We start from the raw sequence: 70,458 nt of genomic DNA on the forward strand, positions 1-70,458 counted from the left end.
TGGATTTTTTCCAGAGTTTTGGGACTGAATGTGTATCAGTGGAGAGCTGAAAAAGTCTATGCCAAACTGGAGTAAGTTCCTCAGCAAATGTCTTCAATACGAAAGCAGATAGATTATCTGGGCCAGTGGCCTTGTTAGTATGCACTGATTTAAAGACCTTGGCAACAGCGTGTGGTTCAATTACTATCCTGTCTGTGTTCCCATTACAAACTACTGTCTTTAAAACTGCAGCACAGTCTCCAGTATTATCAGTGTTAAAACGCATGTAAAAGTCATTTAGTTCATTTGCCCTTGCTGGTTTGCTGGCCATTATGAGCAAAAAGGGGCTTCCTTTCAGTATCCATATTGGTCATTTGCCTTATTGAATCCCACAGTTTCTTTGTGTTGGAGTTGGACAGATCATGTTCTGCCCGCTCCTTATATTCCCGTCGGGCTGCTTTTATTTGTAGGTTTAAATCCTTTTGTGCAGAACAAACTCCTGCAGTGTGTCCACTTTTAAAAGCTGCTCTTTTCCTGTTAATGCATTCCTTTATCTCTTTTGTGAAATATGGTTTATTATTAGGATATCGCTTAACAGTTTTCTGGGGAATAATGGAGTCAACACAGAAAGAAATATAGGCAGTGATGGATTCAGTAGCCCCATCAATGTCAGTGTCTTCAAAGAAAATGTCCCAGTCCGTACAGAGAAAGCATCCTTTTAGCTCCTCCGTTTTATCACTGGTCCAAACCTTTATGGTCTGTATTTCTGGTTTGCTGGCCTTAAAGACTGAGCGATAGGTGGGAAGTAGATGGATTATGTTGTGGTCAGAATTATTCAGAGGGGGTCTGGCTCTGGCTGAATAGGCATCCTTGATATTGCCATAGCACTTGTCAAGGATATTATTATTTCTAGTACTGCAGTTAACATATTGATAAAAACCTGGCAGTGTTTTATTTAGACAACAGTGATTAAAGCCATTTTAAGTTCGTTTCTTAAGACAAGGATTTTTAAGATGTTACCTTGAGCGCGTGTTTAATATTTCAAACTCACAATGGTCGTCAGGTTCAGTTTGGGTTTTATTGCTCAAGCTCCTCAAAATGAACAGTGAAAGCTGATGAAGAGAAAAGAGCAGTGGGACTGTGCAGAGGCTGAGCCACACGTTTTATATGAGAGTTTCAAGTTCACATTGCAATACCCATAAAATACTGTAAAGCATCAAAACTTCATTGTAATTCAGTGTATATCACGATCTACAGTCAGTTTCAAAAACAAAACGAAGGCTACAGACAGAACTACATTGTGAAAATAAGAGTTCTGAATAAGAGTTAGCTCTGTGTGTCTTCTCAGAGCTGGAACTCAAGCCAGAGAAGAGAGAAGTCGTTCCACTGGTGTCAGGGTTAACGCTGCACTTGACTAAACTTGGAAATAGGAAGTCGAAAGTTATGAATTTTTGTCATTGTTGACCTCCCTGTGTTTAAGCTGCAAAGTGTTGGCCAAACATGGGTATGTTCCTGTAGATCGTTAGTTAATGGGCAAACTGTAATGAGCGTACAGCGAACTGTGATCACTGGATGTTGATTGATCTAAAGCACCTCATATGAAAGGAAAGACATGCTGCGGTGTTTACTGTTCATGTTGTGAGCAGCTTCATTGATTTAATATCACATGCTGAACTTGGGGTTGAAGGGACCTTCCCAACCTTCCAAGTAGGAGTTTTCTTCATTGATGGGGTTAGTGTTTGGATTTCCCAATGGAGGTCAGAGATTGAGAATTATAAAATGTAGTTGAATGCAGCAGAACTGCTCAGGTGTTAACTTCTGCAGTATCTACAGCTGTCTTTGGGCCTCAGCGTTGTGGTCCACAGAGCTGGTGTGCCTGTGGGATCTCAGCTGCTTCAGGATGTATTGACCCATGTGTGTACGTCGGTAATGCATCCAGCACACAGTGAAGACCAGCAACAGCACCAGCACCAGCACCGTTATACTGATAAGGATCCAGGAAAGGAAGTATGGGTTGTGGGGAGCTGATGAAGAAACCAGGGAAAGAATGCAAGATAAATACATATAATGTGTCCTGTATAAATAAAGTAAATAACTGTTCCCGGTAACAATACACCAAATTTTATACACCACGATACAGTGATGTTTTGATGATATATGATTTTATATAAAGCAAAAATGTAAGAATTGCCTGAATATGTGGCTTAGGTTTATATTTTCAGTTGATTTAAAACATAAAAATACACCACTTGAAATTTAAAGCGAGGCGGCCTTTCGATTTCATAAAATCGGTGAAATTTAGTTCCGTCTGAAATGTGGTGATTGTGATATCTGTTTATTTCTGTAATATCTCACAAAATATCAGGCCATTCTGTGGCTGGGAAGTTATTTAATTTGAGAGGATTAAAGCAAATAATGTGCATGAAATCGCTCGCTTGGCGCAGTCAAGCAGACAGAGGAAGTCCGTGTGCGCATGCACAGGTTTACCTTCTTCTTCTTCTTTTGGGTTTTACAGCAGCTGGCATCCACAGTGTTGCATTACTGCCATCTACAGGTTTCCCTTTGAGCGTGCACTGACAGTTCCATCATTCTGTCGCTAAACGAACAGCTGATCACACCGAGGTGCTCGCTGAGCGCCCATATTTATTAGTTTGGTCCTGCGTTTCCTTTCCTTCGTATAGAACATAACGTCTTTTCTTCTCGCTTTCTTTCCGTTACTGTAGTCGCTCTTTTTTTTTTTTTTTTTTTTTAAGATATTTTTTTGGGCTTTTTGCACCTTTATTGGATAGGACAGTGTAGAGACAGGAAATGAGCGGGAGAGAGACGGGAAGGGATCGGGAAATGACCTCGGGCCGGAATCGAACCCGGGTCGCCCGCATTCATGGTATGGCGCCTTAACCACCTGAGCCACGACGCCCCCACTGTAGTCGCTCTTTCACGTTTCATTCGCACACTCACGTCCTCCATTTTTCTCTCCTGTTTCAAATTTGTATCCCACAATGCCTTGCGTGAACGGGGAAAGCCCACCACGTGATGCATGATGTAGCATCTTGAATTGGGTCATGGTGAAGCAGGAAAAAATAGCGGAGAATTTAGAGCCACGTGGAGATAAGTTCATTAATTGTTCTATTAAAAACAAAAAAAACTAATAAAATTGGAAGTTTGTGATTCAAATTCAGTAGCTTTTGGTAACTAAACAAAAATTCTTTTTATGACCTACACTTGAAAAATCTGAAAGGCAGTCTACCTTTAATAATCTGTTCCTTTCAGACTCCAGACAGCATATTGCTAAGAATGAAACCAAATCTGTGCATTAAAATGAAACATGATGGATGAAACATTAGCTTTCTGCCCAAGCTTTCACTGGGGTGCAGGCTTGCCAGATCTCAGCAAGATTTCCACGCCAACTACGTCTCAAACCACCTGAAAAGTCATGAAACTAACCCAAAAAGTTTAGTCATTGGGAAAAGGAGACACATGATGGTGAAGCAGAAGCTCAGCTGGTGGAGAAGGATGAGCCTCTCTGCTGACGAAGTGATCTACATCTCTGTCCTCACCTATGCTCATGAGCTGTCAGGAAATCGAGTAGAACTGCTGATGTGAGAGGAGCCAGTTGAGAGGGCTTGGGAACTTTACAATGATGCCCTTGATGATCCTATCACATGTCCTACTGGACCAAAAGTTGATGCAAACCCAGATGAGAGATGATCTACGTTTACCTCCTCTACCTCATTTGGCTGAGGCTTTTATCCAAAGTGTACAGTTGAGACAGGATCCACCTGAACATCTTTACCCCATGCTTAACAAGATGGATGCAGAAACTCTGGTCCATGCCTTCATATCCTCGGATCTCGACTCTAACACTCGCTCTACTGGAACTCCTGGAAAAAAAGCCCTGCACCTTCCACAGTACATTCATAACTCAGCAGAGAGAACCCTGATGTAACCCTGCTCACATCACCCCAGTCCTCTATCAGTCATCAGTCCTTCCACTTAAATATAAAACAGGCGTTCTGTTGTCAAGGCCCCCAAACTCTGGAAATCAGGACCTCAATCTCTTCCTCTTTGTTCTTCACTTTCCACTTTCAGGACTCTTCCTCTCACTCCAGTTGATGATTTTCCCCTAGGACTATGGATAAAACCATCTCCGTGGTCTTGGTTTGTAGGTTTAAGGGCTAGAACCCTGAGGTTTAAGGGCTAGAACCCTGAGGTTTAAGGGCTAGAACCCTGAGGTTTAAGGGCTAGAACCCTGAGGTTTGCTCGCAATGCACAGTGGCTGATACAGAGCACCGCCTTTCAGGATAAAACTGATCAAACCCCTTGAACATAATATACAGCGTCCAGTATATGTAAATGATGGCTGTATGTAAACTTTTGACCACAACTGTATGTTATTATGGTAATCTCGTTTACAAATTAGCAAACCCAGATTACGACCCGGTGCATGACAGGTGGATCATCTCTGCTGCTTCTTTTGAATCTATTGAGTTTTTGATGATTAAACACAGACACGTCTGATTGCTGCTGCAGCCGTCATTAAATACACACTTTTACAATATTCTTAGTGTCAAAAGAACGTTTTATATTTGGTGCATGACTTTGTGTGCACGTGTAAAAGCAGCAGCGATATGATATGAATGGCATTGTTCACACACTCGCCTGTGTGTCTTGTGTCCGTCTGGAGGATTAAAGGATCAGTAAACAGAGTGAAACATCCCTGTTTGTCAGGTTTCCAATTCGAACTGTAAAATGTTTTGCGATTTCATGCACAGTGATATTAAACCCAGTGATGAGCTGTTTTTCTGTAAAACCTTCTGCGGTTACTTACAGTGTACAGTGATGTTGATTGGTTGTGATGTGAACACTCGTGATCCGTGTTGGCTCAGATTCAGCACGGCCTCACACTGATACTGTGCTCCATCGTCCTCACGCCTGGGCGTAACCTTCAGTCTCGCTGTCTTGTTCACAATGTTTGCCTCATTTTTTAACTCTGGGAAGAACGTTTCATTGAATTGTGTGAAAGTGCTGTTTAGCTCCGGATCTGTTCTGCTCCAGCTCACACTGAGTGCACGGCCAGGACCGATGTCTATAATCTCACACAGCAGCTCTGTCTGATCTCCTTCAACCCACACATCAGGCACAGAGCTCAGTGTAACTCTGTCTGGCTTCTCTGTAAACACACACACACACACACACACACACACACACACGGAGCAGGTCACGTGAACAGGATCTCCCAACGCCACTGCCAGAGATGATGGAGTGACAGTCGGATCTGTACATTCTTCTGTTCAGCACAATAACAAGACAAAATGTGGAGTTAATTTCCTGTTTAAAATGATCATATATGAACACTGTTATGATCTGGCTCAGAATCGTAACAAAACCAAGGAGGACACGGGACATGAGATGACCAAATAATGAAAGAATTTACTTAAGAAAAGGAAAACTAGATGCAACATGTATGTACAAAACACGTTAGTCAGTAAATCAGTAATGTTAAACATTGCAGACGTGCAGTGTTAGTGTAGTGAAACTAAATGCATGAAATCAAATACAAAACAATGAAAAACAAAGCAAAATGGCAGACGTGCGCCCAGAGAGCCGAGCAGCCGAGCAGAGAAGCAGCACAAGCAGCGTCAAGAACAACAGCTGACATCTTCTCCAAGTCCGGCCTTTTAAAGGGAGCAAATCAGGTGCGGCCTTAACAAGCGCCAAAGCCACGCCTATGAGCGCTCACAGAAAGAGCGTCAGCAGCAGCGCTCAGAGTCGTCACACCCCCCCCCCCCCTCAAAAGAAAACAAAGAGCCTCATGGGATCGTAGTTTTCAAAGCAAGAACAATCCACACCCATCCAGCACACAGATCAAAAACGGGCCCATCCTGTGCAAAACCAGGTCATCCACAGCATGCGTTCCCTCTCCGCAACTGTCCATTTCCCCAACCACCCAGCAACCATAGCGCCTAGGAGCAAATTAAGGATGGAGAAACACAAGAGCCAAAGAGAAAGGACAAGCAGAGCATCGGCCACGACATTATCGGACCCTTTAATATGCCTAATGTCTAAGCAGTATGACTGTAAAAACAACGACCAGCGAACTAAACGCTGATTTGGACACTTCAAGGAATTCAAAAAGGTCAAAGGATTATGATCTGTGAAAATTGTCAATGCTACACCAGAATTTATGTATACTGCGAAATGTTGTAAAGCCCAAATTAAAGCTAGTGCTTCCTTTTCCACCACTGAATAATGCAGCTGATGAGAACAAAATTTCTTCGAAAAGAAACAAATGGGACGAAAGACTCCCTGATCATCAGCTTGGATTAGAACACCGCCAGCCCCGATGTTACTGGCATCCACCTGTAACGAAAAACATTTATCAAACTGCGGAGCGGCCAAAACAGGAGCAGAACAAAGAATGGACTTCACATTTTCAAACGCTCGTTGACAATTTAATGTCCACACGTACTTCTGTCCATCCCTTAAAAGAGTGGTCAAAGGAGCCACAACAGTTGAGAAGTTTCGGCAAAAACACAGATAAAACCCAACCAAACCCAAAAATCGGCGCAGATCTTTTTTTTTTTTTTTGTAGTGGGAGGCGGATACTGTTGAATGGCCACAATTTTTTGCATGAATAGGACGCACGTCACCATTCCCAACAACTTTCCTGAGGTACGTCACCGTGGCCCTGGCAAACTCACACTGCCAGGTTCACGGTAAGCTGCGCCTCGGTCAAGTGATCGAACACTGACTCGAGCCTCTGCAAATGAGAAACCCAAGTGTCACTAAAAAGAACCAGATCATCAAGATATACAGCACATCCATCTAAACCAGATATTACACGATTCATAAGCCTCTGAAAACTGGCTGGTGCATTACGTAACCCGAAACTCATTACTGTATAAGAATACAGCCCAAACGGTGTTATGAAAGACACAATACAACCTTAACAATGACATGAAAATAATTTTATTCATTAAAATCATGAGTCAATTTAGTGAATCTGTAACTGTGTGTGTGTGTGTGTGTGTGTGTGTGTTGCTCCTGTGATGTTTGTGTGATCGTCAGACACTCAGTACGTTTTATGTACTTCTTGCATATGATTCTCAGACTGAAAAAAATATTCTCCAGTGAAAGACCTCACAAGGTAAGTTTTATAAAGACTGGTTTTAGACACAATTCCTTCTCAATTGAAATATGGAATGCTTTAGCCCGGTCTCTGTAAGGGGGGGGGGGATAAATTGAATAAAATCCACCAGCAACCATATATTCAGCACTAAATCACACACACACACACACACACACACACACACACACACACACACACACACACGTGTTACTTTTCCTTATTGTTCTTTCTGCACTAGCAAGGGTTTATTTTATTTTAAATGGTAATTTTTTTCTAGACATACTGAGGTAAAGTTTGGTGTTCCACAAGGTTCTGTCTTGGGTCCACTGCTTTTTTCTTTATATATGTTCCCTCTGGGGCGGCACGGTGGTGTAGTGGTTAGCGCTGTTGCCTCACAGCAAGAAGGTCTGGGTTCGAGCCCCGTGGCCGGCGAGGGCCTTTCTGTGTGGAGTTTGCATGTTCTCCCCGTGTCCGCGTGGGTTTCCTCCGGGTGCTCCGGTTTCCCCCACAGTCCAAAGACATGCAGGTTAGGTTAACTGGTGACTCTAAATTGAGCGTAGGTGTGAATGTGAGTGTGAATGGTTGTCTGTGTCTATGTGTCAGCCCTGTGATGACCTGGCAACTTGTCCAGGGTGAACCCCGCCTTTCGCCCGTAGTCAGCTGGGATAGGATCCAGCTCGCCTGCGACCCTGTAGAACAGGATAAAGTGGCTAGAGATGATGAGATGTGCCCTCTGGGCGATATTATTCGTAAACATTGTATTAGTTTCCACTGTTATGCTGATGACACACAGTTGTATGTCTCTGCAAAACCTGATGAGAGACACCAGCTTAATAGAATTGAGGAATGTGTGAAGGACATTAGACACTGGATGCTTATTAACTTCCTTCTGCTTAACTCTGACAAGACTGAAGTACTTGTACTCGGACCACATGCAGCTAGAAGTAAGTTTTCTGATTCCACAGTAACTCTGGATGGCCTTTCTGTTTCTTCACGTGCAGCAGTAAAAGACCTCGGAGTGATTATTGACCCCAGTCTTTCATTCGAAACTCACATTGATAACATTACCCGGATAGCTTTCTTTCATCTCAGAAATATTGCTAAGATAAGAAATTTAATGTCACTACATGACACAGGAAAAACTAGTTCATGCTTTCGTTCCCTCCAGGTTGGATTATTGTAATGCCTTACTGTCTGGATGTTCCAATAAGTGCATAAACAAGCTCCATGTAGTATCTAAGTGGATCTGTTTCTTTAAGTGGAATCACTCCTAGTTATTGAGTTTCCCTATAGGTGATCTGCATGTGCACTGATATTCTGAGTTACGGTAAAGTAAAGTAAGTGAGGATTCACAAATTAATTTACCTCCGAGTTCATATCATTATTTTTATACTATGTTGTAGTAAAGACACAACAAAATGGCAACGAGTAATACGGACCCTAAACAACAACACGGAATGAGAAGTTAATCAGAGGGAAGGAGAGAAACGAAAGCAGAGGCATCACTCGAGGCAAAGTGAAAGTTAGCAAAGGATGCGTGAGTAATCGTGCATTGCACACAGTGAATCTACGCATACAAAGGGGCTAAAAAGGCTGGATTTCAAGTCTGAAATGGCTTTTGTTGGGAAAGTAGATGAGTTTGATCGTGCACGTGAAGACTGGGAAGCTTATATTGAAAGAGTGGAGTTATACTGCCACGCTAATGATGTGGAGGAAGAGAAAAAAGTTTCCGTCCTCGTCAGTCTGATGGGAGCGAAAACTTGCAATCTACTACGCAATCTAGTCAGACCCTCCAGGATTTCGCGATGTTGCAATTTGCAACTTTAACGCAAATTCAGCCAATCCCCACGAACTCAGGGCGGTGTTGCAATTATATCCAATCACCGCAATTTTCCTGCAAATTTGACCAATCGTTGGTGTCGTCTTGAGGTGACGTCAACAAACTACCTTCCACCTTACTTCCGTGTTTCCGTTCAAGAGAAGCAGCATGTGCGAGCCAGTGTTTATATAGGCTTAAATTCTGTTACTGAAAGTGTGTTATGTTTACAGTGAAGGACTGTGTGCACTTTACATTATTTTTTACTTAATACAAGAAATTAATGGATGCCAACATTTTTACCAAAATGGTATTTTCTTTTCCATTGTTTAGGCAGCTTCAGCATCATACTGTGAGATTCTGTTCAAATTGTTTTTTTTTATTCTATGAAGCCTGAGCCATTTATTTTATTAGTTTATAATTATTGTTTAATTTAGTCTTCAGGAGAGACTGCCTGCACACAGTACTAGTATTAATAGTTTTTTTTTCTTACATGAAAGCTGAGGCATTTATATTATATTTTAAAGTAACTTCATGTTGTGCTGTGAGGTTCTCTGCACTTTAACTTTTGAACCAACAGGTGCATTTGGATAAGTAAAGCCTATTTTTCTGCATTTTTGTAGTCCTGGTAATCTTTTATATTGGTAAAGTTGTTTATAGGACCATTTCTCAGTGTCTTTGTTTTTTTAATCAATAGTTTTTCAGTAATAACTTAATATTTAAAATATCACTCAATTTTAATCACAAAAAGAGAAAATCGCATCAATTTCTCGCAACTTTCACTTCCTCCCGCAATGTAATTGCAACAAAAACCTAAAAAAACACTGCAACTTTCATCGCAATTTTTTGGAAAAGCCCCCACAACATCAGACATTTTAGCCCGCAACAATCACAAAAAAGGCCCGCGGAATCCGGGGGAAAACACACATAAAGGACTGTATCAATACAATCGTCTTGTGTTTGGCGTTGCCTCGGCTCCAGCCATTTGGCAAAGAGCGATGGATCAGGTACTTAAGGGTATACCTAGAACTCAATGCTACCTTGACGATATAATTGTGACAGGAAAAGATGACAGTGATCACTTTCAAAACCTAAGCAAGGTGCTCACCAGGCTTAATGAGTATGGCTTACAGGCAAAGAGAGAGAAATGTGTTTTTCAAAAATGAAATCTCATATTGTGGGCATGTCATTGACAAACATGGCTTACAGAAATCACAAGAGAAAATTGAGGCAGTGCTGAAAGCACCTAAACCAGAAAATGTGTCATAGCTGAGATCATATCTAGGTCTGGTAAACTATTACCACAAGTTTCTCCCAAACCTTGCCTCAGTGCTGTTCCCACTGAATGTGCTGTTACAGACAGGAGCCAAATGGCATTGGTCAGAAAAATGTGAGAAGGCATTTGCAGAAACAAAAAGACTAATAACATCTGATGAGCTACTTACCCACTATGATCCATCACGGCCCATCCGACTAGCATGCGATGCGTCCCCGTATAGCATTGGCGCTGTCTTATCGCACACTATGGACAATGGATCTGAGCGCCCAATTGCATTCGCTTCGAGGTCTCTGTCAAGTGCAGAACGCAATTATGCACTGATCGACAGGGAGGCCCTTAGCCTTGTGTGGGGCATAAAGAAGTTTCACCATTATCTTTATGGCTGAAGGTTCACTTTAGTGACTGACCGTCAGCCCCTTGTATCAATTTTTAATCCTAGGAAAGGAATTCCTGTGATGTCAGCCACCCGACTACAATGATGGGCACTGTTCTTAGGAGCTCACTCTTATGACATTGAGTTTAAGGGGACTAAGCAACACTGTAATGCTGATGGTTTGTCATGCCTCCCAATGTCGACAACTGAGGAAGAAAAGTCTTCAGGATGTGATCCAGCAGAAGTGTTCCATGCAGCACTTGTGGACCAGCTGCCAGTAACAAATGCCATGATACAAAGGGAAACGCAAAATGATCCGACACTTTAAAAAGTCTATGACATCATGACACAAGGGTGGCCTGCCCATGGGAATCCCAGTTTTCCTGAGTTTTCGGCAAGACGTGACCAGCTGTCTGCCAGGGAACGCTGATGTGTGGATCACGTGTGGTAGTGCCCTCTAAGCTTCACACCAAAGTGTTGGAGAATCTGCATGAGGGTCACCTGAGCACTGTTAAAATGAAAAGCCTAGCCTGTAGCTACGTATGGTGGCCGGGGATAGATAAACAAATTGAGGACATCACCAAAACCTGTACAGGATGCCATGGTATTCAAAATGCACCCCCACAGGCACCCCTACATCCATGGGAATGGCCATCTGCACCCTGGCTGAGTGCGCATATTGATTTCGCTGGCCCATTCATGAACTCCATGTTCCTAATAGCTGTGGACACTCACTCAAAATGGCCAGAGGTCGTACCAATGAAATCTACAACATCAGAAAAGACTATTTCTGCTTTGAGGAATATCTTCTCCAGGAATGGTCTGCCTGAGCAAATTGTGAGTGATAATGGCCCACAGTATACTTCTGATGAGTTCAACCTTTTAATGAAGAAGAATGGCATTAAACACTTTAAGTCAGCACCATACCATCCAGCAATGAATGGTTTAGCAGAACAGTTCGTGCAAACCTTTAAAAAGTCAATTAAAGCAATGGCAAAAGAGGACATCTCCCTTCAACACAAAGTGGACAACTTCCTTCTTGTATACCGAAACTCTGTTCATGTGGCAACGAATCAAAGACCAGCAATGCTGTTTATGAACAGATGCCTGAGATCTCACATTGACCTCCTGAAACCAAATCGGTGGACGGAAGTGCAGAATAAACAGTTCAGCACTTTGTCAAGTGGTACAGCAAGGAGTTTTGATGTGGGACAACAAGTATTAGCACGTGATTATTGAGTGGACAAGTGGACACCTGGAAGGATAGTCACCAGGAGTGGACCGCTGATGTATGAGGTGGACGTTGGCGAGCATACTTGGAGGCGTCGTGTGGACCAGATATTGAATGCTCAGCCAAAGACCCCTGAGCAACCTGCATCCAACAAACCAGCATGTCCACCAGACCCAACTCTAATCATGACACTGACAGCAGTGTAACACCTACAACTGAGGAAGTGCCCCCTAAAGAGTGCACTCCACAAGGCCCTAGGTGTTACCCTGACAGAATCAGGGCACCACCAAAAAGACTGGACTTATGAGTTCTCCTGTTTTGTAGAAATAGCAGCTACAACAAAAGTGTTATGGACTGTTCCTAATCTAAAAAAAAAAAGTGTCAAAATGATGTCAACAGAGCAACATATTGTGTTAAATGTATTGAAGTGTTATAAAACTGAATGTGTTACTGTATGTTACTTGATGTGTAGCATAAATCTAAAAGGGGAGGAGTGTAGTATCTAAGTGGATCTATTTCTTTAAGCGGAATCACTCCCCTAGTTATTGGGTTTCCCTATAGGTGATCTGCATGTGCACTGATATTCTGAGTTACGGTAAAGTGAGGATTCATGAATTAATCTACCTCCGAGTTCACATCATTATTTTTATACTATGTTGTAGTAAAGACACAACACTCCAGTTAGTTCAAAATGCAGCAGCAAGAGTCCTTACTAGAACTGGAAATATGACCCCATCACCCCTGTCTTATCCACACTGCATTGGCTCCCAATCAAATTTTGTATTGATTATAAAATACTACTATTGACCTTTAAAGCACTGAATGGTCTCGTGCCACAGTACCTGAGTGAACTTCTGGACCTTTATGACCCATTACGCCGACTTGGATCAAAAGGTGCAGGCTGTTTGTTGGTACCTCGTATAGTGAAGGCTACATCGGGGACGGAGCCTTTTCTTACAAAGCCCCACAGTTATGGAACAGCCTTCCAAGTAGTGTTCGGGACTCAGACACAGTCTCAGTGTTTAAGTCTCAGCTGAAAACAGATCTGTTTAGTCAAGCCTTGTGTTAATGGTGTTTATGAGGTAAAGGTGTAGATCTGGAGGGTCCTCAGACAGAGTGTTTTGGTAAACTGGGATGTATGGATGCTGTCAGTCCCCTACTCTCACTCGCTCACTCAGGTTTATGGTGATGGTGAGATGATGGTACTCACTGTAAATGGTGAGAGTTACAATACTTGCACACTGATTATTTCTCACCGAGAAAACACGCCTCAGAAACCACACAAACAGACCAGAAAGGAGCTGAAACATTCAGGCATTGGAAAGGGGAGATGAATGTGGTGAAGCAGGAGCTCAGCTGATGGAGGACAAACCTTTCTGTTTACTGAGGTATATACATCCCTGTCCTCAGCTATGGTCCTCAGCTGCTCCCCTGATGGGCTCCTATCAGACATGTCCCTCTGGACTGAGACTTGGGGCAGACCTAAAAAAGAAATTATCTACTGTACATTCACCTCATCTGCCTGACACAAAATACAGAGTACAATCAGTCCCCCCAGGATTCCGCGGGCCTTTTTTGTGATTGTTGCGGGCTAAAATGTCTGATGTTGCGGGGGGTTTCCAAAAAATTGCGATGAAAGTTGCGGTGTTTTTTAGGTTTTTGTTGCGATTACATTGCGGGAGGAAGTGAAAGTTGCAAGAAATTGTTGCGATTTTCTCTTTTTGTGATTAAAATTGAGTGATATGTTAAATATTAAGCTATTACTGAAAAAACTATTGATTAAAAAAACAAAGACACTGAGAAATGGTCCTATAAACAACTTTACCAATATAAAAGATTACCAGGACTACAAAAATGCAGAAAAATAGGCTTTACTTATCCAAATGCACCTGTTGGTTCAAAAGTTAAAGTGCAGAGAACCTCACAGCACAACATGAAGTTACCTTCAAATATAATATAAATGCCTCAGCTTTCATGTAAGAAAAAAAACCTATTAATACTAGTGCTGTGTGCAGGCAGTCTCTCCTGAAGACTAAATTAAACAATAATTATAAACTAATAAAATAAATGGCCCAGGCTTCATAGAAGAAAAAAAACAATTTGAACAGAATCTCACAGTATGATGCTGAAGCTGCCTAAACAAAGGAAAATAAAATACCATTTTGGCAAAAATGTTGGCATCCATTAATTTCTTGTATTAAGTAAAAAACAATGTAAAGTGCACACAGTCCTTCACTGTAAACATAACACACTTTCAGTAACAGAATTTAAGCCTACATAAACACTGACTCGCACATGCAGTGTTGCCAGATACTGCTGACGTTTTCCAGCCCAAAATATGTTCAAAACCCACCAAAATGCACTTAAAACCGCCCAATTTGGCAACACTGCGCACATGCTGCTTCTCTTGAACAGAAACACGGAAGTAAGGCGGAAGGTAGTTTGTCGACGTCACCTCAAGACGACGCCAACGATTGGTCAAATTTGCGGGAACGTTGCGGTGATTGGATATAATTGCAACACCGCCCTGAATTCGCGGGGATTGGTTGAATTTGCGTTGAAGTTGCAAATCGCAGCATCGCGAAATCCTGGAGGGTCTGAATAATGGAGCAGTTGAGGGTCTTACTCCACGGTGGCAGTTTGGAGATGCTGGGATGTGAACTCGCACCCTTCCAATCCTTCCACTGCCAGGTCATTAAAATAACTATACAGTATCTCACAACTGGCTTGGGAACATCTGGAGTTCAAGCAGGAATGTGTGACTGTGGATGGAGAAGGTTGGACTGACCTCCTCAATGTGATGCCACACTGATCCACCAGCAGAAAGGAAAGGAATCAATCTAACAACCACTGTAATAGAGCAAACAGGTTTGTGTGCTTTTGCAGCCTCCTAACTAATCATCTGATTCATGCTGAGCACAGGAGATGGAACTGAACACTGGAACACTGAAGGCGAGTCGTGTCTGAATGGTCTTGATTTTTAAGTGTGTAAACGTGGAACTCGTCGCAGTTTCAGTGTTAAACCTGAGGATGACTTGCAGTTTCTCTCTTTCACAAAGTACAGAACCCAAATTCTCACCTACTGTAGTACACGGCAGGAGGAACACTTCTGTCCCAAACATCCTGCTTCTGTACAAATATCATCTCCTTCTTGTATGTGTGTGTGTTGGTGTGTTTGAATATAGTTTTCACACTCACGGATAACTGTTAGAATCACGATCCGTGTATCATGGCCCAGGTAATTGGAGGTGGTGCAGGTGTACCAGCCCTGGTCTTCTTCATGAACACTCCTGATGTTGATGGAGGAGGAGTTTGAGATTTTTGTGCCATTAGATAAAGTCCAGGAATAAACAGGGCTGGGGTTTCCATCTGCTTGGCAACTTAACGTCAGGTTTTCCCCAAGTACTGATAGAACCTCAGAGAGGAACTGAGGTGTTATGACTGGTCTATCTGAGAGAGAGAGAGAGAGAGAGAGAGAGAGAGAGAGATTTCTCAGCCTCTAATGCTGTAGTTACCTCTCCATCTGTCCACAGCTTTTCACAGCACTATATTCCAGTCCACAGCCTACATCACTCTGTCGTCAGGCCCAGCGAATACTAATCATTCTCCACAGCAAACAGGCAAGCCAAGACCTCAGTATAACTCGTTCGAATGTTGAGTTTGAGCTAACCTTGATTCTGGTGTCACTAGTGCTAATGCTAATTAAGTTACTTACAGTGTACAGTGATGTTGATTGGTTGTGATGTGAACACTCGTGATCCGTGTTGGCTCAGATTCAGCACGGCCTCACACTGATACTGTGCTCCATCGTCCTCACGCCTGGGCGTAACCTTCAGTCTCGCTGTCTTGTTCACAATGTTTGCCTCATTTTTTAACTCTGGGAAGAACGTTTCATTGAATTGTGTGAAAGTGCTGTTTAGCTCCGGATCTGTTCTGCTCCAGCTCACACTGAGTGCACGGCCAGGACCGATGTCTATAATCTCACACAGCAGCTCTGTCTGATCTCCTTCAACCCACACATCAGGCACAGAGCTCAGTGTAACTCTGTCTGGCTTCTCTGTAAAAAAAAAAAACACACACAGTAAACTTAATTGTTTTGTTTAATAACCACTCGGAGCATGAATCTTCATGAGACGATGAGATGAAAGGACCAGAGCGAGTCACAGCACAGTAAAGCCAGCTGATGATGATCACTGTGTGCACAATAAGAAGGAAATCAGACTTTATGGTGATGGAACTTACTATAAATGCTGAGACTAAAATAACTCAAACATTGAAGAGATGGTTTATCCAGTGAGAGGTAACACTGGTGGACTGCATCTGGCACCCATCTCATCAGACGGTCAAGCTGCAATGTCACACTCGTCTCGTTATTTGTAGTGGGCTGTACTAGTGAAGACTCGAAGCCCAGTGTGTAGCTTCCTGCAGGTTTGCTTGGTATGGAGCAGGTCACGTGAACAGGATCTCCCAACGCCACTGCCAGAGATGATGGAGTGACAGTCGGATCTGTACATTCTTCTGTTCAGCACAATAACAAGACAAAATGTGGAGTTAATTTCCTGTTTAAAATGATCATATATGAATACAACCTTAACAATGACATGAAAATAATTTTATTCATTAAAATCACGAGTCAATTTAGTGAATCTGTAACTTTGTGTGTGTGTGTGTGTGTGTTTCTCCTGTGATGTTTGTGTGATCGTTAGACACACAGTACGTTTTATGTACTTCTTGCATATGATTGTCAGACTGAAAAAAATATTCTCCAGTGAAAGACCTCACAAGGTAAGTTTTATAAAGACTGGTTTTAGACACAATTCCTTCTCAATTGAAATATGGAATGCTTTAGCCCGGTCTCTGTAAGGGGGGGGGGGATAAATTGAATAAAGTCCACCAGCAACCATATATTCAGCACTAAATCACACACACACACACACACACACACACACACACACACACACACACACACACACACGTGTTACTTTTCCTTATAGTCCTTTCTGCACTAGCAAGGGTTTATTTTATTATTTTTTTAATGGTGATTTTTCTAGATGTACTGAGGTAAAGTTTGGCGTTCCACAAGGTTCTGTCTTGGGTCCACTGCTTTTTTCTTTATATATGTTCCCTCTGGGTGATATTATTCGTAAGCATGTTATTACTTTTCACTGTTATGCTGATGACACACAGTTGTATGTTTCTGCAAAACCTGATGAGAGACACCAGCTTAATAGAATTGAGGAATGTGTGAAGGACATTAGACACTGGATGCTTATTAACTTCCTTCTGCTTAACTCCGACAAGACTGAAGTACTTGTACTCAGACCACATGCAGCTAGAAGTAAGTTTTGTGATTCCACAGTAACTCTGGATGGCCTTTCTGTTTCTTCACGTGCAGCAGTAAAAGACCTCGGAGTGATTATTGACCCCAGTCTTTCATTCGAAACTCACATTGATAACATCACCCGGATAGCTTTCTTTCATCTCAGAAATATTGCTAAGATAAAAAATTTAATGTCACTACATGACGCGGAAAAACTAGTTCATGCTTTCGTTCCCTCCAGGTTGGATTATTGTAATGCCTTACTGTCTGGATGTTCCAATAAGTGCATAAACAAGTTCCAATTAGTTCAAAATGCAGCAGCAAGAGTCCTTACTAGAACTAGAAAATATGACCCCATCACCCCTGTCTTATCCACACTGCATTGGCTCCCAATCACATTTCGTATTGATTATAAAATACTACTATTGACCTTTAAAACACTGAATGGTCTCGTGCCACAGTACCTGAGTGAACTTCTGGTCATTTATGACCCGCCACGCCTACTTAGATCAAAAGGTGCAGGCTATCTGTTAGTGCCTCGTATAATGAAGGCTACATCAGGGTGCAGAGCCTTTTCTTACAAAGCCCCACAGTTATGGAACAGCCTTCCAAGTAGTGTTCGGGACTCAGACACAGTCTCAGCTGAAAACATATCTGTTTAGCCAAGCCTTTTGTTAATAGTGTTTGTGAGGTAAAGGTGTAGATCTGGAGGGTCCTCAGACAGTGTTTTGGTAAACTGGGATGAATGGATGCTTTTGTCCCCTACACTCGCTCGCTCACTCAGGTTTGTTGATTGTGTTGTGGCTCCTGGTCCCAGGGTTCTATCATGTCTGTGTTACCTTCTGGCTTTCCGCTTTTAATTATGCTGTCATAGTTAGTCTTACTGGAGTCCTTGCTTGCACTCAGCACAAAATGTACACTTTTTAACCAGTAGGTAACACCAAGCATACCTAACAGCCTGCCCTCCCCCCGTCTCTTCCCTCTGTCTGTCCCTCTCTGAATTACATGTTGATCCTGAGACACTAGTGATGCTGAACTCTTCTGCTCCTCAGACCTGCCTGATCCATCCTGATGCCCTACGTCTGGCTGGAGTCTCATCACATTGCTCCTGTGGAGGGCAGCCCCATATGGACAGTCGAAAGTCACACTTGGAAGATGCTCTGGACATTTACAGTAATACATTTATGCTACGCACAGCTTGGGCTCTGGAACCCAGCTCCTCAAGAGGGGCTGGATTCTCCACTTTTCTGGAGTCACCCATGGTGAGCGGCGGCGGGCTGGTGTGGGCTTGCTTATAGCTCCCCAGCTCAGCCACCATGTGTTGGAGTTTACCCAAGTGAATGAGAGGGTCGCCTCTCTGTGCCTTCAGATCGGGGAGAGGGCTCTTGCTGTTGTTTGTGCCTATGGGCCAAATAGCAGTATAGACCTCCCCGACAGAGTGCTCGGCCAGACGTTCCCAGCAGACCCTCACCACACGTTTGGGCCTGCCAGGTCTGTCCAGCTTCCTCCTCCAGCAGCGGATCCAACTCACTACCAGGTGGTGATCAGTTGACAGCTCAGCTCCTCTCTTCACCTGAGTGTCCAAGACATAGGGCCGGAGATCAGATGAAATGACAACAAAGTTGATCATCAACCTCCAACCTAAGGTGTCCTGGTGCCACATGCACTTATGGACACCCCTATGCTCAAACATGGTGTTTGTTATGGACAAACCGTGATTAGCACAGAAGTTACTTTTTGGAGTCCCTGCTTGCACTCAGCACAAAATATACACTTTTTAACCATTAGGTAACACCAGACATACCTAACAGCCTGCCCCCCGTCTCTTCCCTCTGTCTGTCCCTCTCTGAATTACATGTCGATCCTGAGACACTAGTGATGCTGAACTCTTCTGCTCCTCAGACCTGCCTGATCCATCCTGATGCCCTACGTTTGGCTGGAGTCTCATCACATTGCTCCTGTGAAGGGCAGCCCCATATGGACAGTCAAAAGTCACACTTGGAAGATGCTCTGGACATTTACAGTAATACATTTATGCCACACACAGCTTGGGCTCCGGAACCCAGCTCCTCGAGAGGGGCTGGACTCTCCACTTCTCTGGAGTCGCCCATGGTGAGTGGCGGCAGGCTGGTGTGGGCTTGCTTATAGCTCCCCAGCTCAGCCACCATGTGTTGGAGTTTACCCCAGTGAATGAGAGGGTCACCTCTCTGTGCCTTCAGATCGGGGAGAGGGCTCTTGCTGTTGTTTGTGCCTATGGGCCGAATAGCAGTATAGAGTATCCAGCCTTCTTGGAGTCCCTGGGAGAGGTACTGAGAGGTGCTCAGACTGGGGACTCCATTGTTCTACTGGGGGACTTCAACGGTCACGTGGGTGATGACAGTGACACCTGGAGGGGCATGATTGGGAGGAACAGCCTCCCCAATCTGAACCCGAGTGGTGTTTTATTGGACTTCTGTGCTAGTCATGGTTTGTCCTTAATGAACACCATGTTCGAGCATAGGGGTGTCTATAAGTGCACGTGGCACCAGGACACCTTAGGTTGGAGGTCGATGATCGACTTTGTTGTCATTTCATCTGATCTCTGGCCCTATGTCTTGGACACTCGGGTGAAGAGAGGGGCTGAGCTGTCAACTGATCACCACCTGGTGGTGAGTTGGATCCGCTGGTGGAGGAGGAAGCCAGACAGACCTGGCAGGCCTAAACGTATGGTGAGGGTCTGCTGGGAACATCTGGCCGAGCACTCTGTCAGGGAGGTCTTTAACTCCCACCTCTGGGAGAGCTCCTCCCAGCTTCTGAGGGAGGCAGGGGATATTGAGTCTGAGTGGACCATGTTCTCTACCTCCATTGTAGACATGGCTGTTCGGAGCCGTGGCCACAAGGTCTCCGGTGCCTGTCGTGGCGGCAATCCCCGAACCCGGTGGTGGACACCGGAAGTAAGGGATGCCGTCAAGCTGAAGGAGTCCTATCGGGCCATGTTGGCCTCCGGGACTCCTGAGGCAGCTGACGGGTATCGGCAGGCCAGGCGTGCCGCAGCTTGGGCAGTTGCAGAGGCAAAAACTCGGAACTGGGAGGAGTTCGGTGAGGCCATGGAGGAGGACTATCGGTCTGCCTCGAAGAAATTCTGGCAAACCGTCTGGTGCCTCAGGAGGGGGAAACAGTACTCCGTCAACACTGTTTACAGTGCGGGTGGGGAGCTGTTGACCTCAACTAGGGACATTGTCGGGTGGTGGAAGGAATACTTCGAGGATCTCCTCAATCCCACCATCACGTCTTCCATTGAGGAAGCGGAGGCTGATGACTCAGAGGTGGACTTGTCCATTACCCAAGCCAAAGTCACTGAGGTGGTTTGCAAGCTCCTCGGTGGCAAGGCACCAGGGGTGGATGAGATCCGCCCTGAGTATCTCAAGTCTCTGGATGTTGTGGGGCTGTCTTGGCTGACAGGCCTCTGCAACATCATGTGGTGGTCAGGGACAGTGCCTCTGGAGTGGCAGACTGGGGTGGTGGTCCCTCTTTTTAAGAAAGGGGACCGGAGAGTGTGCTCCAATTATAGGGGAATCACACTTCTCAGCTTCCCCAGGAAGGTTTACTAAAGGGTACTGGAGAGGAGAATTCAGCCAATAGTCAAACCTCGGATCCAGGAGGAACAATGTGGTTTTCGTCCTGGTTGTGGAACACTGGACCAGCTCTATACCCTTCATAGGGTGCTCAAGGGTTCATGGGAGTTTGCCCAACCAGTCCACATGTGCTGTGTGGATCTGGAGAAGGCATTCAACCATGTCCCTCATGGTATTCTGTGGGGGGTGCTTTGGGAGTGTGGGGTTCAGGGATCTTTGCTAAGGGCTGTCCGGTCCCTGTATGAATGAAGCAGGAGTCTGGTTCGCATTGCCAGCAGTAAGTCAGACCTGTTCCCAGTGCATGTTGGACTCTGGCAGGGCTGCCCTTTGTCACTGGTTCTATTCATAATTTTTATGGACAGAATTTCTAGGTGCAGCCAAGGGCCAGAAGGAATCATGTTTGGGAACCACAGGATTTCATCTCTGCTTTTTGCAGATGATGATGTCCTGTTGGTTTCTTTAAACCAGGACCTTCAGCATGGACTGGGGTGGTTTGCAGTCGAGTGTGAGGCCATTGGGATGAGAATCAGCACCTCCAAGTCCGAGGCCATGGTTCTCAACCAGAAAAGGGTGGCTTGCCCTTTCCAGATTGGTGGAGAAGTCCTGCCTCAAGTGGAGGAGTTTAAGTATCTAGGGATCTTGTTCACGAGTGAGGGAAGGATAGAGCATGAGATCGACAGGTGGATCGGTGCAGCCTCCGCAGTGATGCAGTTGCTTTACTGGTCCGTCGTGGTGAAGAAGGAGCTGAGCCAAAAGGCGAAGCTCTTGATTTACCAGTCGAGCTACGTTCCGACTCTCACCTATGGTCATGAGCTTTGGGTAATGACCGAAAGAACAAGATCGCGGATACAAGCAGCCGAAATGAGTTTCCTTTGCAGGGTGCCTGGGCACTCCCTTAGAGATAGGGTGAGAAGCACAGTCACTCAGGAGGAGCTCGGAGTAGAGCCGCTGCTCTTCCACATCGAGAGGAATCAGTTGAGGTGGCTTGGGCATCTCTTTCGGATGCCTCCTGGACGCCTCCCTGGGGAGGTGTTCCAGGCATGTCCCCCCGGGAGGAGGCTCCGGGGAAGACCCAGGACACGCTGGAGGGACTATCTCTCTCGGCTGGCCTGGGAACGCCTCGGTGTTCTTCCTGAGGAGCTGGACAAGGTGTCTGGGAAGAGGGAAGTTTGGGCTTCCATGCTCAGACTGCTGCCTCTGCGACCCGGCCCCGGATAAGCGGATGAAGACAAGACGAGACGTTTATGTCTGAGGACTACAGTTAACTTGCTAACTTTAGGACGGCAGTTGTCATGAACAGTTTTGCACTCAAGTCTCCATCAATGAACAGTTTATAACTTCAACAAAACAGACTTCATGGTAAAACTATAATTAATTTCCTGGTTATACAATTGTACTTTGTGATTCTACAGGACACAGTTATTGAAGTGAGTTATTTATAATCACACTATCTGTTATCACCCAGATGAGGATGGGTTCCCTTTAGAGTCTGGTTCCTCTTGAGGTTTCTTCCTCATGTTGTCTGAGGGAGTTTTTCCTTGTCACCGTCGCCCAGCGCTCGAAACTAACGGTGTCCCGATGTCCCGGGGACCATAAAAAATGTCATCGGGACACAAAATTATCATATCTGGGACAATCCCGGGACAATGGAAAAAAAATAGATCTAGAAACGACAATTCCCCCAGGGGAAATCGTGAGAGTGATGCAGTGCGCGTAGCAGTCACAGTTGCCGGAGCTGAGCTGGACTGTATTTTTGTCTCTCTCCGCTCAGCGTGCGGGTGGGGGAGGGGCACACAAAAAGGGCAGCTTTCCGTCAGAGCGCTCCCTCCAAACAACGGGGGTTTACATGAAAACGGAAGGAGATATTCACAAAATTCTTTCACAGTGAGTGCCACAAGGGGCTCCTGAACACACTGATGTACTTTTTTTGTCTGTAGTGTAAAAATTGAGGACACTAGAGCGAGTTAAAAATGAGTGACTTTTCTGATTTAACAATCAAAGCGCAGCCACGTTTATAATGTGAGTCTATGGGGCTGCGCGCCTGCCCTCTCCTCACTTTCAGGCTTCTCATTCAAAAACTGCAAGTCCTATCGTGTAGGTAGACACATTGTGTGAATCAGGACAAGTGTGGCTACTACTTTTGAGAAAATTATGTGTGTAGAGTGAAAATTGGGGCTGAAAACACAGTTTAAATGAGAAAGTTTGAGCTATTTTTCCAAGCTCTCTACACTCTAACTTAACGAGCTCCACTGGTGTGTAACGCAATAGACACCCATTATAAAGCCGGAATTTCTCCAGGAACCCACATGGTGTTTGAGCTGGGACTGAGCCAAAAGTATAGAACCTAGCAAAAAGTTGAATGCCAGATCCACAGAGGAGAAGTTTCTCTACGTTTTAAAGTTTGAATCATGTCTCTAGGTGAAAGCATGCCAGAGCAGCGGATGTTTGAAAATGTGTGTAGTTTTTCAAATAATTCCATAGAAATGAATGGGAAATTTATCTAGGTCAAAGAAAATGAAATTAAGCACTGTAAATAATGTAAATGATTTCTATGACTAAAGGTTACAATAAAAAAAACTTGCATTACATTGCTTTGTTTGCACTTGTATGATATGACACTTTTATCCAAAGTGACTTTACAGTTTTTTACAGTGTTACAGTCCCTGGAGCAATGTTGGGGTCGGTGCCTTGCTCAAGGGCGTTTCATCTATTGATGGTATGGCTGATGGCTTTCAAAACATCTCTGAATGGGGCAACAGGTATATTACATAAAAATGGATAATGGTCATGGTGAAAATGATAAGTTGGCCTTATATATGCCAACAGATATTCAAGGTATAAGTAGATGAAATGAACATAAAAGGGGTCTTATTTTCAGCTAAAGTGTACTGCAGATGTAGTGAGTTGAAACATTTTCTGAATGAGCTAGTTGGCCCCGTTAAATAAACGGGTATCTATTCATACAGTGAGATCGCCAAAGTTTAATAAACTGAAAATGCAATAACTGTAATTTTGAAGTAGACATGTGTCACTTGTGTTTTGTGACTTATTGTAAAAATGATATAAAGGGTTCAAAATCGCATAGTTACAAATATAATAGTAACTTCATATGATAATATTAACCACTGGTTATTTCAGAGAGGAAAAAAATGGGGACACTATTACTTCCATTCGGGACAATACAACACAGAATTCGGGACCACTGGGGGACACAAAGAAAAAAAGTTAATTTCGAGCCCTGCCGTCGCCACAGGTTTGCTCATCACTGATAGATTAAGGATAAAATTAGCTCATGTTTAAAGTCCTTAATTTTCTGTAAAGCTGCTTTGCAACAATGTCTGTTTTTAAAAGCATGATACAAATAAACTTGACTTTAAATGAATACATCCATTTTCTTCCACTTGTCTGAAGTTGGATCACAGTGGCAGCAGGATAAACAGGGTATTCCAGGTGTCACTCTTCCCAGCAACGCTTTCCAGTTCCTCCTGAGGGATCCCAAGGCACTTCCAGGCCAGATGAGATGTATATATAATCTCTCCAGCATGTTCTGGGTCTACCCCGAGGTCTCCTCCCAGTTGGATGTGCCCAGAAAACCTCCAAAGGAAGGTGCCCAGGAGGCATCCTAATCAGATGCCTGAACCACCTTAGCTGTCTTCTTTTGGCATGAAGGAGCAGCGGCTCGACTCTGAGATCCCTCCAGATGTCTGAGCTCCTCACCCTTAGGGTGAGCCCAGCCACCCTACGGAGAAAGCTCATTTCAGCCACCATACTTCTGGGGGCGTGGCCAGCCACTGACCCTGCGCTCACCGTTTGTGTTTTTAGACTTGTTTTAATGTATTTATCAGAGTTTATTTGTCTGGGGTGATTATCACTTGCTGGAAATACTATTGCACTCGGCACTTTACTGTCATGATGATAATTGCCTTCCTATGGATATTATTTTGCCTGTTGGCTGTTGTGTCCGGGGGGTGCTATCTAAAAGGCCGACAAGACTATCTGACCTATACCCGAGAGCAACTACTTTCCCTCCGCTCAGTTGGAGTCCTACCCACGATTCTACCTGCGGACTGTTCAGAAATCCGACAGTCTGGTAAATGGCCAGAGAGGAGGAGGAAAGTTGGGAAAAAGCGCGAATCAAGGTGAGGCCTAAGGCACCGTCTCTGGAGATGCTGCAGCAGATTTCCACTGCCTGCCATCACTTTGTCTAACGTTCGCTCGGTAAGCAACAAACTTGATGAACTTGCGTTAAGAGCTGAGCATAACACATTCAGACTAAGCAATCTTGTGTGTCTGACAGAAACATGGCTTAAAGACTATCACGAAACTCCAAGATTGCCAGGGTATACTACTTTAAGAGCTGACAGGAATGTGCACACTTCACGTAAATCCATCAGTGGTGGGCTGTGTTTATTCGTGGATAACAGCTGGGCCACTCAGTATTGCATACGCGAGTAAGTGTGCACACCGGACTATGAGATATTGACACTATCTTTCAGACCATTCTACCTTTCACGGGAGTTTGGGCAGATCACAGTCATTCTTGTTTATGTGCCTAATGATGTAGCTGGGGAGAGAATAGCAGAGAGCTACAATAACGCGCTTGCTCATTCTGCAGACCAGCCCGTCATCATTCTTGGGGATTTTAACTTCTGTAACTTGTCTGAACACCTGCCTACCGTTCAGCAATATGTGGATTGTCCCACACATTTAAATCAGATGCTTGATCGCTGTTCTGGTAATATTTCCGAGGCATACAAAGTAGTATGCAGTCCGCCCCTCTGAAAATCTGACCATAATGTTGCTCGTCTCTTGCCTAAATATAAGGCTGTGGTTAAAAGAATGAAACCAGCTGTTAAGCAAATACCGGTGTGGTCTGACACAAGCAAAGAATTACTTAGAGACTGCTTTGATAACACAAATTGGGACATTTTCTTTGAATCTTGTCTGGGTGGGGATGAACTCACAGATATTATTACATCATATATTAAATTCTATGAAGACTGCGTCTCTGAAACAAAGTCTGTGAAAATATTCCCAAATAATAAACCCTGGGTTTCTAAACAACTAAAAATAACTCCTCAATGAAAGGAAGGTTGCTTTTTGTTCCGGTAATATAGATCTAATGCAGGAAAAAAGGAAACAATTGAGAGTATCTTTAAGGCAAAAATAGAGTATAAAAGTAAAATAGAGAGTAATTTCTTCAGTGGCAACATAAAATAGGCTTGGGAAGGTTTAAACACCTTATTGGGTAAAAGTGGTAAAAAGAGTGACAGTCCTGTGAACTAAAGTCAAAGTTCTGTGGATGAATTAAACCAGTTTTTTTTTTGTAGATTTGATACTGTGGATGACAGTGCTGAGTGTGATGAGATTTGTAAAAAATCTCCCTGCAAGACCACCAGTAGTTATCACAGAGGATGCTGTTGTCAAATGTCTTACCAAATTGAAGCCAAACAAAGCTACTGGCCCAGATGGCCTTAAAGCCCGGCTACTCAAAGACTGTGCTTTACAAGTAAAAGGAGTCTTTTCAAGGTTGTTTAATTCCTTAATTGTCACTGGAGTGCCTAGGGTGTGGAAATTGTCTACAATAAGGCCTATACCAAAAAAGCCAGGTGCTAGCAAGCCTGAAGATTTTAGACCTATTGCTATTACCTCTATACTGTGTAAAACTATGGAAAGAGTTCTGGTAGACCTTTTGACAACTACAGTTGCCAGTGTGTTAGATCCACTTCAGTTCGCCTACAAGAGGAACAGAGGTACTGATGATGCTGTGCCTGTTCTGTTAGATTCTGTCTCAAAGCAGCTCACACTTACTAAGGGCTATGCCAGGGTCCTATTTGTAGATTTTAGTGCAGCTTTCAATTCTATAAAGTTACACATTCTCCTGAGAAGGTTGGCCAATCTTAATGTCAACAGGGGCCTGATTCTTTGGATCAGAGATTTCCTTTCCTGCCGCCCTCAAAGGGTATCAGCTGGTGACACTCAATCAGGAGTGCTTCCTATAAGCACAGGCTGTCCACAAGACAGTGTTTTATCACCCTTGTTATTTTTCTTTATTTACAAATGATTTTGTTCTTAATAATGACACTGTTAAGTTGATTAAATATACAGATGACATGGCCTTAGTTGGCCTGTTTCAGAAAAATGATCCCTCTGGTGAGGCCACCTACTGTACTCCGCCCATGTGAAGGCCCTGGAAGCATGGTGTAATAACAGCCAGTTAGAAATAAATGCGACAAAAACAAAGGAGCTACTCTTCTGTATGAAGCAAGGCCTGACAACAGAGCCAGTCTCACTGAATGGTCAATGTGTTGAAACTGTGCAAACTTTTAAATATCTTGGCGCATTTCTTGACTGTCAGCTGTGTTTCACTGAGAACACAGATTATATTTTTAAGAAGTGTTCTCAGAGACTCAACCTTCTCAGAAGATTGAGCTGTCTTGGGGTTAGCCCTCAGATTCTAGAGCTTGTGTACACAACACATATTGAGAGTACCTTAACATTCCATCTCCCTACTTGGTTTGGACACTTAAGTTGGAAGTGCAAAAATAAATTAAATAGGATTGTGTCAATGGCAAGCAAAATAGTGGGAAAACCCCAAAAACATCTAGCTAGCCTCTACACTGAAAGGCTGAGGAGGAAATCTACAAGAATAGTTGCAGACTGTTTCCATCCTTTTTTAGTCAATTTGAGCTTCTGAAGTCTGAGAGGCGCTATAGCACTTATAGCGCTATAGCTACGGACTTCTTGGTTCCTGAGTTGTTTGCGACAAGTCCTTTTTTTTCCGCAAGCATTGGCATTAATTGCTAATCTTTTTTTTTAATTTTCTACAAATAATTTTCCAGTATCATCTTCATTTTTATTGTACTGTCGCTTTCCTTTATGTACTTTCCACTTTCGCTTTCCTTTCTCCGCTTTTTTTTCTTTTTTCGGAAGAACGCAGAGACTGGAAGCTTTCTTTTTCTTTCTCTTCCTGTGTAAAGACCACAAGTGGAGGCCATCCACATTGGGTCTGCTTTAATATCAACAGATCTTCAATTAAGGTACGTGAATCCTTTCATCATGGCACACCTTCAGCCTGTTCAGTGTGCTGAGTGCAGGATGTTTAGTCATTCTTCCTCTATCGCGAGCGATAGCTTTATTAGCTTAATTTATGATAAGTGCAGATTAGTTAGCTCTCTGACGGAGAAGATTACAGTGCTAGAAGCGCGTGTCCAGGCTTTAGAGAAGGTCAGTGAGAATGAGAACAGTGTAGTTTCTGTAGGGGAAAGTCTGGATGCCCTAGGTGGAGTTAGTAATCCCCCAACTCCGGCATTAGAGCCCTTACAGCGGGGCGAATGGGTGACGGCTCAGCGGCATAAGCGTAGAGCCAAAGCTACCGCTGAGGCTCGCCCATAGGAGCACCACTCCTCTCCGCATCACGTGCCGAACAGGTTTGCTCTCCTTAGTGATGCACCCGCTGAGAAACCTGAAAGAGCTCTGGTTATAGGGGATTCTATCATATGGCACGTGAAATTAGCTCAGCCTTTAGGGGCACCAGCAGCTTTAGTCAGGTGTATACTGGGAGCCAGGGTGCCGGACATAGCAGGTAATCTTAGGATCCTAGGCAAGCACAGGTTCTCAAAGATAGTTATCCATGTAGGAGCTAATGATATACGCCTTCGTCAGTCTGAGGTTACTAAGAGTAACTTTCTAGAGGTGTTTAAATTAGCGAAGGTGATGTCCGATGCTGTAGTATGCTCTGGCCCCATCCCAATGCAGCGTGGCGATGTAGCTTACAGCAGGTTATGGTCGCTGAACTGCTGGCTGTCGAGGTGGTGCTCTGAAAACAGTGTGGGCTTTGTAGATAATTGGGCTAATTTTGAGGGCACTGCTGGCCTGTTAGGGCGGGATGGTATCCATCCCACTCGGGAAGGTGCTGCTCTCATTTCCTGCAGCATAGGCCATAGTCTCAGAACAGGCCTAGTTAATTTCTGACAATCCAGAGCCAAGGCCAGGGAGCAGACAAACAGGCTAAACCGACTGTCTGCTAGCTGCACAGAGTCGTCACTCAGGGTCCACTACATCGAGACTGTGTCTGTTCCCCGAGCTCAACAAAAAGGTAGAAATATTCAGAGAGTTTGTTCCAGTAACCTAATCAATATAAAATTAGATCATACTGACTGTACAGCTGCTGCCAGCACCTTTGATCTAAAGGTGGGGCTATTAAATATTAGATCTCTTACATCTAAAGCGCTAATGGTTAATGAACTCATTACTCATCAGGAGTTTAATGTACTGTGTTTAACTGAAACATGGATTAAGCCAAATGAATATATAGCATTAAATGAAGTGAGTCCTCCTGGATACAGTTATATACACCAGCCTCGTCTAACTGGCAGAGGAGGAGGCGTCGCGGTTATTTATAATGATTATCTAGGTGTAACACACAAACCTGGTTATAAATTTAATACATTTGAAGTTCTTCATACTAATATAATGTACGTATATAGCCTCGAAAAATAAGTCTACCCAGTTAATTCCACTACTTATTATTTACAGGCCCCCGGGGCCATATTCTGAGTTTCTTTCTGAATTTGCAGATTTTATCTCAGATCTGGTTATTTCCTTAGACAAAGCTTTAGTTGTCAGAGATTTTAATATTCACTTCGATAACCCAGAAGACCCTTTGAAAACAGCGTTTGTGTCCATTTTAGATTCAGTCGGGATTAAGCAGAATGTCATAGGACCGACCCATAATGGTGGTCACACCCTCGATCTAATACTAACATTCGGGTTAAACATGGAAAATATAGTCACAGTTCCACAGTCTGAAGTTATCTCATCTCATTCAAACTATGTCTGAGTAATAATATATGTACCTCACTACGCTACTGTATTAAACGTACATTCACGTCAACTACTGCACAGAGCTTTATAAATGATCTCTCAGAGTTATCAACTTTGATTGGGTCACTGTCAGCCCCTGCAGAACTCGATCAGGCAACTGAATGCTTAGAGTCAACGTTCCGCCATACCTTAGATAATGTAGCTCCTCTTAAAAGGAAAATGGTCAGAGAGAAAAAATTAGCTCCCTGGTATAATGATGACACTCATACATTAAAACAGACCACTCGAAAATTGGAACATAAATGGCGTCAAACAAAATTGGTAGTGTTCAAATTAGCGTGGAAGGAGAGCTTCCTGAAGTATAGAAAAGCTCTTAGTGCTGCTAGATCAACATATCTCTCCTCCCTAATAGAAGATAACAAAAATAATCCTAGATTCCTATTTAATACTGTAGCAAAATTAACCAGGAATAAGTCCACTATAGACACATGCACACCTGCAGTATGTAGTAGCAACGACTTCATGAATTTTTTTAATGACAAAACTGAAAATATCCGACAAAAAATTCAAACTACTAATTTAAGGTCAGACAATGTAAGTGATCCTGTAGTTAACAATATAACTGTATCAGATCAGCAATTAGAATGTTTTACTCCCCTAAAAGAAACTGAATTACTCTCATTAATCTCGGCATCAAAAGCCTCAACTTGTGTATTAGATCCCTTACCTACACGTCTATTCAAACAGATAATACCTGAAGTAATTGAACCGCTTCTAAAAATAATAAATTTTTCTCTTACGATTGACTATGTACCCAAATCCTTTAAACTAGCAGTTATCAAACCCCTGATTAAAAAACCTGACCTTGATCCCTGTCAGCTGTCCAATTATCGGCCAATATCAAACCTCCCCTTTATCTCCAAGATCCTTGAAAAAGCTGTGGCACAGCAGTTATGCTCATATTTACAGAGGAATAACATCCATGAAATGTATCAGTCAGGATTTAGACCTCATCATAGCACAGAGACAGCTCTGGTTAAAGTAGTAAACGACCTACTGTTGGCGTCTGATCAGGGCTGTCTCGCTGCTTGTGTTGCTCGACCTTAGTGCAGCATTTGATACCATTGATCATTCCATTCTTCTGGATAGACTAGAAAATGTTGTGGGAGTTAAGGGAACGGCCCTCTCCTGGCTCAGGTCTTATTTAACTGATCGCTATCAGTATGTTGATGTAAATGGTGATTATTTCAAGACGTACTGAGGTAAAATTTGGTGTTCCACAAGGTTCTGTCTTGGGTTCACTGCTTTTTTCTCTATATATGCATACCCGTCGCTGTGGGCGGGCCATTGGGGGCAGTGCCCGCCCACCAATATGCGTGGGCCCACCCGGCCCGCCCACCCAAGCCAGATCACAATCACAGATCTCAAATAAATAAATAGATAAATAAAATCCTAATTTAATTTTATTGTACTCGCTTTGGGTTAAAACTTCCAGTGTTGCATAATCACTAAGACATTAAACATATTAAAACCGTGTGAGTTTGTTGGAAAGTTTGGCTACGTAATTACGTCAGTCAGTGTTGCCAAGCAACAATCAGTAACACTACAGTAAACTACAGTAAAGTTGCATATTGCTGTAGTTAGGGGAGTAAGTGAGTACAAGACACTGAATACGTATGTTTCACATTTTTACTGTATATGCTCTTCACAATACTACAGCATTGTGCAAAAGAAAAATACCGTAACCTACAGTCACTGTCAGTCAGAAAAAAACATAAGAAACACCCTTTTGGTAGAGCTGTGCACAATTGCGAACAATATACAGTAACAGTACATACTGTATTGTAACGGAACATGGGTGCAGTTTTCATTCTGGCACATCCAGACATTCCTGTCTGTTTGGCCACATATTCTCATCGACATCAGAACGGATATTTTCTCTTGCAGTGCAGCGAGGAAAGTATCTCCTTGAGTGGCGAATCCATCCTCTGCATGAATCTGCAGCGATGTCATCACATGCTGCATCCATGGCTGCTAGCAGGGCCATTTGTGTATGTGGACACCGGTCATACACCTTCCACCTCCATGCAGAGAAAAACTCCTCTATGGGATTAAGGAATGGGGAGTAGGGAGGGAGATATTCAACCAGCATCCTCTGCTGTGCTGCAAACCACTGTGTGACCAGATGTGAGTGGTGAAAACGGACATTATCCCACACAACAACATACTGGTTGAGTTGGCCTTCACCCCTCTCATTCTCAGGGACTATGTCCCTGTAAAGAGTGTCTAAAAAAGTCAGCAGATGTTGTGTATTGTATGGACCAAGAAGGGGGATATGGGTGAGGACACCATTGTCTGAGATGGCTGCACACATTGTAATATTCCCTCCGCGTTGGCCTGGGACATCAGTGGTTGCTCTCTGTCCAATGATATTTCTTCCACGCCCTCTACCTTTGGCCAGATTGAAACCCGCCTCATCAATGTATATGAATGTGTGCAGTGGTTCCCTGGCTTCCAGCTCCAGTATACGCTTTAGAGAGAGAGAGAGAGAGAAATGTAACAACTTTTCTTGTGTAACATACTGTAATGCATTTTGAAAAATACAGTATACAGTATGTTCTGTGAATACATATACAGAATTGCATGAAACTACACGAAGTAAAACTGTTTACAGTGCTGAACATTAGAGTATACACAAAAGACATGTTTTACCTGTACATACTGGTGACGCATCTCCTTCACTCTCTCACTGTTCCGTTCAAACGGCACTTTGTACAGTTGTTTCATGCGCATTTCATTTCTCCTGAGCACTCTGTCAATTGTTGCAACTGAGACAGATTCAATATTGGCAAATACATTGTTATCTTCTATGACAGCACTTTGAATTTCTCTCAACCTTATAGCGTTGTTTGCAACCACCATTGCACAAATAGCTTCCTCCTGCTGTGGGGTAAAAAGGGGCCCTCTTCCTCCACCTCTGCGAGGTTGTCTATCAATCCTATGTCATGCAGAGTAAAATTTCAGTAATGTACAGTAAACATGAGATACTGTATTACAGTATGAGATATTGGATTACTGCCCAATACTGTACTATACATACCTTTCTCCTTACGAAATGTTTGAATGATTGAATTCACTGTGGTTCTTCCAACATTTGGTTGGACCCTCCGACCAGCCTCAGCCATTGTGAGGCCGTGATTGATCACATGGTCCACAAGTGTAGCCCTAATTTCATTAGGAATCTGCCTATGTACTTGACCTCTTCTCCCTCCTCCCCTGTTTTGTGCCCTTCCTCTTCCCCTTCCCCTTCCTCCCCGCATCCTCACCCCTCTTCCACGATGCTGACCTTCCATTTCTATGTCACAAAATTGTAGAAAAGGTACACACTGTGTCCTGCTCGGTTCATACTGTATATTCTTGCAAATGGGGGTTCATGGGATTCCTCCCTGAGTGATTGTGAACAAGTGGCTTGTCATTGGTTACAACTAATACTTCACACACCTCCTCGTGAGTGAAAGCTGAAGTTCACCTGAGAGCAATTGTTCAATTTAGGAGACATTTCCAGTAAAAAATGATAAAGAAATGTATAAAATTTGCTTGACAGAATTTGACAACGAGTTCAACAATTTTGTATGTAATGACTCAAGCAATGAAACGAAGACTATTAGTTTTATTGTGAATGACTATTCAGCATCCATAAGTATAGTTCATTTTGACTGACATGACATAAACAAATGATAATGTTATAAAACAGCATTGTATTGTATGAAAGCACCTGATACATGTCCAAAATCATTTGCAATTTGTTCAGAGGAAGGAGAAATTGCTACTATGATGTGCACAAATAACTAAATGTTGTGGAGGTTGAACTAATAGTTATGAGAATTTACATTCTGATCTGAGAATTGCACCAAAGCGACTGAGAAAAACTGTTAATATTATAGTTATGTTGTCTGTTATCCCCCAAATGAGGATGGGTTCCCTTTTGAGTCTGGTTCCTCTCGAGGTTTCTTCCTCATGTCGTCTGAGGGAGTTTTTCCTTGCCACCGTCGCCACAGGCTTCATCATTGGGGATAGATTAGGGATAAAATTAGCTCATGTTTTAAGTCATTCAAATTGTGTAAAGCTGCTTTGCGACAATGTTTATTGTTAAAAGCGCTATACAAATAAACTTGACTTGACTTGACTATAGGGCCCCTCTGGCTAAAAGTGTATTTAAAAACTCTTTTATTCCAAATGCCATTAGCATTCTTAACTCAACAAAGTGAGTGATTTACAGACACTGATAACTGGTATTTGTTTTTTGTTTTTTTTACTTTATTTTTATTTTATTCTATTTTGCACAACCCTCTGTGTTTGTTGTCTGTGTTGCTGTTTGTCAAGTTGTGTTGTTGAAATGTGTGTTGTTTGCATGTTATATGTGATGGTGAGCCAAAGATAATTTTCCACCTTGGTGGACAATAAAGATTTATTCTATTCTGATCTCACCCTTTTGGTCACTACCCAAAGCTCATGACCACAAGTGAGGATTGGAACATAGATTGGCTGGAAATCGAAAGCTTTGCCTTCTGGCTCAGCTAACTGTTCACCACGACACCCGCATTCCTGCTGACACCACCCCAATTTGCCTGTCCATCTCCCGCACCATTTTACCATGATTTGTGAACAAAACCCCAAGATACTTGAACTCCTTCACTTGGGGCAGCAACTCACCCCCAAATCAGAGGGAGCAGTCCACTGTTTTCTTGCAGAAAACCATGGCCTCAGACTTGGAGGTGCTGACTCTCATCCCAACCACTTCACTCTTGGCTGCACGTCGTCCCAGTGCTTGCTGAAGGTCATGCTCTGAAGAAGCCAACAGAACCACATCATCTGCAAAGAGCAGAAATGCAATTCTGAGGTTCCCAAACCGGACATCCTCCTTAGCCCAACTGCGCCTTGAGATTCCGATTCCGAGAATACGGAAACAACTCACACTTTGATTGTGGAAGGACTGGATGTCTCATAGCAATGACCCCAATAACCCATACTCCCACAGTGCCCCCCACAAGAGCCCCTGGGGGACACGGTCGTATGTCTTTTCCAAATCTAAAAACAAATGTAGACTGGCTGTCATACTCCCATGAAACCCCTGGCCCAACACGCACACGCGCGCACACACAACACTGTCAGGGTAAAGAGCTGATCCACTGTTCCATGGTCAGGACGGAATCCACATTTCTCCTCCCACATCTGAGGTCCAACAATCAGTCGGAGCCTCCTTTCCAGCACCCTGGAATAAACTTTCTTGGTGAGCCTAAGCAGTGTGATACCCCTATAATTGGAGCACACTCTCCAGTCCCCCTTTTTAAAAAGAGGAACCACCACCCCAGTCTACCACTCCACAGGCACTGTACCCGACCTCCACATGACATTGAAGAGGTGTATCAGCCAAGACAGCCCAACAATGTCCAGAGCCCTCACCATCTCAGGGTGAAGCTCATCCACCCCTGGCGCCTTGCCACCAAGGAGCTTCTTGACTGCCTCAGTGATGTCTGCCAAAGATATGGGTGAAGCTTCGCCCGAGTCCTCAGACTCCACCTCCTCCATGAAGGATGTGTAGGACGGGTTCAGGAGTTCCTCAAAGTGCTCCTTCCACCACCCGACAAGATCCCCAGTTTGGGTCAGCATGTCTCCTCCCTGGCTGTGCACAGCCTAAGGCAAGCCCTCCTTCCCCTTCTTGAGTCACCAAATGGTTTGCCAGAACTTCCTTGAGGCCAACTGAAAGTCCTTCTCCATGGCCTCCCCGAATACCTCCCAGACCTGGGTTTTTGCTTCTGCAACTGCCAAAGCTGCAGTCCTTCTGGCCTTCTGGTACCTGCCTACTGCCTCGAAGGACCCCAGGGCTAACCAAGCCCGAAAGACCTCTTTCTTCAGCTTGATGGCTTCCTTCATCATCGGTGTCCACTAGCAGGTTTACTCCTGAGAGTTTCCTCTTCGCATGGTTTACTCCCGCATCTCATGGTGTGTGTGTGTGTCTATATATATATATATACATACATACATACAGGGGTGGCACGGTGGTGTAGTGGTTAGCGCTGTCGCCTCACAGCAAGAAGGTCCGGGTTCGAGCCCCGTGGCCGGCGAGGGCCTTTCTGTGTGGAGTTTGCATGTTCTCCCCATGTCTGCATGGGTTTCCTCCGGGTACTCCGGTTTCCCCCACAGTCCAAAGACATGCAGGTTAGGTTAACTGGTGACTAAATTGACCGTAGGTGTGAATGTGAGTGTGAATGGTTGTCTGTGTCTATGTGTCAGCCCTGTGATGACCTGGCGACTTGTCCAGGGTGTACCCCGCCTTTCGCCCGTAGTCAGCTGGGATAGGCTAGCCTGGGCCCGCCCATCCTAAGTGTGATGCAACACGAGGGCCTGTTGCGAGCTTAGTCTGGCCAGGCAAGCTATCTACAGCTCTTCCAAGCTCCCAAAAAATCGGGAACCAATCAACTTTGAGCATCTCCAATGGCCCTGGGTAGAGGCATGTTCAAGGCACTGACGTAGTAGAACTGCGACCGGAAGCCATAGATTGTTTACAGAATCTATGCCGGAAGCGCTTCATTCACGCTTCCGCATCTATTACGCATAGATGCTGTATTTAAAGCATTCAACGGGAAGTTCTCATTGAAAATGGAGCAAAGAGCAGCCCTGGAGGTATTTATTGAAAGGAAGGACGTTTTCGCCTTGCTCCCGACCGGCTTCGGTAAGAGTGTAATCTACCAGTTACCCCCTCGCGTCGCATACGTCAGAGGAAAGAGTGATGTGATTGGTTTAAGCTTCATCACAGCCTTTTCTGGCTTTGACCAGTAGCAAACTGAGGCATTTCAGGGAGGCGGGTCAACCACGGGCTCTGGGAAACGGTTGGGCTTAACATCTTGGCCAGACCAATAGCTCGTAGAGCTTTGAAGTCGCGTTAGCCAGACTAGGGATAGGCTCCAGTTTGCCTGCGACCCTGTAGAAGGATAAAGCAGCTAGAGATAATGAGATGATATATATATATATATACAGTGGTATGCAAAAGTTTGGGCACCCCTGGTCAAAATTGCTGTTACTGTGAACAGTTAAGCAAGTTGAAGATGAAATGATCTTCAAAAGGCATAAAGTTAAAGATGACTCATTCCCTTTATATTTTAAGCTAAATTTTTTTTATTTTCATCTTTTACATTTTCAAAATGACAAGAAAAGGGCCTGAAGCAAAGGTTTTGGCACCCTGCATGGTTAGTATCTAGTAACACCCCCTTTGGCAAGTATCACAGCTTGTAAAGACTTTTTGTAGCCAGCTAATAATCTTTCAGTTCTTACCTGGGGGATTTTCACACATTCATCCTTGCAAAAGGCTTCTAGTTCGACAAGTTTCTTGGGCTGTCTTGCATGCGCTGCTCTTTTGAGGTCTATCCACAGATTTTCAATGATGTTTAGGTCAGGGGACTGTAAGGGCCCGGGCAAAACCTTCAGCTTGTGCCTCTTGAGGTATTCCATTGTAGATTTTGAGGTGTGTTTTGGATCATCATCTTATTGTAGGACACATCCTCTTTTTAACTTCAACTTTTTTACAGATGGTGTGAGGTTTGCTTCCAGAATTTGCTGGTATTTATTCGAATCCATGCTTCCCTCGACCAGTGAAATGTGCCCTGTGCCACTGGCTGCAACACAACCCCAAAGCATGATCGATCCACACCCATGCTTCAGAGTTGGAGAGGTGTTCTTTTCCTGGAATTTGGCACCCTTTTTTCTCCAAACATACCTTTGCACATTGTGGCCAAAAAGTTCTATTTTTATTTCATCGCACCACAGGACTTGTTTCCAAAATGCATCAGGCTTATTTAGATGTTCATTTGCAAACTTCGGACGCTGAATTTTGTGGCTAGGACGCAGGAAAGGTTTTCTTCTGATGACTCTTCCATGAAGGTCATTATTTGTTCAGGTGTCGCTGCATAGTAGAACAGTGCACCACCACTCCAGGGTCTGCTAAATCTTTCTGAAGGTCTTTTGCAGTCAAACAGGGGTTTTTATTTGCCTTTCTAGCAATCCAATGAGCAGTTCTTTCAGAAAGTTTTCTTCATCTTCCAGACCTCACCTTGATCTCCACTGTTTCTGTTAACTGCCATTTCTTAATAACATTACGATCTGAGGAAACGGCTACCTGAAAACACTTTGCTACGTTCTTGTAGCCTTCTCCTGCTTTGTGAGCATCAATTATTTTATTATTCAGAATGCGAGGGAGTTGCTTAGAGGAGCCCATGGCTGTTGATTTTAGGAACAAGTTTGAGGAGTCAGAGAATTTATACAGCTTTGAAATCTGCATCATCTGACCTTTCCTAACGAAGAATTTGAACAAGCCACAGCTCAATAAGCTAATTAAGGTCTGGAACCTTGGTAAAAGTTTCCTTGAGAACTCAAATGTATTCTCATCTCATCTCATTATCTCTAGCCGCTTTATCCTTCTACAGGGTCTCAGGCAAGCTGGAGCCTATCCCAGCTGACTATGGGCGGAAGGCGGGGTACACCCTGGACAAGTCGCCAGGTCATCACAGGGCTGACACATAGACACAGACAACCATTCACACTCACATTCACACCTACGGTCAATTTTAGAGTCCTCAAATGTATTGGGGTGCCCAAACTTTCGCATGGTGTTCCTTTTCTTTTTTCACTCTCCAATTATACAAAACAAAAATAATACACAAATCTTGCAGAAAACACTGAAAAGAAAATGTGTCGTCTTTACTGTGGTTGGTAAAAGAGAGCAACTGGACTTGCTTGAAGATTCTTGAAGACGTTTCACCTCTCATCCGAAAGGCTTCTTCAGTTCTCAGTACAGAACTGAAGAAGCCTTTTGGATGAGAGGTGAAACGTCTTCAAGAATCTTCAAGCAAGTCCAGTTGCTCTCTTTTACCAACCACAGTTTACTATGACCTGGATGACTGAGAATCTTCACAGATGTGTCGTCTTTACCTTTATGCCTTTTGGTGATCAGTTCATCTTCTGCTCACTTAACTATTCACAGTAACAGACATTTTCAGTAAGGGTGCCCAAACTTTTGCATGCCTGTGTGTGTGTGTGTGTGTGTGTGTGAGGCAGCACGGTGGTGTAGTGGTTAGCGCTGTCGCCTCACAGCAAGAAGGTCCGGGTTTGAGCCCCGTGGCCGGCAAGGGCCTTTCTGTGTGGAGTTTGCATGTTCTCCCCGTGTCCGCATGGGTTTCCTCCAGGTGCTCCGGTTTCCCCCACAGTCCAAAGACATGCAGGTTAGGTTAACTGGTGACTCTAAATTGAGCGTAGGTGTGAATGGTTGTGTGTCTCTATGTATCAGCCCTGTGATGACCTGGTGACTTGTCCAGGGTGTACCCCGCCTCTCATCCATAGTAAGCTGGGATAGGCTCCAGCTGGCCTGCAACCCTGCACAGGATAAATGGCTACAGATAATGGATGGATGGATACATAGAAAATATTCCACTAGAGCACTGCAAGTGGTTTAGATTTTAAGATGCATCTATAATAATAATAATAATAATAATAATAATAATAATAATAATAATTAAAGCCGCAAGCGGCCTCGACGGGCCCTCGCGCCAGCGGCCAAGGGGGGCGGGGGCATGCGTCCCCGCGAAATACCTTCCACAGCTTCTTCGGCAAGAGACATTACTCCCGCAATGGCGACAAAGCACAGAATTGGACACATGGCAATGATAGGGTCTCGCACTGAACGGTGCTCGGGCCCTAATAATAATAGCGCCCCAATAAGGGTCTTGTAAAGAGTTTGCTTGCCAAGTTAGACAAATCAGAAGCTGCAATATCATTTCTGCCATAACCAGCACCCCCAGGGGCGAAAGTGCACAAAATTTGGCGTACATGTCAGGTGAGCTATGAAGAGTTTGCGTATGAAGTTTGATGACAATTGAGTAAATAGAAGATGAGATATAGATTTTTGAAGAATAAATTTTTTGGTTTTTCCCATGTCAGTAGGTGGCGCTATGCTGTACATGAGCGATTATGAGTTGGAGAAATAAGTGTCTACAACAGCAACGCACTAGCACAAGGTAGTGGTGTGAAGGAAAAGCATTATGGAATTATTTACCAAAAGCCCGTTTTGGAGCAATTGCGTCGGCCAAAAACAGCGCCCCCATGGACGAAAATTCCCAAAAGGTGGTATACATGACATGGGAGGTAGTAAGAGGGTGGCCGTGAAGTTTGACCAAATTTGAGGAAAGATTGGAATTTTTGCCCAAAAATAGCGCCCCCAGTGGCGAAATATCACAGAAATTGGGTAACATGTCAGAAGCCCAATGAGTGATCTGCGTGTGAAGTATGAGCAGTTTTGAGCAATCAGAAGATTTATGAATTTTTAAGCATGTAAAATGTTGCATTGAAAATTGATTGACGTATAACTTCTGAACGGTTTATGCTACGTGAAACCTATTTAGTAACTTTTGTCAGCCATGTCTGTAGATGATGTGTATCAATTTTGGTGACATTCCTATGAACGGTCTAGGAGGAGTTGCGCCGTCTTCGTGGCCATGCACTTCGCACAAAAGTGAAATTACCTCACTTCCTGTTGGGCGTGGCTAATGCATTGGCATTACATTTTTGTCTGGCTTAGTGAGATACATATGCGTACCAAATGGCATGCCAGTACTACAAACTACATGGCAACCAGGCACCTTAATGCGGGAGGCCAAAATCACAACGAGTTAGGGGGCACTATAGAGGCCCTGAGGCCCGCCTGGATCTGGGCTTCTGGTTCTCAGTAGCGGTGGCAGTCTAAGAAAAAGGAGCCAAATTTCGTGCGTTGTCGACCATGGCAAGCGCCCCAATAAGGGTCTTGTAAAGAGTTTGCTTGGCAAGTTTGACAAATCAGAAGCTGCAATATCATTTTTGCCATAACCAGCACCCCCAGGGGCGAAAGTGCACAAAATTTGGCGTAGACGTCAGGTGAGCTATGAAGAGTTTGTGTATGAAGTTTGATGACAATTGAGTAAATAGAAGATGAGATATAGATTTTTGAATAAATTTTTTGGTTTTTCCCATGTCAGTAGGTGGCGCTATGCTGTACATGAGCGATTATGAGTTGGAAAAAAAAGTGTCTACAACAGCAACGTACTATCACAAGGTAGTGGTGTGAAGGAAAAGCATTATGGAATTATTTACCAAAAACCCGTTTTGGAGCAATTGCGTCGGCCAAAAACAGCGTCCCCCATGGACGAAAATTTCCAAAACGTGGTATACATGACATGGGAGGTAGTAAGAGGGTGGCCGTGAAGTTTGACCAAATTTGAGGAAAGATTGGAATTTTTGCCCAAAAATAGCGCCCCCAGTGGCGAAATATCACAGAAATTGGGTAACATGTCAGAAGCCCAATGAGTGATTAGCGTGTGAAGTATGAGCAGTTTTGAGCAATCAGAAGATTTGTTATGAATTTTTAAGCATGTAAAATTTTGCATCGAAAATTGATTGACGTATAACTTCTGAACGGTTTATCCTACGTGAAACATATTTAGTAACTTTTGTCAGCCATGTCTGTAGATGATGTCTATCAATTTTGGTGACAGTCCTATGAACGGTCTAGGAGGAGTTGCGCCGTCTTCGTGGCCATGCATTTCGCACAAAAGTGAAATTACCTCACTTCCTGTTGGGCGTGGCTAATGCATTGGCATTACATTTTTGTCCGGCTTAGTGAGATACATATGCGTACCAAATGGCATGCCACTACTACAAACTACATGGCACCCAGGCACCGTAATGCGGGAGGCCAAAATCACAACGACTTAGGGGGCGCTATAGAGGCCCTGAGCCCCGGCCAAGTTTGGGCTTCTGGTTCTGAGTAGCGGTGGCAATTCTCGGAACTGGTGCCAAATTTCGTGCGTTTTCGCCCATGGCAAGCACCCCGAAAATGGCCCAACAGCGGAGAAAAATAAAGAAGAAGAAGACGGAAGAAGAAGAAGAAGAAGAAGAAGAAGAAGAAGAGTGAACTCTTACAAGAACAATAGGGCCTTCGCCCATAGGGCTCGGGCCCTAATAATAATTAAAGCCGCAAGCGGCCTCGACGGGCCCTCGCGCCAGCGGCCAAGGGGGGCGGGGGCATGCGTCCCCGCGAAATACCTTCCACAGCTTCCTCGGCAAGAGACATTACTCCCACAATGGCGACAAAGCACAGAATTGGACACATGGCAACAATAGGGTCTCGCACTGTACGGTGCTCAGGGCCTAATAATAATAATAATAATTAAAGCCGCAAGCGGCCTCGACGGGCCCTCGCGCCAGCGGCCAAGGGGGGCGGGGGCATGCGTCCCTGCGAAATACCTTCCACAGCTTCTGCGGCAAGAGACATTACTCCCACAATGGCGACAAAGCACAGAATTGGACACATGGCAACAATAGGGTCTCGCACTTCGTGCGTTGTCGACCATGGCAAGCGCCTCAATAAGGGTCTTGAAAAGAGTTTGCTTGCCAAGTTTGACAAATCAGAAGCTGCAATATCATTTTTGCCATAATCAGCACCCCCAGGGGCGAAAGTGCACAAAATTTGGCGTATATGTCAAGTGAGCTATGAAGAGTTTGCGTATGAAGTTTGATGACAATTGAGTAAATAGAAGATGAGATATAGATTTTTGAAGAATAAATTTTTTGTTTTTTCCCATGTCAGTAGATGGCGCTATGCTGTACATGAGCGATGATGAGTTGGAAAAATAAGTGTCTACAACAGCAACGTACAATCACAAGGTAGTGGTGTGAAGGAAAAGCATTATGGAATTATTTACCAAAAACCCGTTTTGGAGCAATTGCGTGGGCCAAAAACAGCGCCCCCCATGGACTAAAATTCCCAAAATGTGGTATACATGATGTGGGAGGTAGTAAGAGGGTGGCCGTGAAGTTTGACCAAATTTGAGGAAAGATTGGATTTTTTGCCCAAAAATAGCGCCCCCAGTGGCGAAACATAACAGAAATTGGGTCACATGTCAGAAGCCCAATGAGTGATTTGCGTGTGAAGTATGAGCAGTGTTGAGCAAGTAGAAGATTTGTTATGAATTTTTAAGCATGTAAAAATCTGCATTGAAAAATGATTGACGTACAACTTCTGAACGGTTAACCCTACGTGAAACGTATTCAGCACCTTTTGTCAGCCATGTCTGTAGATGATGTGTATCAATTTTGGTGACGTTCCTATGAACGGTCTAGGAGGAGTTGCGCCGTCTCCGTGGCCATGCATTTCGCACAAAAGTGAAACTACGTCACTTCCTGTAGGGCGTGGCTAATGCATTGGCAGTACATTTTTGTCCGGCTTGGTGAGAAACATATGCCTACCAAAGGGCATGCCACTACTACAAACTACATGGCAACCAGGCACCTTAATACGAGAGGCAAAAATCACAACACGTTAGGGGGCGCTATAGAGGCCCTGAGGCCCGCCTGGATCTGGGCTTCTGGTTCTCAGTAGCGGTGGCAGTCTAAGAAAAAGGAGCCAAATTTCGAGCGTTGTCGACCATGGCAAGCGCCCCAATAAGGGTCTTGTAAAGAGTTTGCTTGCCAAGGTTGACAAATCAGAAGCTGCAATATCATTTCTGCCATAACCAGCACCCCCAGGGGCGAAAGTGCACAAAATTTGGCGTATATGTCAGGTGAGCTATGAAGAGTTTGCGTATGAAGTGTGATGAAAATTGAGTAAATAGAAGATGAGATATAGATTTTTGAAGAATAAATTTTTTGGTTTTTCCCATGTCAGTAGGTGGCGCTATGCTGTACATGAGCGATTATGAGTTGGAAAAATAAGTGTCTACAACAGCAACGTACTATCACAAGGTAGTGGTGTGAAGGAAAAGCATTATGGAATTATTAACCAAAAACCCATTTTGGAGAAATTGCGTCGGCCAAAAACAGCGCCCACCATGGATGAAAATTCCCAAAATGTGGTATACATGACATGGGAGGTAGTAAGAGGGTGGCCGTGAAGTTTGACCAAATTTGAGGAAAGATTGGAATTTTTGCCCAAAAATAGCGCCCCCAGTGGCGAAATATCACAGAAATTGGGTAACATGTCAGAAGCCCAATGAGTGATTAGCGAGTGAAGTATGAGCAGTTTTGAGCAATTAGAAGATTTGTTATGAATTTTTTAGCATGTAAAATTTTGAAGTGAAAATTGATTGACGTATAACTTCTGAATGGTTTATCCTACGTGAAACGTATTTAGTAACTTTTGTCAGCCATGTCTGTAGATGATGTGTATCAATTTTGGTGACATTCCTATGAACGGTCTAGGAGGAGTTGCGCCGTCTTCGTGGCCATGCATTTCGCACAAAAGTGAAATTATCTCACTTCCTGTTGGGCGTGGCTAATGCATTGGCATTACATTTTTGTCCGGCTTAGTGAGATACATATGCGTACCAAATGGCATGCCACTACTACAAACTACATGGCACCCAGGCACCTTAATGCGGGAGGCCAAAATCACAACGACTTAGGGGGCGCTATAGAGGCCCTGAGCCCCGGCCAAGTTTGGGCTTCTGGCTCTGAGTAGCGGTGGCAATTCTCGGAAGTGGTGCCAAATGTCGTGCGTTTTCGCCCATGGCAAGCGCCCCGAAAATGGCCCAACAGCGGAGAAAAATAAAGAAGAAGAAGAAGACGGAAGAAGAAGAAGAAGAATAGTGAACTCTTACAAGAACAATAGGGCCTTCGCCCATAGGGCTCGGGCCCTAATAATAATTTCCCTCTGACCCTCTCTTATCAACAAGGCATTTGTTTGACCCACAGAACTGTCGCTCACTCACTCAGTGTTTTTTGTTTTCTGCACCATTCTGTGTAAACTCTAGAGACTGTTGTGTGTGAAAACCGCAGGAGATCAGCAGCTTCTGAAATACTCAAACCAGTCCATCTGGATCAAACCAACACCCAGACCACAGTGAGAGAAAGTCACACTGTGAGATCACAATGTTTCCCGTTCTGATGTGTGGATATTAACTGAAGCTCTTGATTTGTATCTGTGGGATGTGATGCGTCGTGCTGCTGGCGAGGGATCGGCTGATTACAGAACTGCAGAGAACAACAGGTGGATGTGTGGGTGTTCCTAATAAAGTGGCCGGTAAGTGTATATGGAGACTTGTGTTATTTTGTATTTATTCCAGATGTAGTAAGTGTGGAGAAGAAGGTTCACTTTATCATCTCATCTGGAGCTGTATGTGAACATCTTCGTGTTTTACAATTAGTAAAGTTTTTACCAAGTTTAAGTATGAAACATAGGTCATAATTTTTAAAGTATAATTGAAACAATTTGCCTTTAATGGGATATTTTAATGAGGATAAATAAGACGTTAAACCCCTCAAAGCTAATATGAGATCATAATATTTTTCTTCATACATTGGATTCTTTTTATGAATAAAGTTTTATTGTCAGTCTTTTTTATACAACTATTTTGAGACATCGAGAGGGGTGAAGAAAAATACAATTTAAAAAATTATTAAAAATGAAAGTTAAGGCCTCTTGATGAGAAGGTTGTGAGTTTAAATCCCGGCCAGCACTAACAAACTGAAATGTAAACGAGTCATTAGTACCATCAGTACCATTAGTACCTTCTCTAACAGTCTGAGGAAGTGTCTCTCAAAGAACACAGTGATTTTCTTTAACTAAACATTTCTGTCTCCAAATAATTGCTACACCTTTCCTTCCTGTCACGTTTCGAATCGCTGACTGTTTTTTCCTGTCCTCGCTGATCCTGCTTAAAAAGCTGAACTGCTTTGCTTTCTGTGCTACATTACAGACAGACCTCATTGTGAACTGACTGTTCGAACTGTATGGATGGTAGGATCCACTGAATCCAGCAGGAAAATGGTTAAATGGCTGATTGTCCAAAAGCCCCATATATGGACGACCTCCAGGAATTTTTTTTGAAACTCAGGAAAAGCAGCAGGACACATCTCCAACTTTATTCTCCCATTTTCCTCAGTCTTTTAAAGCACAAGACGCCAGTGCTCTGTTCTCCAGAGCGGTTGTTGGGTGGCCGTGTCGCTGTTTGCCATGTCACTCACTTTTACACTTTGTTTAAACTGCTCATGTGGTCTAAAAACGTGCTGAGCAAGGAGAGAGCTCAAACACTCGGGCGATTCCTCTGTCTGTGAGTAAACTTGTGACCCTAAGCTCAGACTCGGGAATGTTTTTTCTCAGCTCTGCAAATGAGTTACAACACTGTAAAGCAATCAATCCTACAGCTCATGGGCTGAAGTTTCTTCAGTTCCCCGCTCACAACTTTATTTCTGACCTGAAGTTACAGCCCCTTTTCCAAAAACGTTGGGCTCTGTGTAAACTATAAATAAAAACAGAATGCGATAATTTGCAAATCATGGAAACCCTATATTTCATTGAAAATAGTACAAAGACAACGTATTTGTTGAAAATGAGAAATTATATTTTATTAAATATCTGCTCATTTTGAAACTGATGTCAACAACACGTTCCAAAAAAGTTGGGACAGGGGCGTGTTTACCACTGTGTTGCATCAGCTCTACTTTTAACAACACTCTAAACGTTTGGGAACTGAGGAGACCGATTGCTGTAGTTTGAAAGAGAAATGTCGTCCCATTCTTGTCTGATATACAATTTCAGTTGCTCAACAGTTCGGGGTCTCCTTTGTCGTATTTTGCGCTTCATAATGCACCAAATGTTTGAAATGGGAGACAGGTCTGGACTGCAGCAGGCCAGTTTAGCATCCGGACTCTTTTACTACAGAGCCATGCAGTTGTAATATGTGCAGAAAGCGGTTTGGTGTTGTCTTGCTGACAGAAGGAAGGCCTTCCCTGAAAAAGATTTTGTCTGGATGGCAGCATGTTGCTCTGAAACGTGTTTATATCATTCAGCATTAATGATGCCTTCCCAGATGTACAAGCTCCCCATGTCATGTGCACTAACGCCCCCTCATACCATCACAGATGCTGAATGCTTTTGAGCTGCGCACTGATAACAAGCCGGATGGTCCCTCTCCTCTTTAGCCTGGAGGACGTGGGGTCCATGATTTCTAAAAATAATTTCTACTTTTGATTCGTCAGACCTCGGGACAGTTTTCCACTTCGCATCAGTCCATCGTAAAAGAGCTCGGGCCCAGAGAAGGGGGTGGGGTTTCTGGATATTGTTTATATCTGGTTTTAACTTGCGTTTGTGGATGCAGTAATGAAGTGTTTTCACAGACGATGGTTTTCTGAAGTGTTCCTGAGCCCATACAGTGATTTCCACTACAGACACGTGTCTGCTTTTAATGCAGTGTCTCCTGAGGGCCTGAAGATCACAGGCATCCAATGTCAGTTTTCAGCCTTGTCTCTCGCAGACAGAGATTTCTCCAGATTCTCTGAATCTTTTAATGATATTATGGACCATAGATGATGTGATCCACAAATTCTGTGCAGTTTTACATTGAGAATGCTTTGTTATTCTTAAATTGTTGCACTGTTTGCCCATGCAGTCTTTCACAGAGCGGTGAACCCCGCCTCATCTTTACTTCTGAGAGACTCCGCCTCTCTGGGAGGGTCTTTTTATTCCCAGTCATCTTACTGACCTGCTGACAATTAACCTAATTAGGATTTTTTTTAGCATTACACAGCTTTTTCAGTCTTTTGTTGCCCCTGTCTGTCCCAACTTTTCTGAAACGCATTGCAGGTATCAGGTTCAAAATGATCGTATATTTTTAAAAGAAAATGATAAAATTTGTAAGTTTCAAAATTTTATTTGTTGTCTCTTACTATATTTCCATGAAATATAGAATTTCTGTGATTTGTAAATGATCACATTCTGTTTTTTGTTTACAGTTTACACAGTGTCCCAAGTTTTTTGGAATTCGGGTTGTATTTCCCTTTTACTGTTTGACACAAAAATGGAAGAAAAAAAAGCTTTATCCTTGTTTATATCTTCTCCTGTCATATACAAGCTTTTACTGAATGTGTATCGATACATTATGAAGAAAAATAGAGCTTGGACGGAACTAGCAGAGAGCGATGGTGTCTCTGATGAGGATATGATGCTAGTACAGTTAGCTCGCCAGGTTAATCTCACCTGTAAATAAAGCCAGTACGAAGCTCAGCATCTCATCTCATTATCTCTAGCCGCTTTATCCTGTTCTACAGGGTCGCAGGCGAGCTGGATCCTATCCCAGCTGACTACGGGCGAAAGGCGGGGTACACCCTGGACAAGTCGCCAGGTCATCACAGGGCTGACACATAGACACAGACAACCATTCACACTCACATTCACACCTACGCTCAATTTAGAGTCACCAGTTAACCTAACCTGCATGTCTTTGGACTGTGGGGGGAAACCGGAGCACCCGGAGGAAACCCACGCGGACACGGGGAGAACATGCAAACTCCACACAGAAAGGCCCTCGCCGGCCCCGGGGCTCGAACCCAGACCTTCTTGCTGTGAGGCGACAGCGCTAACCACTACACCACCGTGCCGCCCAAGCCCAGCATGTAGCGTGAAATGATTTCCACATTGATTAGTGAGTTATTTAGTTTGTGTTTAACGAGTTAACTTTAGAAGCGATATGTCGCTCTACTCCTGACTCTCATCACAACTTGAACAATATAAAATAAATATATATCTGTTTTCTCTCCTGTGGGAATGAAACGACCCTTGCTGTGTGAGAGTGTGAACTCGCGCTTCTTCTGATCAGTTTGTCTGATTTGTTGTTCATTAAATTCTGCAGATATTTTCCACATGCAGCTTTTTACTTTACACAGAACAGCAAGTGAAAATTCTCAGAACGAGTGAATGTGACTGACAAATTACTGTACAGACGACACTTACTGTTAATGAAATAAACTCCCACACACACAGTCCCGCTCACCTGCATGCGCTGATTCCCCAAACAATCCCACACACAGTATAGTGAGGAGTGAAAAAACACACGCGTCCATCTCTGAGCATGAGGGAAACCTCCAGTGTGGGAACCGACCAGATCAACTTCCTTACAGCTCTCAATGACTACGCCTAACTCTCACAACCTCTCTCTCTCTCTCTCTCTCTCTCACAACCCCTCTCTCTCTCTCTCTCTCACAACCTCTCTCTCTCTCTCTCTCTCTCTCTCTCACAACCCCTCTCTCTCTCTCTCTCACAACCTCTCTCTCTCTCTCTCACACACACACACACACACACACACACACACACACACACACAATCCCTCTCTCTCTCTCTCTCACACACACACACACACACAACCTCTCTCTCCCTCTCTCTCTCTCTCACACACACAACCTCTCTCTCCCTCTCTCTCTCTCTCACACACACAACCTCTCTCTCTCTCTCTCTCTGTCTCTCTCACACACACACAACCTCTCTCTCTCTCTCTCTCTCACACACACACAACCTCTCTCTCTCTCTCTCTCTCACACACACACACACAACCTCTCTCTCTCTCTCTCTCTCACACACACAACCTCTCTCTCTCTCTCTCTCTCTCTCTCTCTCACACACACACACAACCTCTCTCTCCCTCTCTCTCTCTCACACACACACAACCTCTCTCTCTCACACACACACACACACACAGCCCTATCCCTAAAGCATTTCTACTTTACATGATGACAATTTCCTGTTATTTTGGGATGCGGTGTAATCGGAAAAGGAAGTCAGATGTGGAGATCTTGAACACACTACAAGTTTCCAGACTTTCATGGTGTGTATGTTGGAATGTGGTTTGGGTTGTTTTAGGGTTACCCTAACCCCGCACAGCTCACTTTACCTCGCTCATTTCCACTATTCCGCACTACCTCACCTTAACAGCTGCTAGTTTGTTTATTCTGCTTATTTCATGTTTACCTGCTTTACCTCAAGTGCCCTTGACTGTTTGGTTATTTGCACCAATTTACGTGTGTGTGTGTGTGTGTGTGTGTGTATATATATATATATATATATATATATATATGAGTGTTCAGTCTGTCTAGTTCTTATCTAGAGTGTTTATACTGTTATATTGTTTATTTCAATTAACTAATTAATTAATTAATATTCTATTTTTATTTATTGCATTGCCTGTTTGCACCGTGGGTCAGAGAGGACTGAAATTTCATCTGTGCTGTATGTCGAGCATGTAGAGCATATTTGACAATAAAGTTGACTTGACTTACTGTGAGTTTGGTGTGTGTGTGTGTGTGTGTGTGTGTGTGAGAGAGAGAGAGAGAGAGAGGTTGTGAGTGTGAAAAATGTGCCCACAATTGCAGAGAAAACGCAGTTGTGGTGAAATTGGTGAAGTTGGAGTCTCATCGCATCGCTCCTGTGGAGGACGGCCCCATGAGGACAGTTGGGGGTCGCGCCTGGAGGACGCTCTGGACTCTTGCAGTGGTGCTTTTGTGGCTGGGGACTGCAGTTGACTTGCTGACTTTTGGACTGCGGTTGTCGTGAACGGTTTTGCACTCAGGTTTCCGTCAGTGGGGGGTTTATAGCATCAACGAAGCTGACTTTATGTTTATGACTCATATTTTAAGTCATTCAAATTTTGTAAAGCTGCTTTGCAACAATGTTTATTGTTAAAAGTGCTGTACAAATAAACTTGACTTGAAATTAGATATAAAATGAATAAACACTGATGTTATGGAGATACTCCACAGTCCCAGGTCGAGGGCCTCATAGTTGGCGTTTTTCCCAGTGGACAAGGTGATTCCTGAGATTTCATGTCTCAGGAAGGAAAAACCCTGACTAGTGTTTGTGACTGTGGAACAAACAGCAGTTCAGCTTATTCAGCCTTCATGCAGAAAGTGGAGCAAATGCTCACGAGGAACTTTCTACTAACTCCATCATGCTCCTGGGGGACTTCACTGCTCATGTTTGGAATGATGGAGACACTTGGAGGGGTGTGTTTGGGAGTAACATCCTCTCACAGCTTAACCTGTCATGACAACAACCTCACCCTCAACACGGACAAGAAGAAGATGACAGTGGACATGAGGAAGGAGAGGAGACCTCATCGGCCACTGTTCATCCAGGAGCTTGAGGTGGAGAGGGTGAGCAGCTTCAAATACCTGGGTGTTCACATCAGTGAGGACCTCACATGGACACATAACACCACACAGCTGGTTAGGAAGGCTCAACAGTGGCTGTACTTTCTGAGGAGACTGAGGAAGTTTGGTATACTGCCCAAGATCCTCAGCAACTTCTACATCTGCGTGATTGAGAGCATCCTGACCAACTGCATCACTGTGTGGTACAGCAGCACTACAACTCTGATCCCAAAAAAGTTGGGACAAAGTACAAATTGTAAATAAAAACGGAACGCAATAATTTACAAATCTCAAAAACTGATATTGTATTCACAATAGAACATAGACAACATAGCAAATGCCGAAAGTGAGACATTTTGAAATTTCATGCCAAATATTGGCTCATTTGAAATTTCATGACAGCAACACATCTCAAAAAAGTTGGGACAGGGGCAATAAGAGGCTGGAAAAGTTAAAGGTACAAAAAAGGAACAGCTGGAGGACCAAATTGCAACTCATTAGGTCAATTGGCAATAGGTCATTAACATGACTGGGTATAAAAAGAGCATCTTGGAGTGGCAGCGGCTCTCAGAAGTAAAGATGGGAAGAGGATCACCAATCCCCCTAATTCTGCGCCGACAAATAGTGGAGCAATATCAGAAAGGAGTTCGACAGTGTAAAATTGCAAAGAGTTTGAACATATCATCATCTACAGTGCATAATATCATCAAAAGATTCAGAGAATCTGGAAGAATCTCTGTGCGTAAGGGTCAAGGCCGGAAAACCATACTGGGTGCCCGTGATCTTCGGGCCCTTAGACGGCACTGCATCACATACAGGCATGCTTCTGTATTGGAAATCACAAAATGGGCTCAGGGATATTTCCAGAGAACATTATCTGTGAACACAATTCACCGTGCCATCCGCCGTTGCCAGCTAAAACTCTATAGTTCAAAGAAGAAGCCGTATCTAAACATGATCCAGAAGCGCAGACGTCTTCTCTGGGCCAAGGCTCATTTAAAATGGACTGTGGCAAAGTGGAAAACTGTTCTGTGGTCAGACGAATCAAAATTTGAAGTTATCTGTGGTTGGTAGAAAAGGGCAACTGGACTTGCTTGAAGATTCTTGAAAACGTTTCACCTCTCATCCGAAAGGCTTCCTCAGTTCTGTCTGACTAATAGGGAGTATCAAGTATTTATCATAGTAATGCTCACAAAGAGTGCTCCTGTGCCATGATACACCTTCACAACACGTTTGTGGAAATCAGACTTTGATAGATCCCTGTTCTTTAAATAAAACGGTGCTCACGCACACCTGATTGATTGAAAACACCTGACTCTAATTTCACCTTCAAATTAACTGCTAATCCTAGAGGTTCACATACTTTTGCCACTCACAGATATGTAATACTGGATCATTTTCCTCAATAAATAAATGACCAAGTATAATATTTTTGTCTCATTTGTTTAACTGGGTTCTCTTTATCTACTTTTAGGACTTGTGTGAAAATCTGATGATGTTTTAGGTCATATTTATGCAGAAATATAGAAAAGTCTAAAGGGTTCACAAACTTTCAAGCACCACTGTAACTTCTTTCAGACTTTGTCATGGGTGTGACTGGTCTCCTCTTTGTGGTTTTAATGGACAGGAGATCAATACACAGTCAAAACCTGAGAGGTGTCCAATATAGTGGGCGACTGGTAACATCGCTGGTATCTGCAGATGATGTTTACTTGGAACCATCTGAACCGGACCTCTGACACACAAACATTTCACTGTAAACTGTGAAGGGGCTGGGATGAAATCTAGGACCTCCAAGCACGAGGCCATGATTCTCTCTCAGTGAGAGTCTGTGGTGGTGAAGCAAGCGCTCAGGTTGTGGATGAAGCTCAGTCTATGTTCTGATCTGAACCTATGGTCACCAGCTCTGGGTGGGGACTAAAAGAGGGTCATGAGTACAGGAGGTGGAAGTGAGGTTCCTTACTCTCCATGATGGGGTGAGGAGCTTGACACCCAGAGAAAACCTCAGCATGGAGCCAGTGCTCCTCTAAACCAAGAGGAACCAGGTGAGGTGGTGTGGGCATTTTACAAGGACTTACTGACTTTACACAGAGCACAGTTCTGAAGCAGATGTTCACATGCTGCAGTTATGTTTCTGATTTACTCCACATGCACAGGGTTGTGTGTTTACATCCCCCTGCACTTACTGCTGTGTTGTTTTTGAAAAATTACCTCGTTAGAGAGAGGGTTTAACGAGCTGAGAACGCATTTCCCTGCTCAGGCAGCGAGAGTTTCACCTGGTCATGAAGTCTATTAGCATCTCAAATTAAACCACTGGTTAGAAGATGGATGAGCTGTATTTTGTGTGTCTCTCTCGTCAGTTATCTGGAATGATGGAATTTTCTGGCTGAACGCGAATGTGACACAGCACACACTGATCAACGAGTTCAGCTACTTTCAAAACTGTTTTATCAAGTTTCTATCTTTCCCCTGGATTTACCCTCATGGAGATCAATAAAGGAATATCTTTTTATTTCAACACACACACACACACACACACACACAACAAGCACAAGTTTAATTATGAACACTTTGGCAACAGAAGATCAAATATAAACCCTAAACACACATTTATGGAGGTGTTGAATAAATAATGCATGTTGGTGTGTCATAACCCCCCATTAGGATTTGTTTCAGCAGTGTGTTCAAATACTCAATTGGTTTGCTGTTGCACTGATGATGATATTGTCTGAAAACACACACACACACACACAGTGCAGGTTGCTGTATCCATGTGGATAGAGGCTAGAGGTCAAAGGTGAGTCCAAGAGTTCCACTGAGGGAACTGATCGATGTCTCCACCCTGCTGCAGTCGCTCCTGTCCGAGAGTCAGAGTCACTCTGAAACGTAGACGCACTGGCTTCTACACACACACACACACACACACACACACACACAATAGCATATATACTGATATTTACTGTATTAAACAATCATCAGTATGTCCTACACATCATAATATCATGATCACATGATCAGGATTCACATTTACTGAGTAAATAACTAATCTACAACAGCCTCAGCGTAACCTCTGTGACCTCAGAATGAACTCTGTGACCCCACAATGACCCGATCCAACCTCAAAACTCATAATCTATGTGACCCTGGTTCTCTCTGGGATAGCTTTGTTTCCCAGAATTCAGTCTTCTGTCTTTGACCCCAGTATTACCTTCCTGACCCCACATTGACCTGGGTGACCTCTTAATGATCTCAGTGTTACCTTTCTAACCCCAGAATCACTCATGTGATGTCATGATTCATACCCTGAGTGGGTTGGAGAGCAGCAGTATCTGAGAGAGGGCAGCAGGGGGCAGCAGAGGGCTGTATGGAGGCAATGTGCTTCCTGTCGCTGCCTGAAGCATTACACACATGCTCTGAGAGAGAGAGAGAGAGAGAGAGAGAGAGAGAGAGAGAATATGTACAGGACCAGTAGATAAATAAAGTGAGGATGATTGCAGGATGAATGAAGGAGAACGCCTGGACAGCGTGAGTGTACTGGAAGGTGGACACAATAACAGAGGCTCGTTATGAGTTGAGATCTGTATTAATAATAAATCTGTTAAAACTTTATTAAAACACAGAGTTTTATAAAGATCAGTAAACGTGACAGAAATGAAATGCTACTCAGTGTGAACATGAGTGTTTTTACTTTGGGAACGGCAGCCAGGAAGAGGAAGTCAGAAACAGGAAGTGGCGAAGTGTTAACCGCAGAGACGACGATTACGGCAACATCAGGGTGTGACGGAGGAGCTTCTTTAGTGAAGTGCAGAGAGACACGGACACCACGATGATTAAACACTGTTATAGGCTTAATGTTACCTATAACACACACACACACACACACTTTTCTCAGTACATGAAATAAATCTTTCAGTCTTCATGTGGATTGGACAGATCACATTCTCGCATGTTCCCATGAGTCACTGGAGTCGTCACTCACTGGGTTTAATAGAGTCCAGAGAGACAGTGATGTCAGCGAGGGATGGAACAGGGCAGGGTTTAGGAAGACCACCTGATGCGATTGGCTGATTGTCACTCGGAGCTGATCTGGACTGCAGCTCTGGATCCCTGAAGAGAAACATGAGCGACACCTCAGAGCTTAAAGTCACACAAAAGAACAGACACACTCCACTTCCCATTTCACTCACATTGCTAATAACACTGATGCATTGTGGGTAACGTAGTCCTCATTTCTGTAAGCCGTCTCCATTTGAACCGTCTCTTTCGTAACGTTCACCGTGTCCTCCAGCTGCAAACAAAAAAGTCATGGACTGATATTCACTTCCCTAAATACAGATATATCTGAATAAAAATATCAGATTTTATCACAAACTACAGAATTATTAAACAAAAAGTCACTAAATCAAACTTCACTCAGTGTCCATTATGTCCACCATGTTTTTATTTACAAATAACCACTATAAGGGGATGGACTTTTCCACGAGGACACTTGTTCTCCTCCAGGAAATGTATCATTAGTCTCCTCGCCAAGTGAGACGCATTTTATCTCTAACTCACTGCCTAGCTAGGGAGCCTCCTTCTGAGGGAAACTCAGGGGAAGTGGGCACATTTACAGCAACAACAACGATATTATTATTATTATTATTATTATAATACCTTTTAAATATCATGACATTGTTAAACTGATTATCAGCTCAGGCAAACTGCGTAAAAGTAAAAAAAAAGAAGCCCTTGAATACAACCCCATTTACAAAAACCCTGGGACGCTGTGTAAACTGTAAATAAAAACAATGTGAGAATTTGCAAATCATGGAAACCCTATATTTCACTGAAGATAGTACAAAGACAACATACGAAAAGCTCAAACTGAGAAATTTTATTGTTTTGTTGAAAAATATCTGCTCATTTTGAATTTGATGTCAGCAACACGTTTCAGAAAAGTTGGAACAGGGGCGTGTTTACCACTGTGTTGCATCACCTCGACTTTTAACAACACTCTGTAAACGTTTGGGAACTGAGGAGACAGATTGCTGTAGCTTTGAAAGAGAAATGTCGTCCCATTCTTGTCTGATATACAATTTCAGTTGCTCAACAGTTCGGGGTCTCCTTTGGCGTATTTTGCGCTTCATAATGCACCAAATGTTTTAAATGGGAAACAGATCTGGACTGCAGCAGGCCAGTTTAGCACCTGGACTCTTTTACTACAGAGCCATGCAGTTGTAATATGTGCAGAAAGCGGTTTGGGGTTGTCTTGCTGAAAGAAGGAAGGCCTTCCCTGAAAAAGATTTTGTCTGGATGGCAGCATGTTGCTCTGAAACGTGTTTATATCATTCAGCGTTAATGATGCCTTCCCAGATGTACAAGCTACCCATGTCATTCTTTGCAGTTTTACATTGAGGAACGTTATTCTTAAATTGTTGCACTGTTTGCCCACGCAGTCATTCACAGAGTGGTGAACTCCTCCCAAATCTTTACTTCTGAGAGACTCCATTTCTGTGGGAAGGTCTTTTTTATACCCAATCATCTTACTGACCTGTTAACAATTTACCTAATTAGCATTTTTTTTTTTTACATGACACAACTTGTTCAGTCATTTGTTGCCCCGTCCCAACTATTCTGAAACGCATTGCATATATTTTTCAAAAAAACAATAACATTTCTCAGTTTCAGCATGTTGTTTTTGTGCTATTTTCAATGAAATATAGGGTTTCCATGGTTTGTAAATCATCATATTCTGTTTTTATTTACAGTTCAGACAGTGTCCCAACTTTTCTGGAAATGGGGTTGTAATAAAATGTGCAGATTAAAGTGTGATAAAAACCTGTAACAGTTCATCGAGGTAGGATTTCACACCGAGTGTGTTTCTGCTGGAATCTGCCCCTGAAATTAAAAAAAAAAACATCACCATCACCACCATCTTCATCACTGTCATTTTCATCATCACCATCATTTTAGAGAAAGAAGAATTAAAAAATAAAAATGCTGGGGGGGGGGGGGGGGTCACTAAAATATTACTACTCACTGGTCAATACTGCATCAGGACAAAGGAAACTCTGCTGTAGTGTGTGTGTGTGTGTGTGTGTGTGTGTGAAAGAGAAAACGATGTACCCTGTGTTTTCTGCTGTTGTTCTTCCTGCAGTTGAGTTGTACTCTGCTCCACTTGGCCACAGGGGGCGCCGTCTCCCAGCAGTGAGAAATCAATCAGGTGGTAAGACTTCACTGGACTCACTGATAGAACACCAATCAGAAATCAGCAAATGTGACAGAACTGTGAGTGGCCCATCAGACCACAGTGTATTAGTCTTAGCCAATGCAAACACAGCTAACAATACAACAGCCAATCAGCAGACAGTGTTGGAGTGTATCGGTGAGGGCGTGTTTACCCTGCGCCGGGTCCGTCTCCGTTTGTGGTTTCTGTGTTTTCTCTCTGTACAGAGTCATCACATGTGTGAGTTCATCATTCCTGTGCAGGATCTCAGCTACACACACACACACACACACACACAGAGTTAATGATCTGGTATGTTTCAACAGCATGAAGGAAAATAGTGTGTGTGTGTGGTGTGTGTGTGTGTGTGTGCGTGCGTGCGTGTGTGTGTGTGTGTGTGGTGTGTGTGTGTGTGTGTGGTGTGTGTGTGTGGTGTGGTGTGTGTGTGTGTGATGATAACCTAAAGCTTCATCGTTGTCCACGGTGCCACTGGCCAATCGGAAAAGGTTTGATCTCAGCCTATCACATCGCTCATACAGATCCTGCAAACACACACACACACACACACACACACACACACACACACACACACACACACACACGAGAAAGATTCAGTTTTACTGAGTTTTCAGCTGCCAGTACAGAAGTTATAAACAGCTGTGAGACCCATCAACACCTTCACATTCATTTATGATGTAATGCATATGAATATTAATGAGTGTATAGTACATACTTAGGAGCATGTAAAGAATATTAAAAATTTCCAGTGTTACAGTACCACAGTGTTCATAAACCACTGAAGGGAAACGTGTGTTAAACAAATAAAACCAGGAGGAGAAACATATCCTTTCAGACGACTCCCTCATCCCACTGTTCCACCCTGACGTTTCTCTCTCACTTGTATTTACCTTAAATTTATATTTCTAAAGTAACCCACAAAAACATCCCGTATTTAAATCTCCATCACACTGAGCTCACATTCTAATACACTTCATATTTCCTGTATATGCAGGACACACACACACACACACACACACACACACACTGACCTGCATCTCTGGAGTGTGTTGTGTATGTTGTTGGTTCAGGAGTAGTTTAAGCTGCAATATACACTTCTCCACTTCCTGAAGTGTACGAACACGTCTGTTCTCTTTCTCCATCTTCTCCTGCTCCTGACACACACACACACACACACACACACACACACAGTGATGAGTCCCCAGTTTACCTTTACAGGTCAGAGTTTAGGGGTCAGGGTTTACAGGTCAGAGTTTAGGGGTCAGGGTTTACAGGTCAGGGTTTACAGGCAACACTTTAGGGGTCAGGGTTTAGGGGTCAGGGTTTAGGGGTCAGGGTTTACAGGCAACACTTTAGGGGTCAGGGTTTACAGGTCAGGGTTTACAGGTCAGGGTTTAGGGGTCAGGGTTTAGGGGTCAGGGTTTACAGTTGAGAGTTTACAGGTCAGAATTTAGGAGTCTAGTGGTGGTGCTGGAGCAATTCATCACTTGGTTGCTGAGGGGAACAGCAGAATTGGTCGCTGGTCGGGTGTCGCTGGATTGGGCCATTGTGCTGGCAGAGGACCATCTGGCAGCAGTTCCGGTGGCAAGTGGACATCCAGCTTCTCTGTCTGTCTCTCCCTCTCTCTCTCTCTCTCTCTCTCTCGTTCTGTGCCCCCTTCCTTTGTTCCCCCCCACACACCACGGAAGCAGGGGCCGATTCCCCTGCAGCCAGCTCCCTGAGACCATGGTTCCCCTTCCCCCTCTTCCCCTTATGTTTCTGTGTCTTCCCCGCAGGTGAGTGCTCCTCGCCCCAGCAGTGCAGAGGTGAGACCTGGGCCGGTGTGCTGGCACTGTGGGGAACCAGGGCACTTCCAAGCCCAGTGCCAGGTGATGGAGGTGGGGGCAGTGGTCCGGGTCCCTGACACGCCAGAAGCCACCCCTGATCGAGCTGGAACGTACCGCATACCGGTGAGTATTCAAGGGGCTACACATCAGGTGTTGGTGGATTCAGGTTGTAATCAAAGCCTGATTCAGTGCGGGGCACTGGGGAATGCACGCTTGGTGAAAGTTAAGTGTGTGCACGGTGATGTACACAAATATCTGCTAATGCCCGTCACTATTCATTTCCGGGGAGAAAAGCATAATGTAGAGGTAGTGGTTAGCCTGAGCCATCCGCTGATCTTGGGAACTGATTGGCCAGAGCTTAAAACATTAATGAAACAGATAGTAGTGGGTGGGTCCTGCAGTAGGCATGTCACGGGGGAATCCTGCCACAACACTGGCTGGGGAGGCAGTCTTGGACATGGCCACGTCAGCTCCACGTCATGATGACACAGAGAGGGGGGAGAGCCCTCATCCCTCTCTGGGGAACCCCTTAGGGATTTCCTATTGGGGCAGGCGTGTGACAAGTCTCTGAGACACGCTTTTGACCAAGCGAAAGTAATTGATGGCCAAATCCTCCAGCCTAACGTTATGCTGTCCTTCCCGTACATTTCTATTATTAAGGATAGGTTGTATCAAGATGACACAGTTATTGGTCCCATGCGGTTCATTATAATCCTATGGCTGGGCATTTGAGGCAGGATAAAACACTAAATCGTCTAATGGCCCATTTCTATTGGCCAGGGATTCGCGCCAATGTCCGCAGGTGGTGTGCGGCATGTCACGAATGTCAGCTGGTGAATCCAGTGGCCACACCAAAAGCGCCATTGCACCCATTACCATTGATTGAGATCCCCTTTGAAAGAACTGGCATGGATCTCATCGGGCCATTAGATTGATCTGCACATGGGTATCGCTTTGTGTTAGTCATTGTAGATTATGCAACGCAATACCCGGAAGCAGTGCCTCTGCGCAATATCTCTGCACATAGTGTTGCAGAGGCACTCTTTCACATTATCTCCTGAGTTGGGATTCTGAAAGAAATCCTGACTGATCAAGGCACTACGTTTATGTCACGCACACTGCGTGAACTGTACGAATTATTGGGGATTAAATCGATTTGTACAAGTGTTTATCATCCGCAAACGAATAGGCTGGTCGAACGATTTAATCAAACACTTTAAAATATGATTCATAAGTTCATTTACGGGGAAGCTAAAAATTGGGACAGGTGGCTTGACCTTCTGTTGTTTGTAGTGCACGAGGTCCCACAAGCCTTCACCGGGTTTTCCCCGTTTGAATTGTTGTATGGGTGCAAGCCCTGTGGTGTCTTGGACATCATTAGAGAAAATTGGGAGGAGGAGCCTTCTCCAAGCAAAAACTAAATTCAGTACTTTCTTGACCTGAGAGCAAAACTCCACACACTGAGTCACATAATCCAGGAGAATTTGCTACAGGCCCAAGAACGCTGGCAGGTCCGGTCCAGTGGATGGAGCCATGCCAACATGCCTTTAACCAGGTAAAAGCTGTACTGTGTGGGGACCACTTTTATACTCCCCTGACTTCTCTCTCCTTTTTGTGTTGCAGACCAATGCATCCGACAGAGGGCCAGGGACCATTCTGTTCCAAATGGTGGAGGGGGAGGAGCGCCCCATGCTGTACATAAGCCACAAGCTCTCCATGCAGGAGATGGAGTACAGCACCATCGAGAAGGAGTGCTTGGCCATCAAGTGGGTGGTCCTCACCCTCCGTTATCATCTGCTGGGATGCCCTTTCACCCTCTGCTCAGACCACGCCCCACTCCAGTGGCTCCACCACATTAAGGATGCCAACACCCGGATCACATGTTGGTATCTGGCTCTGCAGCCTTTTAAGTTTGAAGTGGTCCACAGGGCGGGGGCACAGATGGCGCTAAAGTGGAAGCACCTGTTATAAATGAATGTGCTCTCTGTGTGTGTTTGTGTGCAGTGAGAAGGAGCAGGTAAAAGGAGAGAGGAGCAGAAAGTGAGGATCTCTTCCCCTGGCTGAAATCACACCCGTGAACTGGCGCAATGAAAAATCGTCAAAGTGGCTGAAAAGCATGTTTTGTGTTGATTACCAGTTGATAAATAAAAATGAAAGAGAACTTGATCCCATTTGCCTGTTTCAGTGTCCATTGTACATCAGAGTTTACAGGTCATGGTTTAGGGGTCAGGGTGTAGGGGTCAGAGTTTAGGGGTCACATTTTACAGGTCAGAGTAAATTACTGTAAGCCAGTAATAATTTAAAGGGTAAATTATTACTGGCTTACAGGTCAGGGCGAAACACACACACACACACACACATACCTCTTGCAGTGTACTCTTTATCAGTGTGTTAGCCATCTGCAGGTCTTCTGGACGGCTGCTCTTCAGTAACCGTGACAACAGCTGGTGAAATGCAGACTGAACGTCAGTTACACTGTGTGAGTTTTCAGATCATGTGACCTGTTTATCAGAGTTTTATAAAGACACGACTCTCACCTTTGACTTATCTTCATTATCAAACACAGACACTTCCTTTCGGGGAGACGGTGGAGGCATTGCAATAATGTCAGGAAGTTTGGGGTCTTTTTTTACTATTCCTTTAAAGTTAAAGAGAAAAATGTGTTCAGACAGCTGGAGTTAAAGCAAAACCGGGACGTTACCGTTACGTTCTCGTTTTAACTCTGAGAGCACAACACCACAGAGTTTCAGTGCAGTCTCTGTGTTTGGAGTTTATCCTTTGGCCTCGATTTACTTTCAGTGAAAGGAAGCTGGTGAGGGGTGTGAGAGGCTGAAATCACCTTCACACACACACACACACACACACACACACACACACACACACACACACAGGTTGTAGTGTTGTTCTGGGTGTTGTTTCTCTCACCTTGTTTCTTTAGCATGCTGTAGGCTTCCTGCACCTTCGGCTCATTGTTTAACCACTGAGTCCAGCTGTACAAAACCTCAGTCACTCTCTGCTTCACCTGTTCTGTGCTCCACACGCCCAGATACTACACACACACACACACACACACACACACAGCTAATCTGATTATGCACTTGTGACTGGTGAAAACATGTGATTTGGTTTGGAGGGAAGCTACTGTGTGTGTCTGTGAGCATTTTTCAGTACCTTTGGAGACAAAACTTTAATAAGTTCATTCAGGAATCTGAACTTCGCTGCTTCACTGTGAAAACGCTTCCCACAATTATTCATACACACCTCCAACAACTGCAGAAAACACACACACACACACACACACACACACACACAGTAACACTGAGATGAGTGTAAGATCAGCACGTTTACAGTAAATGTGATTAAAATAGGGAAGTGTGTGTGTAGTGGAATTGTGGGTAATGGCATACAGTGAGAGCCTGTAGCGCTTCCTTCTCCTGAGGAGACTGGATCTTATGAGCCAAGAGTCGTGTCGCAATCTGGGGTCTGTACACACACACACACACACACAGAGCGAGCTATACCACCAATATAAATCTCATGTGATAATCAGCAGCAGGTCGTTTCTCATCACTGCTAACGTGCATTAATTCCACCGTCACCTCAGGATCGGCTCCTCAGCTATCGGCTCCTCCTCCGTTTACGGAATGATGTCCGATCGACACAGCCACTCACTGCATCAGCAGTAAACACAGACGCACTTCTTTACCCTTAATTGTGTTATACTGTATACACACATCTTTTCTTTCACTCAGTCAACACTCACATATTTACTTGTTAATGTTCTCCACTTTACTGTTGGAGGAGGAACTGACTCATCACCGATCAAAGACAAACAGAATCCTGTGCAAAAGTCTCAGGCACACGCAAAAAAAATGCTGTAAAGACTGAGAAATACTACAGTTACACAGTACACAGTAATAAATGAAACAAACTCGATATTTCATGTAATGACCCTTAGCTTTGCTTTTTTGTTAAATAGTCATCTCAGGTCCAGTGAGTGCAGTTTTATAAAGAAACGAGCTGTAGGTTTTACTGAGCATCCGGCAGAACCAGCCACAGTTCTTCTGGACACTCTGTCACACTCACTTCTTATTTTTTGCAGTAAAACCCAGCAGCCTTCATTATGTTTTTTTTAATCTAAAAAGTGTCTCTTAAATAATAAACTGCTTTCTTGATTGATATACAAATATTATTTCTGTAAACATGTAACTCTGTGCTGGAAAACTGTTTTTGTCCCGACTTGATCATATAGAAGTCACTAAAAATCCATGAAGTTTGCACTATAAAATATTGTGTGCCTCAGACTTTTGCACAGTACTATACATGTCCATGTTTGTTCTACTTTATTGGTCAAATTCATTGAGGTTAAAACTGACGACACTCTGACCTGCAAGCTGCTGCTTATGAGGCCAGTCGATTACAGGAAAATGACACAAGCCATGTTGTGTAGTCAGTTTTGTGTCACAGTTGTGCTTATGTTGTGTTAGAGTTGCGTAATACAACCCTGACTCAAAAAAAGTGAAAAAAGTATGAAAAATGCTGTGAAAAATAAATAAAAACATAATCCAATGATTTGTGAATCCTTTCCAACCTATACTGAATTAAATATAAAACAAACACCGGATATTTAATGTTAAAACTTTACTGCTTGTGGTAAATAGACAATCATTCTGTATTTGATTCCTGCAACGCAGTCCAAAAAAGTTGGGACAGGGCAACAAATGACTGGGAAAATTGTGGAATGTTAAAAAACACCAGGAACTTTCTACAGGTAAACAGGTTCAGCGGTAATTGGAAAGGCTCAGTCATTCACAAGTAAGGATGGGGTGAGGTTCAGCACTTTATGAAAAACTGCATGGGCAAAAAGTCCAACAGTTTAAGAACAATATTTCTCAACGTACAGCTGCAAGGAATGTATAGATTTCACCATCTACAATCCATAACACCATCAAAAGATTCAGAGAATCCAGAGAAATCTCTGTACGTAAGGGGCGAGGCTGAAAACCAACACTGAACTCCTGTGACCTTCAACCCCCTCAGGCGGCACTGCATTAAAAACAGACATGACTGTATAAAGGACATTACTACATGGGCTCAGGAACACTCCGGAAACCCGTTATCAGTAAACACAGTTCATCGCTGTAACTACAAAAGCAAAGCGAAAGTCAAATATCAACAACATCCAGAAACACCGGTGAATTCTGTGGGCTCAAGCTCATCTGAGACGGACTGAGGCAGAGTGGAAACGTGTGCTGTGGTCTCACAAGTCCACCTTTTGAGTTATTTTTGGAAATCATGGATGTTTTGTCTTCCAGGCTAAAGAAGAAAATAACCATCCAAACTGTTACCAGCACAAAGTTCAAAAGCCAGCATCTGTGACGGTATGGGGGTGTGTTAATGGCAGAGGGAACTTACACATCTGTGAAGGCTGATGAAAGATACAGACAGCTTTTGGAGCAACATGCTGCCATCTAGACGCCGTCTTTTTCAGGGACGTCCTGTTTATTCCAGCGAGACAACACCAAGCCACATTCTGCACATGTTACAGCAATGTGGCTTCATAGTAAAAGAGTGAAGGTGCTAAACTGGCCTGCCAGCCTCCCATTCAAAATGTGTGGTGCATTATGAAGCACAAAATACAACAACAACAGAGACCCCAGACTGTTGAATAACTTAAGTCATATATCAAGTACAACCCCGATTCCAAAAAAGTTGGGACAAAGTACAAATTGTAAATAAAAAGGGAATGCAATGATGTGGAAGTTTCAAAATTCCATATTTTATTCAGAATAGAACATAGATGACATATCAAATGTTTAAACTGAGAAAATGTATCATTTAAAGAGAAAAATTAGGTGATTTTAAATTTCATGACAACAACACATCTCAAAAAAGTTGGGACAAGGCCATGTTTCCCACTGTGAGACATCCCCTTTTCTCTTTACAACAGTCTGTAAACGTCTGGGGACTGAGGAGACAAGTTGCTCAAGTTTAGGGATAGGAATGTTAACCCATTCTTGTCTAATGTAGGATTCTAGTTGCTCAACTGTCTTAGGTCTTTTTTGTCGTATCTTCCGTTTTATGATGTGCCAAATGTTTTCTATGGGTGAAAGATCTGGACTGCAGGCTGGCCAGTTCAGTACCCGGACCCTTCTTCTACGCAGCCATGATGCTGTAATTGATGCAGTATGTGGTTTGGCATTGTCATGTTGGAAAATGCAAGGTCTTCCCTGAAAGAGACGTCGTCTGGATGGGAGCATATGTTGCTCTAGAACCTGGATACCGTAAATCCTCTAATACTGGCCTGTATTCCATTACTGGCCGGGACTCTAATATTGGCCGGTCTCGCTGTCGGAGGAGGTAAATAATGGCCGGACTCTAATACAGGCCAGGGCTATAACCAACGATGTTTCTGAGATCATAGTGGCCTTACACAATCGTTCCGATCTGAAAGACAATTGTGATCAGTGGCGCCGCCAGGCGTATGGCCGTACGCACTAGGCGTACCTTGGGGAGAGAGATATTTTTTTTTAATTATAATTGCTACCTGAATGCTTTGACAATGCAACATAATTTGAGAGAGAGAGAGACGTGTGTGTGTGCCGGCGCATTTGTGTGCTTCAGGAGTGGGCGGGGTGTGCGTGACCAAGAAAGCTCATTGGTCAATGCAGATATACTTTTCTTGCACCACTGAGATTCTCTCCAGTTCTGAGAAACGGAGACAGACAATCGTCAGTAGTCAGAGCTTGTGCGAGAATTTATTGAGAAGCGAGTCAAAAATGAGTAAACGAACCCTGAAACAAACGAGCTTGTTTCAGACTTTTACGAAAAAGTCCAAAAGCAGTGATCCAGGGGTGTCATCTGCTTGCCAGTCCTCTCCAGTATCAGCTAGTAACACGGCACCGGCAGCTTCCACTCCTCCGCAACCGAGCAGCAGTACGCTGCAGCTGGATGCGAGCTCAGTTCCTTTGAGGGAATTGCCTTCATCTACCTCTGAGTTTGAAACTAGCCATACATCCAGTGAATTTCATATAAGAACACCTACATCTCCCCATGTCCCTTACGATCAGAAGTAGATGGTTGCTCCACCTTGCTGACAAATGAGCCATCAGATAGCTTTACTAATGAGCCACGAGTCAGCCCGCTATCACTGACATCAGATTTATCAGACATAGGGAAACTTCAACCAGATGCCTTAAAATGTGCACCGGACTCTGTAAAGCTCAATGTCCTACAGAACCGCTTCAAACCAGACAGAGGGTGGGTGGCTCCTTCTACTCTGATTTTCGGTAAACTCAGAAAAATACCCGAGGAGTTTTTCAGCGAGTCTCTGTACCCCACGTTGCGCTACAGTGCGTGTCAGAGTCGTGCGTGCGGTAGTGCTGAGCAAGTTCACTAGATTCTAATCGAGGCTATAAAGAGTTTATTGTTTATTGTCGTGTGTAGTTCACATATGTTGTTCAAATATCAGCCTGTGTTCATGGAAGGCTATTGTTCAATTTCAAGTTAAAGTTCTATCGTTGTTTTGTGTATAAGCCTATAGATCGACTCTTCATAGAAACTGCAGCACGCAAGCGTTTTTTTTTTTGGGGGGGGGATTACACCGCTAGTGCGTACCTTACAGTTCAACCCTGCAGGCGCCCCTGATTGTGATTACCGGTAGGTCTGGTGGTAACCAGGCAACCAAGCATCAACCTATTTTATAGGTTCAAATAGACACAAAATCTCGTTTTTATTCATTCCACTGGTAGTCTGTTTTGCTCAAATAGAAATAGAGGCCTGCCTCTAATTCTGGCCTCCTTCCAATAATGGCCTGGACCAAGATGCACTTGAGTGAAATAAAGGCCCCGGCCTATATTAGAGGATTTACGGTATACCTTTCAGCATTGATGGTGTCTTTCCAGATGTGTAAGCTGCCCATGCCACACGCACTAATGCAACCCCATACCATCAGAGATGCAGGCTTCTGAACTGAGCGCTGATAACAACTCGGGTCGTCCTTCTCCTCTTTAGTCCGAGTGACACGGCGTCCCTGATTTCCATAAAGAACTTCAAATTTTGATTCGTCTGACCACAGAACAGTTTTCCACTTTGCCACAGTCCATTTTAAATGAGCCTCGGCCCAGAGAAGACGTCTGCGCTTCTGGATCATGTTTAGATACGGCTTCTTCTTTGAACTATAGAGTTTTAGCTGGCAACGGCGGATGGCACGGTGAATTGTGTTCACAGATAATGTTCTCTGGAAATATTCCTGAGCCCATTTTGTGATTTCCAATACAGAAGCATGCCTGTATGTGATGCAGTGCCGTCTAAGGGCCCGAAGATCACGGGCACCCAGTATGGTTTTCCGGCCTTGACCCTTACGCACAGAGATTCTTCCAGATTCTCTGAATCTTTTGATGATATTATGCACTGTAGATGATGATATGTTCAAACTCTTTGCAATTTTACACTGTCGAACTCCTTTCTGATATTGCTCCACTATTTGTCGGCGCAGAATTAGGGGGATTGGTGATCCTCTTCCCATCTTTACTTCTGAGAGCCACTGCCACTCCAAGATGCTCTTTTTATACCCAGTCATGTTAATGACTTATTGCCAATTGACCTAATGAGTTGCAATTTGGTCCTCCAGCTGTTCCTTTTTTGTACCTTTAACTTTTCCAGTCTCTTATTGCCCCTGTCCCAACTTTTTTGAGATGTGTTGCTGTCATGAAATTTCAAATGAGCCAATATTTGGCATGAAATTTCAAAATGTTTCACTTTCGACATTTGATATGTTGTCTATGTTCTATTGTGAATACAATATCAGTTTTTGAGATCTGTAAATTATTGCATTCCGTTTTTATTTACAATTTGTACTTTGCCCCAACTTTTCTGGAATCGGGGTTGTAAGAATGGAAAAGAATTTAAGTTTTAGAACTTCAAAAATTAGTGTCCTCAGTTCACAAATGCTTACTGAATGTTGTTAAAGAAAAGGGAATGCAGCACAGCGGTAAACACACCCCTGTCCCAACTTTTTGGGGACATGTTGTAAGCATTAAATTCAGAATCAGTGTATATTTACAAAAAACTAAAAGTTTATTAGTTTGAACAGTAATTATCTCATCATTGCATCATATTCAGTTGAATACAGTTTTTATTTACGTTTCACACACACTCCCAACTTTTTAAGAACTTGAGTTGTACAGTGTGTGTGTTATGGTGTGTTACAGTTGTGTATTACATTGTGCATATTATGTGCATTTGTGTGTGTGTGTTTGTGTCTCTCACCCATCGGGGTGTGTGTTAACGTGTGTGTGTGTGTGTGTGTCTCACCCGTCGGGGTGTGTGTTAACACGTGTGTGTGTGTGTCTCACCCGTCGGGGTGTGTGTTAACACGTGTGTGTGTGTGTCTCACCCGTCGGGGTGTGTGTTAACACGTGTGTGTGTGTGTCTCACCCGTCGGGGTGTGTGTTAACACGTGTGTGTGTGTGTCTCACCCGTCGGGGTGTGTGTTAACACGTGTGTGTGTGTGTCTCACCCGTCGGGGTGTGTGTTAACACGTGTGTGTGTGTGTCTCACCCGTCGGGGTGTGTGTTAACACGTGTGTGTGTGTGTCTCACCCGTCGGGGTGTGTGTTAACACGTGTGTGTGTGTGTCTCACCCGTCGGGGTGTGTGTTAACACGTGTGTGTGTGTGTCTCACCCGTCGGGGTGTGTGTTAACACGTGTGTGTGTGTGTCTCACCCGTCGGGGTGTGTGTTAACACGTGTGTGTGTGTGTCTCACCCGTCGGGGTGTGTGTTAACACGTGTGTGTGTGTGTCTCACCCGTCGGGGTGTGTGTTAACACGTGTGTGTGTGTGTCTCACCCGTCGGGGTGTGTGTTAACATGTGTGTGTCTCACATGTCCGGGGGGGGTGTTAATGTGTGTTTGTCTTACCCGTCGGGGTGTGTGTTAACATGTTGGTAAAAGTCCTGCATGCAGTCCCATCTCTCTGACAGGTTCTCAGGATCTGTTGCTTTATCTAGGACATTAGAAAATCACTTTTTTTTTTACAAAATCACTGAAATGCACACACACACACACTTGTCTGACTATCTTTCTGAGGACACTGATGTAATTATTCCTGCAGGTACAGTGGTGCTTGAAAGTTTGTGAACCCTTTAGAATTTTCTATATTTCTGCATAAATATGATCTAAAACATCATCAGATTTTCACACAAGTCCTAAAAGTAGATAAAGAGAACCCAGTTAAACAAATGAGACAAAAATATTATACTTGGTCATTTATTTATTGAGGAAAGTGATCCAATATTACATATCTGTGAGTGGCAAAAGTATGTGACCCTTTGCTTTCAGTATCTGGTGTGACCCCCTTGTGCAGCAATAACTGCAACTAAACGTTTGCGGTAACTGTTGATCAGTCCTGCACACCGGCTTGGAGGAATTTTAGTCCGTTCCTCCGTACAGAACAGCTTCAACTCTGGGATGTTGGTGGGTTTCCTCACATGAACTGCTCGCTTCAGGTCCTTCCACAACATTTCCATTGGAATAAGGTCAGGACTTTGACTTGGCCATTCCAAAACATTCACTTTATTCTTCTTTAACCATTCTTTGGTAGAACAACTTGTGTGCTTAGGGTTGTTGTCTTGCTGCATGACCCACCTTCTCTTGAGATTCAGTTCATGGACAGATGTCCTGACATTTTCCTTTAGAATTCGCTGGTATAATTCAGAATTCATTGTTCCATCAATGATGGCAAGCCGTCCTGGCCCAGATGCAGCAAAACAGGCCCAAACCATGATACTACCACCACCATGTTTCACAGATGGGATAAGGGTCTTATGCTGGAATGCAGTGTTTTTCTTTCTCCAAACATAACGCTTCTCATTTAAACCAAAAAGTTCTATTTTGGTTTCATCTGTCCACAAAACATTTTTCCAATAGCCTTCTGGCTTGTCCACGTGATCTTTAGTAAACTGCAGATGAGCAGCAATGTTCTTTTTGGAGAGCAGTGGCTTTCTCCTTGCAACCCTGCCATGCACACCATTGTTGTTCAGTGTTCTCCTCATGGTGGACTCATGAACATTAACATTAGCCAATGTGACAGAGGCCTTCAGTTGCTTAGAAGTTACCCTGGGGTCCTTTGTGACCTCGCCGACTATTACACGCCTTGCTCTTGGAGTGATCTTTGTTGGTCGACCACTCCTGGGGAGGGTAACAATGGTCTTGAATTTCCTCCATTTGTACACAATCTGTCTGACTGTGGATTGGTGGAGTCCAAACTCTTTAGAGATGGTTTTGTAACCTTTTCCAGCCTGATGAGCATCAACAACGCTTTTTCTGAGGTCCTCAGAAATCTCCTTTGTTCGTGCCATGATACACTTCCACAAACACGTGTTGTGAAGATCAGACTTTGATAGATCCCTGTTCTTTAAATAAAACAGGGTGCCCACTCACACCTGATTGTCATCCCATTGATTGAAAACACCTGACTCTAATTTCACCTTCAAATTAACTGCTAATCCTAGAGGTTCACATACTTTTGCCACTCACAGATATGTAATATTGGATCATTTTCCTCAATAAATAAATGACCAAGTATAATATTTTTGTCTCATTTGTTTAACTGGGTTCTCTTTATCTACTTTTAGGACTTGTGTGAAAATCTGATGATGTTTTAGGTCATATTTATGCAGAAATATAGAAAATTCTAAAGGGTTCACAAACTTTCAAGCACCACTGTACCTGCACTTAAACCTGATCTCAGTCATGAAAAGGAAACTTTACCACACTTTTGGCTCTTTTGAAAAAAAATTGCATTTGTTAAAATCATAAACAACAAAAACACCTTCCTTGTGG

At 43.7% G+C, this 70,458-nt stretch overlaps 2 protein-coding genes across 5 annotated transcripts in view; both read right to left on the reverse strand.

Moving 5' to 3' along the window:
• Positions 1-1,038: 1,038 nt before the first annotated feature.
• Positions 1,039-48,672, reverse strand: LOC132866531 (hemicentin-1-like). Of its 2 annotated transcripts, XM_060899357.1 has the most exons (8): positions 48,416-48,501; positions 32,280-32,395; positions 31,406-32,097; positions 16,050-16,325; positions 15,523-15,864; positions 15,006-15,257; positions 4,808-5,149; positions 1,039-2,003 (listed from the first exon to the last, which is right to left on the reverse strand). In XM_060899357.1, exons 3-8 carry the CDS (start codon positions 31,590-31,592, stop codon positions 1,807-1,809), a joined length of 1,596 nt encoding a protein of 531 aa, XP_060755340.1. In that variant the 5' UTR covers positions 31,593-32,097; positions 32,280-32,395; positions 48,416-48,501; the 3' UTR covers positions 1,039-1,806. The 2 variants fall into 2 exon arrangements, with proteins under 2 accessions (XP_060755340.1, XP_060755341.1); XM_060899358.1 differs by lacking the exons at positions 31,406-32,097; positions 32,280-32,395 and having other exon boundaries at positions 48,416-48,672.
• Positions 48,673-53,058: 4,386 nt separating this feature from the next.
• The window catches only part of LOC132866533 (ADP-ribosylation factor-binding protein GGA3-like), an 18,200-nt gene continuing 800 nt past the window's right edge, over positions 53,059-70,458 (reverse strand). The window contains exons 2-17 of one of the 3 annotated variants that reach the window (XM_060899360.1): positions 68,536-68,620; positions 62,024-62,099; positions 61,788-61,886; positions 61,542-61,665; positions 61,154-61,254; positions 60,980-61,060; positions 57,822-57,944; positions 57,233-57,314; positions 56,948-57,043; positions 56,673-56,792; positions 56,386-56,444; positions 54,752-54,852; positions 54,544-54,671; positions 54,253-54,422; positions 53,867-53,977; positions 53,059-53,466 (exon numbers count right to left, since the gene is read on the reverse strand). In XM_060899360.1, coding sequence (XP_060755343.1) covers positions 53,356-53,466; positions 53,867-53,977; positions 54,253-54,422; positions 54,544-54,671; positions 54,752-54,852; positions 56,386-56,444; positions 56,673-56,792; positions 56,948-57,043; positions 57,233-57,314; positions 57,822-57,944; positions 60,980-61,060; positions 61,154-61,254; positions 61,542-61,665; positions 61,788-61,886; positions 62,024-62,099; positions 68,536-68,620 — 1,667 coding nt within the window. In that variant the 3' untranslated portion in view covers positions 53,059-53,355. Of the gene's footprint in view, positions 53,467-53,866; positions 53,978-54,252; positions 54,423-54,543; positions 54,672-54,751; positions 54,853-56,385; positions 56,445-56,672; positions 56,793-56,947; positions 57,044-57,232; positions 57,315-57,821; positions 57,945-60,979; positions 61,061-61,153; positions 61,255-61,541; positions 61,666-61,787; positions 61,887-62,023; positions 62,100-62,215; positions 62,287-68,535; positions 68,621-70,458 lie in introns of those variants that run through there. The other 2 variants (XM_060899361.1, XM_060899362.1) reach the window with 2 other exon arrangements.

The sequence above is a fragment of the Neoarius graeffei genome, chromosome 18 (assembly GCF_027579695.1).
Source record: "Neoarius graeffei isolate fNeoGra1 chromosome 18, fNeoGra1.pri, whole genome shotgun sequence".
Taxonomy (NCBI): Eukaryota; Metazoa; Chordata; class Actinopteri; order Siluriformes; family Ariidae; genus Neoarius; species Neoarius graeffei.

Bases quoted from the DNA above. Each gene is read 5' to 3' on its own strand.
- LOC132866531 (XM_060899357.1), bottom strand. From the start codon at position 31,592: ATGCAGCATGTGATGACATCGCTGCAGATTCATGCAGAGGATGGATTC. The intron at 16,326-31,405 runs GTATGTACTGTT...TGTGCTGAACAG, and splicing joins CCATGTTCCGTTACAATACA to AAGAATGTACAGATCCGACT. The intron at 15,258-15,522 runs GTAAGTAACTTA...TCTCTCTCTCAG, and splicing joins AATCAACATCACTGTACACT to ATAGACCAGTCATAACACCT.